Raw genomic sequence first — 71,777 nt, forward strand, 5'->3', positions numbered from 1 at the left:
GAAGGAATAAAGCCAGGGCATGCCTATGATGGTGAGGTAGGCCATGTGCCAGGGTTCCAGATTTAAGGAAGCACTCATTCTGTGGACCACAACAGCATGAGCTCGAAGTTGTTGGAACCTGAAAATGAGAGCCTCCATAAGCCTTGTGTCCTGGCTTCCTCTGCTTAGAGCAATGCTCTCTGAGGGTGGCAGTCAGTAAGACCTTCAGGAACGCTGGGTTCTTTTGGTTTTATGGGCCACTTCCTCCTTTAAAACATGTCTGTGTAATTATATTTGAGAATCATATTTATATAGATAGATATGACCCATTTCTTCACTCCATTTATTCATGCATTTTTTCCCTAATTTAAAAATAAATTAAAACATTCTCATGGGTCCAAAAAGTGTCTTGAGCTCTGGGATTACTCAGTGCTCCTCGTGGAGGAGCAGGACTCTCTGGAGGGCCACACAAACCTGGAAGGGAGCCTTGCAATTCCACACCTTAGATATCTCATTTCTGTCCCAGCCCTTGGCATTGAAATAGTAACAATCCCCAAATCAGCAGCCCTCACTGAGTGAATTCATATCCTTCATTTCTCAAGTTCCATATCATCGTGTTAAAAATGACTACAATGAGGCTGGCCGGGAGTTTGGCCTAGTGGCAGAGTGCTTGCCTAGCATGCACAAAGACCCGGGTTTGATTCCTCAGTACCACATATATAGGGGAAAAAAAGCCAGAAGCGATGCTGTGGCTCAAGTGGTAGAGCTCTAGCCTTATGAAAGCCCAAGGACAGTGCTCCAGGCCCTGAGCTCAAGCCCAAGACTGGCAAAAAAAAAAAAAAATGACTACAAGGAGGCAACTACAATAAGGTCTGAGATATAATTTGATGGTAGAGCAGGGCATTTATATAATCCTGAGTTTAATCTCTGAAGAAAGATAGAGGGAAAGGAAGGGAAGAAGGGAGGGTGCTTCATTCCAACATAAATAAGGAAATATAATAGAATTACTATGAAACCCAGCCTGTCTGCCCCTAGGTATATACTCAAAAAAAGATACTTGTCTATATCAGCGTTCCTGTCTATTGGCAGGTGAAGGGGCCAACAAAATGTAACATTGCATACATACACATACACACACAACAGAATAGAATTACAACATAAAATGAATAAATTCGAATATGTGCTGCAGCATAGCAAACCACAAACATTTTGGGCTAAGTGGAAATAAACCATACCCCAAAAGACAAATACTATATGATTCACTCATTTGAAATGCATAGAGATGAAAAGCCATTTAGTTTTGATTTACCAGGAGGAGAAACTTCTGGAGCTGGATAGGTGTGATAGTTGCACAACTTTGTGAATGTACTTCATGTCACTAAATTATGCACCTAAAAATAGGCTGGTAACTTTTATGTACATTTTCCACAATAAAAAAAGGGGAAGGTCTACATCGGTACTTTATATGGGCTAAAACGTCAGACAAATCATTATTGATAATTACTATATTGCTATGGTGAGTAAAGTGCTCCAAAGTTCAGACTGACTGGCAGGCATAAACTGCTATGTAAACAGAGCCTCCGCCAGCCCAGACCTGTTGCTCACCACCCACTCCATCCAACCCACAGACTTGATGACCAAGTGGAAGAATGAATGGCCCATAGCCAGGATTCTAGAGGCCCTGGGCATGGCAGAGTAAGCATGATCATCCTGGAAACTTATCATCCCTTGCTCTTTAATAGCATGCCCTTTGGGGACCAGGGATTATGGTTTGGGTGCAGAGGTCTAAGGCAGTAGAGCTCTATCTAAGACAGTGATGTTGGGAGAACAGGAGTGACTGGCAAGAGGTAAAGCCACCCACCAGGCCTTGATCACTGGGCACTTGTGCCAAGGTGGGCTTGAGGTAAGTTCCTGGTTTGGAAAGAACATCTTGGTCCTTGAAAAAGCTGACAAGGGAGGGGAGTGGAGGTCACGACTTAGAACACATACTGATCATCTTCAGTATCTGAGTTGCTTCTTACTCCAAACCCATGTTCAAAGATGAAGTTCAACGACACACAGAAGGGGAGACCTGGCAGGAGGGGCAGCAAGGAGCAAAGGACAAACATTCCTCAGATGTGCTTCTGTCTTGTATCATTTGGTTTGCAGGGATGCCCTACCCACTCCCAGGGGACCTTGGAACCCTCTAGAGTTTGTAAACAATTCACTTGGGTTTGTAAAGAGAATGTGTATAGCTTCTATCCTATTCTCAGAGGAAATAACCTGAAAAATCCCTCCTGGAATTTACAATCTCTGAGATCAGCATGGAATGCCCGGCATTTGGTAAGCCATACGGATGGCTTCAGTGACATGTTAGGCTATGTATACGAGAGCCTGCAGTGTGACGTCAAGACTAACCACTGATTCATACAACATTGTCCTCCCAAGTAGAGCGATTCGTTTTGAAACAAGCAAACCATAAGAGTGGAGCTGTTATTTCACAGCTATACCAAAACCCCAGTTGCAAGGGCCAACACTGTCTCCATGTTGATCATGATTCTTCCTCATTCTACCTGGATTTGGTACATGTGTGAATGACACACTCATGTCACCAGTTCCACTCAGAGTATGCAGGATCTAGAGGTTGGCCTTCCAATGGCCACCTGGCCCCTTAATTACCCACTAGGGTCTCTAAGCCTTAAGCAGTAGGAAGAGTCTATCCAAGTTGGCAAGCAGTAGGCAAAATGCAGCTTAGAGGACTGTGCTCCCTCCCCTGGGCAGGGAGGGGACAGGGTGAACTGAAGTCATAATGAATCAACTGGTCATTTAAAGACTGGAAGAATGACTCAGATATTCCAGTGGTGCTTATATTTCTCCTTTGTGTTGATCTGTGAAATGTAATTGTGATCATTTTTTTCCAACAAGTTGATAAACAATGATTAGGCATGCCAGCTTGTAAGCTGAAATCATCAAGACCACTCCCGTGCCAACATTCCTCTATCCTGCCCTAACACCTAAGACAACTGCTCAAGCCTGAGGCTGGTTGTTCTTGACCTTGGGTGTTTTAACAAAGGTACAGGCTTCTGTTCCAACTAGGGTTCTATAAGCACTGGTCTGACCTGCTCCCCTCTCCACCCCCCAGACTTCACTTCTTGTTACCTGAGGTGAAGGTAGAGTACAGAGATGGCTTGTTGGCAGCAAAAATATGGTCACTGGAAAAGAGACAGAAGATGATATTTGGTAAGTAAGCATCTTGTGATCACTAGCAGGCATGTTAGCTAACTCTTCAACAGCATCAGTTCACATCAGTCACATAGCAGAGAAGAAATGGTAATTCAGGGCCCGCTCATGTCTGACTTTACAATAATACACAGCCGCCCTGTCTGGAGGTGCCATATCCTCAGATTTAGCTCTTGATTGAACATGTTTTTAGAAATTGCATCTGAGCTGAACGCGTGCAGCATTTTGTTCCCGAAACAAGGTAATATAACAAATATTTACACAGGACTCACTTTACAGAAGATATCATAGTGATCAAGAGTTGGTTTAAAGCCTACAAGGGGGTATAAATTATGCACAAATACCATCCTGTTTTATAGAAGAGACAAGCATCCGAGGGCTTTGGTATCCTGGGGTCCTGGAACCAGTTTCCTACACACTCTGAGGGACAATTGTATTGCAGTATAATACATATTACAAAGCAAACTATTTTCACAGTAATTTGTCTAGTAATTACTGTCCTTTCTAATTTATAGACAGGAAGCTGAAATGCAGAGAATTAAGGTATATGATCATTTTGTGAGTAATTGGAGAATCGGGATTTGAAATTAGGATGGTTTATTCTAAAATCTTTTTTTTTTTTAACTGCCTGATAGGAGACTGCCTTGCCTCAGGCTAGTGGTCATATGAGGAAGGCAGTCTTGTATGTATAGCTGTGGCCACTGTGCACCAACTACAGGTCTGCAGGCTACCTAGGAGAGACTGTTACCTGTACCTGCCAGTTGGCTTTATAGTAATTCACTCACACTCCTCATGTGGTTATGGAGGTGATGACATTCCCCCTCCAAGTGCAAACTAAGCATCAGGTTTAACTCAGACACATCATTCAAACCCAGCAGGAAGCCTGAGAAGCAGGGCACTGAGCCAAAAGCCAGACAATCAAGAACACAGCATTCAAGGGCAAGTGAAAATGGATGCCCAACTCAAGCAGAGAGACAGCACATTGATCCTTCCTCTACCTGCATTCTACTCAGGGCCTCCAGAAATAGTAGGATGCCACCCACACTGGGAAAAGGTTTTATTTAGCTCAATCAGTTCAAATGCTTATTTCTTCCAGAAATAAAGTTTTATGCCCTATGTGTAAAACCCAGTGGTGCTGACATCGTTTACTAGCTCAGCAAAACCAGGACCTAGCCTTTACCTCTATGGGGGAAATTCTCTTGTTGGTGGCATTTTGGAATTACAACCACACAGCACTCTTGGAGAACTCCAAGCCAGGATGCCAAAGTTCAAATCTTGTAGGTATTGAGTGAAGGAAAAGGAAGCAAGGCAGACCTGGGGTGGTTTGGCTGGTGAAAGGGGTTCTAACTGAGCTGCTCTCTCTAATCAATTCTTGAGGACTCCTGCCAGAGTCTTCTATACAGTGATGGCAAGGAAGGCTGAGACCGCAAAAGCAGGGGAAAGGTCAGTGGGGAAGGATGTTTTGGTGAAGCCTGCACTGGTCTTAAGAAAATCAGAAGTGAGCCAGTAATTTAAAACTGAGATTAGGATAGAAGGAACTTTTTCCAGCTAAGTATATACTAAAGACAAAGTGGAGCTTGGCTCTTGAAGCTAAAATTGCTGTTAAGCCATTTCTTCCCACAGTGCTCTGGGTGTCTGCTCAGCCAATGAAAAGAGCCTGAGTGAGCAATCACAAGCTATCAATCAATCAATCAATCAATCAATCACACAGCCCCAAAGAGTTGATATGGGAGGAGCCCCGTACTGTAAACATTGCCCTCTGAGTGGATTCCATTGAATGTCTCTCGGAAGGGCCATTTCTGGGGAAAGTCTATCTCACTACTTTCCTTTCCCTTTTAAAGAAACTTGGCCTTTTTTTTTAAGTAATAAACTGAAAATAGTTTTCTTGATCCTGGCCATTCTAACTGGAGTGAGGTGGAATCTTAGAGTTGTTTTGATTTGCATTTCTTTTATGACCAGAGATGTCGAGCATTTCTTCATGTGTCTATAGGCCATTTTTGTTTCTTCTTCAGAAAAGACTCTCTTTAAGTCTTTGGCCCATCTTTTAATGGGATGGTTGTTACTTTGGAGATTAGTTTTGGATTGATTCAATTTTTTGAGCTGTTGATATATTTTAGATATGAGGCCTTTGTCCGTTGTTTGGTTGGTGAAGATCTTCTCCCACTCTGTAGGCTTCCTAATTAATTTACTAGCTATGTCCTTTGCCATATAAAAGCTCTGCAGTTTAATGCAGTCCCACTTATCCAGCCTTTCTCTGATTTGTTGTGATTCTTGGTCCTTATTAAGAAAGTTTCGACCTGTGCCAAGGAGGTCTAGTGTATCTCCTATTCCTTCTTGTAAAATTTTCAGAGTGTCGAGGGGATGTGGCCAGGAAGGATCACTACTACACTGTTGGTGGGAGTGCAAACTCGTTCAACCACTATGGAAAACAGTATGGCAGTTCCTCAAAAGACTAAACATAGAGCTCCCCTATGACCCAGCAATTCCACTACTTGGCATTTACCCAATTGTCCAGAAACAAGGACATACTAAATCCACTAGCACAGCGATGTTCATTGCAGCACTATTTACCATGGCAAAGATATGGAACCAACCCAGATGTCCCTCAGTTGATGAATGGATCAACAAGATGTGGTATTTATATACAATGGAATTCTATGCTGCTGTCAGAAAGAATGACATCACCCCATTTGTTAGGAAATGGAAAGACTTAGAAAAGATCATATTAAGTGAAGTAAGCCAGACTCAAAGGAACTTAGGCTCAATGGTTTCCCTCATTTGTCATAATCAGTAGAAACCTAGGGCTCTCCTAGCAGAGATTTGCAATAGAGTAAAACCTTGATACAAAAGGCCATATAGTAGGATGCTGAATGAAAGGATCTCTAGGATATAGAAACATAAGCCATACAATGAATGATTGTTGTTCTTAAGGTACTATGTTATCTCTCATCTCTTTTGCTGTCCCTTGGTTATCTCATATTGTTACAGTATCTCACTTTGTTACCTGATATATCGGATATATTTGTATTTGGTTATTTGAAATTGGATAGGGAAGGGGGGAAAACAAGATGAGGAGTGGAGATGGGGAGGAGGGAAATGGGGACCAAGACATGTGAAAGGGTTTCAATGTATGTGAATTAATACACCTTCTATCTGGCAAATATCATGTAACCCTTCTATTAATTACAATAAAAATATATTAAAAATAAACTGAAAATAAATAAATACAGTAAGATCGTAATTAGATTCTAAAACAATCGCAAGTTTAAAGAGGGGTGAGTGCTGGAGGCGTGGCTCAAGTAAGGGAGGGTACCTATAGCAATGTGAAACTCTGAATTCAAACAGTTCAAACAGTGGCACCACAAAATCAATTAAGGTGTAACTTTAGAAACAAGCAAACAAATAAACAAATATAACAGGGGTGAGTAATCGTATTTGATTTAGTTTAAAAAAAAGTCTTGGAGCTGACGCAGTGGTTCACACCTGTAATCCTAGCTACTCAGGAAGCTGAGATCTGAGGATCAAAGTTCAAAGCAGACCCGGGCACTAAAGTCTGCGAGACTCTTATCTCCAATGAATCTCTAGAAAATGAAAGGTGGTGCTGTGGCTCAGAGGTAGGGCTGTAGCCTTGAGCTGAAGAGCTCAGAGATAATGTCCAGGCCCAGAGTTCAAGCCCCATGACCCACAAAAAAAAAAGTCTCGGTGTGTTGGAATTAGACACACCACTAACACTGGCAGAGGGGGAAAGAGGAAGGGATGGGAGTGGTGACTGAGCTACTGTCTCTTTTGTTAAAATAACGATACCACGCCTCAGGACAAACTTGAGGACAAACTTTTGCAGACAGAAAGCATATGATCAATCATGACTCTTAGGCCAGACCCAGCCCTGCAGAAACGGTACCTAGCTTTGAACAAAAACCCCTAGAAGATTCACATGCGCTGTGAAGTCTGAGACACTCTCTTACTTTCAAGCCACAGCTGGGAACTCGAGAATCACCTTAAGTGTCTGGACCTGGCTCATTCCCAGAGGTGGTGGTTTCTGTGGTCTGGTGTGAGGCCTGTATGCTGGGATTCTTTTAAGTCTTACTTCTGCTATGCAGCCAGTGTTGAGACCCACTCTTGTAGCCCCTGTCAGGTAGGGAAACATCTGGGAAGGGTGAGGCAAAGGAAACACTTGTGCCTTTTCAGCCTTTCCCCAGGCAAAACCCTCCCAGCCAACAGAAATCAGCTATGGCTTTCCCCCGAAGAACTGAGTTCTAATCTCAAGTCTCTCTGCCTTTGCCAATTGGCTGTAGGTTCCTAAATTCAATCAATGCTGGTCAAATAAATAAAGGATTAAGTGAACCATGCCTTTCTGAATCCTCATTGTCCTTGTTGAAAACAAGGTTGTCCAGCCAAGAATCCTGTACTCCACCCACCTTCTCAGCCCTGTTCTTCTTTGTGGTTCTAGAAGAGAAGTCTCGCTTGCAGCTTCTACCAAATGTGCTTGACGGGTACAAAGGGTCTGCTTCCATTGGAGGAAAGTCAGATTCAGCTAGAGTGCCCCAAGTCAGAGGTGTGGTGCAACAAAAGATGCTACAGAACTTTCTAGAAGGGATAATATTCTGCATCTTGAGCTGGGTGATGGTTTCATGGTATAACAATGGTGGCTGAGCTAGTCTGCTAGGAATTGAACACTTTAGGTAAAATTTACTTTAATTCTGAAGAAAGCTCTGAAGTAGAGCTCTACAGCTCCCAGGGGAAAAGCAAGTCCTCAGTGTACTTGGCCAACAAAGCTGGGGCCAAGCTTGAGGGCTAAAGCAGAACCCTGGGGGGGGGGGGAGTGGAATGAGCATTAAGGAGTCCCACTTCGACAGGTATGGACAGAGACCGGCAAACTGGCACTTAAAGGAACTCTTACATTCCAATTCTAGGCAATGGAATCAGTCCAGGTGTAATAGCAGAGCTTAGCTTCCAACCTAGAGGACCAACCTTACTGGTTTGACCTGCGATTGACCCAGTTTCAGCACTGGAAGTTCTGTGCTCTTGAGCCAAGATAAATGGGGACAGTTCATCACCCTGCTCCCAGGCCTGGGGCTCTGGGTGGTGTTTGGACTTCTTGGGAAGGAAATGGAGCAGGCCCAGGAAGAAAAGCCATTCCCATAAAGGGCTCCCAAGCTGTTCACGAGAGTGCACATTGGTGTAGGAAGATGAACTCACACCACTCAGCAAGCAGTGGAATCAGGAATCCATAGTCAAATGGAGGCAACAGCCGCCTGATTCGCATTCCCACTCTGCAGCAGCTCTTCCAAGCTTTCCAAGCCTGACCTCTGACCTGCAGTCACTTGCATAGTGTACATCAGGTCGGTGTGAAACCGTGTATTTGCTTATGGTCATTTCTTTCTGGCCCCTGGGGATATGGACGAGAACTGCTTGTCTGCACACTACTGCAGCTCGCTCAGGCCTCGCATGCCAGCTTCTCTGTGGATTCTCTTTGTTTTTCTTCAACTGTCTTTAAAAAAAAATAGCAACCTTTAGTGATACATGGGGGTCTCATTTTTTACATGTTCATTTGTGCATACAATGCATGTTGTACAGGCATGTCTTTTGGGCAGTGGGAGGAACTTTGAATCTCCCTTTCAAGTGTAATGTTTTGGGGTTTTTTTTTGCCAGTCCTGGAACTTGAATTCAAGACCTGAGCACTGTCCTTGGCCTTTCTCAAGGCTAGAGCTCTACCACTTGAGCTACAGCACCCCTTCTGACTTTTTCTTTGTATGTAGTACTGTGGAATCAAACCTGAGTCCTCATGAATGCTAGGCAAGCACTCTACCACTAGGCCAAACTCCTGGCCAAGTGTAATGCTTTAATACTATGACAGGATTGTAAAAAGAGGCACTGTTGTTGGAAAACCTGCAGGAGGAGGAGGGAGAGGGGAAGTGGAGGGCAATGAAAACGAATATGATCAAAGTCATAATATATATATATATATGTATGAAAATAGAATAATGAATGAACTGGTGGCTCATGCCTGTAATCCCAGCTACTCAGAAGGCTGAGGTCGGAGCATCTCATTTGGAAGCCAGGCTAAGCAGTGAAGCCCCTGACATTCTTTTCTGTAATGACCCACCAAAACATGGAGCTGTGGTTCAAGAATACTAGCCTGGGGTGAAAAAGCTGCTAAGGAATAGCACCCAGGCCCTAGAATTAGCACATAAACACAAAATAATATAATGAAGCCCAGTAAAAGTGGTAAAATGTAGAGCAAGAGAAAAATGAGTAATAAAGATTAATCAGGCAATTTTGATTAAAATTAATTATAGGCGTATATGTAAATATCCCAGTAACATGTACCTTTTGTATGAGAAACCGATGTTAGTAAAAAACAAAACAAAAAAGAATAATGCTTTAAATGCATAACATGATACACAGAGAATTACAAAGAAAGTCAATTTTGCTGAGCTAGAATTATCTAAAGGGGTGATATTGATCAAGATGTACTGCATTCATAAATGGCTTTGTTAAATGGCAATTTCCTTTGTACAACTACTTAAAGATATTTTAAAGTTTAAAATCATATACATTTGTAAAAAGTCAGAATGTCCTTTCCCCCTACTTTATCAGTAATAGAACTCATACTTAATAGACAGGTGCTCTACCACTTGAGCAATGCTCCCAGATCTAAATACCCTTCTTTATTAAAGCCGTGTCTATTGTAATCCAGCAGCATGTATATTTTGAGATAGCCATGACTACAAATAATGGATCATGATACCTGCCTGCAACAAGTGTACTGGAAAATAAAAATACTTGTGATCTCTATGGGTGGCAAATGGCGGGTGTTGCTGACATTACTATGATTTGTTCCTTACACTCCCAATAACAGGAAATGCTAAATTTCACTTGGTGTTGTGCAAAATATAGATGCCATTTTTATTCCAGTGTTGCATACACTCCTAAGTTCTGTGGATTCCAGTTTAAGAAATGCAGTACAGGGGCCGGGAGTTTGGCCTAGTGGTTAAAGTGCTTGCCTAGCATGCATGAAGACCCGGGTTTGATTCCTCGGTATCACATACATAGAAAAAAGCCAGAAGTGGTGCTGAGGCTCAAGTAGTAGAGCTCTAGCCTTGAGAAAATCCAAGGACAGTGCTCAGGCCCTGAGCTCAAGCCCAGGACTGGCAAAAAAAAAAAAAAAAAAAGAAAAGAAATGCAGTACAGGCCAGGAGTGCTTGCCTAGCATGCATGAAGATCTGGGTTCAATTCCTCATTACCACATACATAGAAAAAAAGCTGGAGGTGGTGTTGTGGCTCAAGTGGTAGAGCTCTAGCCTTGAGAAAGCCCAAGGACAGCACTCAGGCCTTGAATTCAAGGCCCAGAACTGGCAAGAAAGAAAGAGAGAGAGAGAAAGAGAGGAAGAAAGGCAGTACAAGCAAATGGAAGATGTGAAATGTGCTTTGCTAACTGTCCAGTGCAGTGTCCTTGAGGGATGAGGATAATTCTAGAATCTGTTAGGAAGATACAGAACTGGGCTCAAACTGGATTGTTTATCTGCCCTCACCACACTAACGGCTCCCCGATGTTCAAGAGAATGAGCTGGCTGGCCAAGTGTTGGGGGCACACAGAGCCTGTTTCAGTTTAGAGAGAGAGGCCTTTGAGGGATAGCAGCAGTTATGTTTGGCTCAAGCCTGGGTTGGAGTCAGAGCCCATCTTGGCCAAGAAGAGGGTTGCTCAGAAACCCCTCATGGGTCCCTGAGCAACTGCACTGGGAAATCCTTATAAAAAACCACAGAGCACAGGGCCAGGAGTGTGGCCTAGTACTTGCCTAGCATGCACCAAGCACCACATATACAAAAAAAGCCAGAAGTGGTGCTATGACTCAATTGGTAGAGCACTAACCTTCAGAGAGCCCAAGGACAGTGCTCAAGCCCTGAGTGAAAATCCCAGAGCTGGCAAAACAAACAAAAAAACCCCACAGGGCCCTTGTTGGAGATGACATCCACCTTGGAGTGGGCATGCAATTAGACCTCTGAATGATTCTTCAATATCACCCTGTACATGAGAACAGAGCATCTGAGACCCTGCAGGCAAGTCACGCCCCTCCTGGTACCAATCCAAGCAGCCATGCTCAGGAAAATGCCCTCTAACCATCCGGAAAGCAAGGCCCATCCCAACACCATGTGGCACACCTCTCCCTACCCAGTAAGGTAACATTTCAGCCCTCTAGACAGCTTGCCCTTCCCTGTCCCTGCACAGCAGGCTGAGACCCCAGGAGTTATTTTTGTCCAGTAGTGCTATTGCTGGTTACTGTGGTAGCTGCTGCGGTGGCAGCAGGCATGTAGAGAGATTTCCTGTGCTGCTTCTTCCTCTTCTCATGCACCACTCCCCCCCTCCCCGCCCCTCCAGGGCTCACGTGGCAGATGCTTCCTGGAATCTAACCTTGGCCTTGGAGGAGACCAAGGGCAGAGTGGCTTTTCCAGGCTTAGGCCCTATACAATGTCCTCCCAGGTTTTACCCTTGGATATTGCCAGCCAGTTTCCTTTGCAGAAAGGCTACCTAAGTACTTTTCCTAATATCTCTCCCAACTCACAACTCTGTTTAAAAGTACTGACTTTCAGAAAACTAGATTCATCAAGTTGGCACTATTTTGATTATGAGCCACCAGTGAGAAAGGTACTTTTCCCATGACCCTGTCTATATATTCACCCATATCCAAGGGTAAAACAAAAATTTCAGGGAATTACACTTACTCTCTTCCTTTATCTGCTGCACATGGACCCTTTCTCGTCTATAATCATCATTTCTATTTGTTTTCTTTCTTTAAAAATTCTGATTATAGCCAATGCAGTGGCTCATGCCTGTAATCTTAGCTACTCAGGAGGCTGAGATCTGAGGATCACGCTCTAAAATCAGCCCAGGTACTAAAGTCCGTGAGACTCTTATCTCCAATTAACCATCAGAAAACCAGAAATGGTGCTGTGGCTCAAGGGGTAGGGCAGTAGCCTTGAGCTAAAGAAGTCAGGGACAATGCCCAGGCCCAGAGTTCAAGCCCCACAACCACAACCAACAACAAAAATCCTGAATATCACCCACTAGTCATGATTCAGCTCCAGAAACTTATCTGTAGCTTTCCTGCATGAAGGAAGGGCGCTAGAGCTTACAGGGCTCTGCTTTGGAATTATACCCACCTCACAGAAGAGGAAACAGAGCCTATTGACAGGTTAGTTTAAAAGGGGAGATTCTCTGACCCAGTGGTAGAGTGTTTGCCTAGCATGCATGAAGATCAGGGTTCAATTCCTCAGTACCACATACATAGAAAAATGCTGGAAGTGGTGCTGCGACTCAAGTGGTAGAATGCTAGCCTTGAGAAAAGCCCAAAGACAGTGCTCAGGCCCTGAGTTCAAGCTCAGGACTGGCAAAAACAAAAAGGGGGTGGGGGAGTTCAGAAAGTACTAGAAGTATGCCTAACAGGCTCATCCATGGCTCCACGTCCTCTCAGTCTCACAAAAACAGCCAGAGTAGGAAAATTCAAACCATGGAAATGGGAAAATACTTTAAGTCAGTATTTCATTCTCTTTTGTCTTTCAGAGAATTGGTTGTTACATAGTACCAGCACATAACTGATTCTAATTCTCTTCTATTTCCCAATGCAGTATATAATGGAGCACTCTGATTTCAACTTCCTTGCCTGTGAAACAACATGAAAACTGCCCACTTCATGGGGAAAATATATTCACTGAGTATTTTCTGGTAAGTAGGAGGGACCATGACTGGAATGAAACCAAAACATGCAAATAATTGATTTACCATTATGATGGAATTTGAGAGATGACATCCCCCAAGTTCCACCATGTTTCATTGTTTCTGTTACTGCTAGTCTTGTGGAAACAAATTAGATAGGAGGTCACAATTTGCAGAAGTGAGGTGTGAGAAGAAATGGTGGGGAGCCAGTTCTCTATAAATGGCAGCCAATGGTAGAACAGAGTGAATTTGTGTTTTTCTCTCTGGAAATGGCAAAGGAAATATGGTGAATGAATTGCATTTCAAAGTAAACAGAGAGAAGGGAGCAGTTTAAGGACTATTCTAATTGAAAACACTAGAATGGTGAAAATGTCATACATGGATCACGAATTCTCAAGTCTAAAGGGAGGGCTTTATAGCTATAGAGTTACTCAACCCCCTTGCCTCTGCTTCATTGACACCCACAGAAGATGATGAACATAAGAAAATTGTGGGCCCTGGGTGACAACAGGCAGCCTTAGCCACCTTTCACTCCCTGCCACCCTGCTTTCTAAGGCTGGCTGTAGCATCATCATCAGTTATGAGGGCCAGGGCTGTACCAGTTTCCTATTGTGGTTACAACCACCATCCCAAAACAAGTGGCATAAAACAAAGCAGAATGTGTTAGCTTACAGTTATCTTACAGTTGGAAGTCTGAAATGACTGTCAATAGCTAAAATGAAGGCTCCAAAAGGAATCACTTCCTCCCCTTTCTCCAGCTTTTCCAGATGCTTGGTTTCCTTGGCTGTTCTGCTTCCCCTCAGTTTTCAAAGTCAAGAGCATGTCATTGGTGAATCTCTGATTCTCACACACACCCTCCTGCCTCCCTCTATTACAAGGACCTTGTGATTAGATGGAGTTCACCTAGCTAACTCAAGCTCTCCCCAAGCCCAGATCCACTGACTATCTGCAACCTTAACACCCCTTCACCACATCACCTAACATAGCCCCAGGTTTCTATGACTTTGAGAACTTATCAATTGCTTGGGCAAATTCCATGCATGTTAATCTAATAACCTCATTACTATACTATGAGCACGTATGCAGATGCATTCACTTGCAGAAAAGGGAAAATGAACTGTGGTGAGATTAACTTGCTCAAGTCCACACAGCTAGCAAGAGAAAGAAGGGCTCAGCTATAGACCCAGGAATCCAACATCAGAGCCTATGATCCTTACCACAAACACACTAATTTGAGGACAGCCACACAAACAGATCTCCCTAAATCAATCCTTCTGTGATGATCCAGAATCCCCTCAGGACATGATAGTGCCTCAGAGTCATCCACATTAACAATTATATGCCATTACTTTTGGGTAGATTTCCAAGGGCTGGGATTCTATAGTAAGCACATTCCCTTCCTTGAACACGTCTCACACTCATGCGAACTCACAAGACACTGCCATGTGTGTCTAAATTGCAGATGCTTTTTAGTCTCTACTCCAAGCCCATTTCTAAAACAAGACTTTTGTACGTGCTGTCACCCTCACCTGGAACTTCTTCCCAGTTTACACAAAGCTCCATCAAACAAGTCTCAAGGATTACTTCTCTTCAGAATCACTTCTAGTTCTGAATTACATAAGCTCTCAAGTGAGAGATTACTCCTTTTTTTGCTCCAATGTTCCTTTACCATTCCCTTGTACTCTTTGCTTTTCCCCTCTCAGGATAATGAACACAAAGGCCTAGACCTTGAGTTCCCTTGAGCCTACATGAGGTTTGATGCGGGAGCCTGGAGCTTCCTTAGCAGGTGCTCTACTTCTAAGCCACATCAGACTGTTTTAATTTTTTTTTTGGAACTAGTTCTTTTTCAGATAGGGTCTCATTTCCTATATAAGAATGTTTTTATGTCTCTATCACCTATAGCCTAAGCCCTCTTGCTGAATTTTCAGTGTGCTTTGACATCTTAATAACATCAAGTCTTCAGATCCATGAACATGGTATAGCACTCATGCAGGTACCTCTTCTTTAGTGTCCCTCAGCAGTGTTTTGTAGTTTCTGGGAACATATTCATATGCCTTTTGTTATATTTACCTCTATGTAAATTATATTTCTGATACTAATGTGAATGAGATTTTACACTTCAACTTTCCATTGTTCATGACCAGTACCCAGAAATAGAATCCATTCTTGTGTATTATGAAAACTTGCTAAGCACTGTCAATCCTCAGAACTTTTTTTTGAAAGTTTTACATTTTTTTTGCATAGAGGATGCCATGAATAGAGGGAAAGATAGACTTCTGTAGGAGAGTGTTCAATAAACTCCATGCTCAAGCTGTTGGAGGGAAAAGAAGGGCAATCTAATAGAAGGATGAACAAGGCTTGCAAGCCATCCACAGAACAGCAGCTCCGTAAATCCAGTAGCTTCCTTAAGGCTAGTGTTAGTAGGGACTGTTGATCATACTGGAGACATCCTCAGCACACATCTACCTGTGCCATAGTTAAGAACCCAGACAAGGGCTGAATGAAAGCAAAGATGTTCAGCCTTAATTAGAAAAATTTATAAAACATACTCTTTCCCCATCTCTGGTTTCTCATCTTGCCTTCTCCATCACCATAAAGACAAACTGTAGTATTTCAAACTACTGCGTAGACGTGCACTTAGAATAAGACCCAGACTCCTTCCCCCAGGCCTTAGCTGCCCTCCTTACCCAACTTCCTTTCCCAGCTGATCTATAGACTACAGACACAACACAATTCAGATCTCCTTCCATCAGGCTGGTTCCAGGCTGGTTCCCAGCCCAAACCATTTCCCATGCTCTCTCTTCCTCCTGCTACTCATTATCTGACCAGCTCTTCTCCACTTCTCTGGAAGCCCCTCCTGACCTTGCTAACTAATGTGTGCTTTCAGGGAGCCCTGGCTTTCCTCCACCTTGCACTCATATATTTCCATTAATTTTACATTCAAGCAGTGTCAAGCTATGAGGGTCAGGATCACCCCTATTTTGTCTCCCCACTCCATCTCTTACCTAAATACTAATAGACACTTCTGTCTGTGCTCTCATTTACATGTATCCCAGGCTTTGTAATCAACCTTATAACAACACTTGAATTTCTCTTCCTTTAAAAGAATAGGTTAAACTTTGGCTGCAGGTGAACCCCCACCCCAGTTAATTATATAAAATAGGAATATTTTGACACTACCCCAAACCATTGAGATCTAAGTCTATGGAAATAGGAGGGCCTAATGTTTGCATTCATTTGTTGATATTTGTGCCAGTACTAGGGCTTGAACTCAAGGCCTGTCCATTAGATTTTACCCTCAAGGATGGTGCTCTACCACTTGAGCCAAAACTCCACTTCCAGCTTTTTTGGGGGGGGGGGTATGGCTAACTGGAGATAAAACATGGACTCTCTTCTGAGGAGGGCTTCAAACCACAATCCTCAGAGGTCAGTCTTCAGAGTAGCTATAGTGTGTCTTTAACAGTCTCCAGGTGATTCTGTTGTGAACCCAGAATGCAGAACCACTGACAGAAAGAAAAAAAAAAAAAGGAGGGGACAGAAGAGGAGGAAGAGGAAGAAGAGGAGGAAGAAAGGCAAGGCAAGGCAAAGGAAGGGAAGGAAAGGGAAAGGAAGGGAAGATAGGGGAACAGCAAAAGAAAGCAAGACCACTTTCAGTGAGCTAAGCGATGGACCATCTGTGGGATGTATTAAGTATTTCACCTGGGACTGCATCTTCCCCGACTTAGCTTATTATGAGGACTTGCCTTCTTACTGAGCTGACTCCACTTCAACCGCGCAGGATAAAAGAAGGAAACCAGACCAGAGTGGAAAGCATTTTCAAACTTTATTTACAACTGTCACAGTGACAAAAAGTAGTTCGGAAAACAACAAAACAAAACAAAAAAACACTAGTTTCTCCCTGAGCCTCAAAAAAGAACAGATAGAAGTTACAGGAGGTTCGTCTCACAACAGGCATGTTACTGAAATACTAGGAGTTTTGTTTTCAATACAATCAATTAGAAATACACACAAATTACTGAGAAAAAAAAAGAGGAGGCTAGATAGGAGCTCAGCCACTTGTCTGAGAGCAGCTGGGTCCCTCTTTCCCCCCAACAGGCTCAACCGCTGAGAGGCCCAACCTTAGCTGGCAGCCCCTGGCCTGCTCAGACTGCAAACGGCCTTACAGAACCGTCTACGTGACTGGCTAAAAGAAGAAACCACCCCTGACACATACACATACACAAAGTCTATTTGATACTCAGTTTACAAGCACGTTCCCGTCACACAGCAAGACTGGGACAAACAATCCAGGGTCAGGGATGAGGGAGACACCAAAACACAGGAATTTCAAAGGCAAGACCCCCTGCCCTCCACTCACCCACGTGGGGAGGCAAGGGATGCAAATGCTGTGAGGGAAGGACAGTGGGTAAGCAGATCTCCTCACATGGCTGGCTGCAGCCCTCTCCCGCTTCCTGGAGGAGCCTGGAAGAAGTTATTGCCATCGGTGTGTGCGTCACAGGCAGACGACAGAGGGAGGAGGCAGGAGGCAGGGATCCCAGAAACAAAGCCTGCTGCCTGCTGCGTGAACAGCAACACCTCTATCCTCCTGCCCCACGGCCACGCTGTCCTGTCCTTGAGGTATTAAATACAGCTAGACACACAAGTCCACAGCTGGGGGGAGGGGAACGGAGTCAGCCTGGGCTGATCAGAGACCTGAGGGGAGGGCGGGTACGGGGACATCTGGCAGGATCTAGTCTAAGGAAGGCTCTAAGAACACTTCTTGGCCACAGAGTCCCGCTCTGACATGGAGATGGAAGAGTCTGTCCTGCAATCTGCTGCTCCAGAAGGTTCTGAGGCTCTTAAGTCCAGAGGTGACTTTCTCATGCCACTGCGGCCCTTGCTGGAAACAGGTGGGAGGGAGGTGTGTGTGTGGGGGGGTGGCGTTGGTCGAGGCCCACCATTGTACAAGGACACCACTCTGTTCCCTGTGCCTTCCTCAAACCTGCTTCCAGGAGGGATGCAGAGGAGAAGCCGAGATGTGACCGTTATTGTCTCACCCTGCCCCATACCCACAGCACAGGGGCCTTGGTGTCTCTGTGGAGTATTGTCTTGGCTGTACTCCAAGGACTGGCATAGAAGCTCCCATCCCCACCTACAAACTCACTCTATTCTCACTATTCTCAGTTCCCACAAGAAATCAGGAAACGAACCCACATGGGTCTGGGTGCTGCTGCTGGTCAGATGGGCTTGGAGCCAGATTAGGACTGGAAACGATTGCCTGGCTCCCGTGGCTAAAGGAGGAGAAGGATGGGCAGGCCTAGGGAAACAGCTCCTTCATCCTTCTGCTTCCTGGGACTCTGAGGGAAAGCTCGGGGAGGGGGACAGTGGAAGAAAGGACCTTCCTGCTCAGGCAGTGGCTTTGGAGTTCAACAATGGTGGGAAGAGTTCTTGTTACTCTCCCAAAGTGCTGGGAAGCAAAAAAGGATAAACCAGGGGCAAAAAAGCTCAAAAGTACTGCTTCAAAAACAAAAACAAACTTCGAGGTGTAGGGGGTCAGGGAACCTGTGGCAACTGGTAAATCCATGGGAACGATGGGGTGCTCTTCCTTCCCTGTCCTGTACATACTTCTAGCCAGCTTTGCATACGGTCCCTTTCCCCTCCTTTCCACCACTAATCAACACACCACCTGAAGTAAAGGCAAACAAAGGCTGGCTGTGGGTAAGACAGAGTTGGAGATGAGGCCGTGGGTTTCTGGTGCTCTTACAACCAGAGTGAAGACTGACTGAGCACTTCCTGGCTGCAATGCTCTGTTTCATGTCTTCTTAAACACATGTACTTTTGGCTTTTGCCTGTTGTTGATTACTCCAAAAGTTCCTTGTTTATTTGCCCATCCCTCTTAGCCCACTGCCTCCCCTCTGCCCCCTTCCTCCAAATGCCGTGCATCTAGGGAGTGAAGCAGTACCCACTCCCCACCCCCCACCCCCACCCCTGTTCTCACCAGCTTCCTTCCTTTCTCACAAAGCCTTGCAAGTTACCAGAGGGCTCCACTGCTCAACGAATTTCAAAAACAAAATAGAAGAATCAAGAAAAGAAAAGAAATTAAAAAAAAAAAAACCAACTGGGTGATTTGCAGGCATAAAACGGAAGCCTCGTTTGACGTTTTCAGTTTGCGGCTCACTCTCTTCTTCCATGGAGATGGGAAAAACAGTTCAGGTACAAGTTGTTGGCTGGCCTGACCCAGGCGAGCTTGCGGGGATTCTTACTGCTCCTTGTTTTCTTTTGCTGTCTCTTCGCAGGCATCTTGCTCATTCTCCTGGACCAAGAACTCCTCGGGAGGCCATCGGAGCTCCCCACTTTCCACCTCTCCCTCTGTGGGTTCCACTACGATGGAGGGCAGGCGGTCCTTCAGTTTACAGCAGCGGTCGAAGTCTGACGGGTCAGGAAAGATCTGAAATCAAAGCAGGGCACGAACCTTGGTCATGAACAATTTGAAAAAAGAAAACTCTCCTTTTCCTATACACATGGCATGGTCTGTCTACAAGGGACTGAGCTCTGCCTCGAGGACATGGTGGATATACAAGACAGAAACCAGGAAAGAAGGTTCTGGGAGCTGCTTTGGGTCTTGAAGCTGCAAGTTTTGGAAGAAGTGCCCTTGAATTGTAAAGGCTGACTTACTTTACTTCCTATTTCCAGATAAAAAGAATTCAAAAATCATGTTATTACCATAAGCCATATCTTTCTTTCCTGGAGTCCAAAGCATGCAACAGGTATTAAAGCATTAAATTCTTGCCAGAATAGTACCCAGCAGTAGTCAAACAAGGGTGTTGTTGCCCAGGCTGTCTGGAAGAATCTCTGGCTAGGATAAGTAAGCCATATAGTCAAGAAGGGAATGAGAAGCCAACTCAGGTCTGTTTGCCTCTCCTGTGTATCCTCCAATACAATCCTGCCTCTCACACAAATGGGTCCCGATCCCACTATAACTGTCAAGTCCAAACCCAGACAGAAGGCAGGACCCCCATTCGCTGGCAAGCTGTGAACAAAATCTAAGGTGCCTTCCTTTCATCGCTTGTGAGTAACCCCAGGCTTACTGGCAGCACTACATCTGGAAGACACTACTTGGCTTTCCAAAGTTCCATCAGCGAGACTCTGTTTTATAATGCCTACTGTGTGTCCTGCTTAGAGTTGGCAGAATCTCCAAGCCAGGCTATAAAATCAAGGGCCAAGTCTGGTCCTGTGGTTTCCCTCTGCACTGTGACTACAGCTGACCCAATTCTTTGTCCAACAGCTTAAGTACTTAATCTACTGGGCTGCTGCTCCCTTGCCTTTCACAGTCCTCAGTGACACACCCGAGGGCTGGAAAAAGGCTTGATCTGGGAAGCAGGGGCTTGTCCAATCACAAACACTTTGGCACCTTTAAGGCTACCTCTTCCCAGCTTTTCACTGATAGAAGAAGAAACACAGGTCCAGAGGGACCAGAGGACTTGCTCAAAGTCACCAGTTTGTTCACTGTAAGAAAACAATGCAAACACACATAGAAAGAGTTCCCAGAAGGCTGCATGCATTGGTCTAGATGAGGACAGATCCATGGCAGCAGATAGTGGTCTTTCATCCCCAAGAGGGGATATTCAAGCCTTCCCACCTTGCTTCCCACGATGTTTCCCCAGCTGTGTCACACTCCCACCATGCTGCAGGCCACATGAGGCTTGTGAGAATCACAGGCCTCAAGAAGCCTCCCAATCCCTGCAGACCAGTGGTTATTAACCATTTATCCAATAAAGGCCTATTGCAGGGGATTAAGCCTTAAGCCAGCTGCCCAACCAGGCATCATTAAAGACTTAACAGAGCTCATAAAAAATATCATAATAGCAGCCAGAAGAAAAACAAGCCAGGGAGAGGCCAGGCCTTGGCAGGTGAAAAGAGGCCTGGGAAAGCTGACCACCATCCCTGGCTTTCTTCTTCTGTGTGGGTTAACCCCGAAGTTCTGTCCTTGGTCTGTGCTATGTATACACGCGAAAGTGCTGAGTGGGAAGCAGATGTTATGGGCTATTTGAGCTCTTCTGCCTTTCTTCTGGGGAGCTGAGACCCTCCTGGGCATGGGAATACAAGCTGAGCCCTAAAAATGACTCAATAAGTGGAAAAACCACTGTAGCTTAAAGGTTCATGTAGATGTCCCCTCACTGAGATGTCACTTCCCCCTCCCTCCAAGACCATAACATTCTGAGACTTTGAAGGTCACATGGCATAATCTCTCTCTCTTTCTCTCTCTCTCTCATTCCCTGTCTGGGCATTTTTTAAAAAAGTGAATGAGGTAGAGATTCCCTTCTTGAATACTTGTTTGTTAAACATGTCTTTTGTAATATGATGTAAAAATCAATGTTAATAAATGCTTTAATTAAAAAAATGAACAAGGATACTACTGGGTCAGTGTTCCCATTTCAAAGATGGAAAACTACCCAGAGTGAGAAGAATTGTTAAGTCTCCACTATCAGTGCCTGGAGCATCCACTTCAGGCACCAGGAGAAGAGCTGGGTTGGCACAGTCTAAGGGATGACTCCCCCAGATGCTTAACCTAAACCCTCAGGACCTGAGACAAGGCTGTGAGCTATCCAAAGGAGATGGTCACCTGACTCAGCTTCCACCCTTTGACTCCACAAGCCTAGGGCTGAGCCTCCTTGTGGCATGGCTGGGAAACATGAAACCCCATTTCTAATTATGATCACTCAAGCCAAGGAAGAACTAAAGGGACAGGAGTACAGACAAGGTAGGAAAAGCAGGAGGACAGCATTTTATTTCAACGCAAGCTGAGAAGAAATATGTCTCTCACTTGAATTTTAAGTGAAACAGTGTTGATGCTGATGAAGTTTGTGTTAAGCACAGTTTTTACATACACAATAATGATGTCTGTATTGGATGATCCTTCTGTGTATGGGGGGTGTGAGTGGATGGGTGTGTGGATGGGTGTGTGTATGTATGCGTGCGCACATGACAGTACTGGATCTTGAACTCAGGACCTTTCATTCTCACTTGTCTTTTTTGCTCAAGGTACTCTACTAGTTAGTCCATGTCTTCTACCCTTTTCTTTTCTTTTTTTTTGCTAGTTAATTAGAGATCAGAGTCTTTCAGATTTGTCTGCCTGTGTTAGCTTTGAACTACGATCCTCAGAACTCACCTCCTAAGTAGCTAGGAATACAGGTATGAGCCATCAGCATTTGGCTGAGTGATTCCTGTTGTATGGGTCAAAAAAACCAAAGTACAAAGGGCATATGCTTTGCTCAAGGCCATATCCTTAGAAAGTGTCTTACAGAATCTGAAGGAAGCATTCATTTGAGGATACTCATATGAGAAATGTTATTGATTGATTTCTTCTGTGAAGTCCTCTCAATGCCAAGTTCAATTTCTCCTTTTGTGGAGTCAAGTAACTTTCTTGTGTCATTACATGGTTACAAGTTCTTGACAAATACTGAGATGGTGAGACATAAATAAAATTCAAATTGTAATATCTTCTCCAGAACAATTTCAACAGAACAGTAAGTAGCCAAGCTCTTAGCGACAGACAGTAATACTAACATAGCAATTAAAATAACTCCAAATAATGTCTTTCATACCAAGAATACCACAGTTAAGTCTTTGAACTCCTTGGAGGAAATCTGAACATTGAACTTCTGATACTTCTTAGTTGCCAAACAATTTTGCTCCCTGAATTACTCAAAGTAGGAGCTATTTTTTAAAAGAAAAATGAGTGTGTGGGCAAATTTTGTTAATTATACTTTAAAAAAAATCACTATAATCATTACTCTAACCCTGCCATCAGAGATGTTATTTTATTATCAGATTATACCAATTTGTGCTTCTGAATATTGTTGCTCTCTTCATAATTAAACAAAAGGTGCCCAGACACAGCCTCATGGTTTCCTTGCAAACAAGACAGAAAGTCTTACAAAGTATTGCCAAGTCTTTCGCCCGAACAATCTTATCTCCAACAGCTGCTTAAGATGCTGACCTTAAGGAGGTCAACATTTTTCCACTAAGTCATGCTTTTTAATCATCCAGGCAGCAGAAAAATGAGAGGTTGCAACTGTAATTGGATGGGGTGGGGAAGGCAGTGGAAAAGGAAAAAAGAACTCAAGCTAGACTTGCCAAGCACATGACAGGAGGGTTGAGGCCAACCCAGCATGTTGGTTGCCTGCAGGAACTGGCAGGGAATAAAGAATGACTCCTGTTCTGAAAAAGAAACTGCTTCTAGTAAATATCCTAGTCCAGGGTTCCCCTTGTCTCTGAATTGCAGAAAGTCAGGGAGGCAGAGATAGAGAGAAGGAGAGGGAGAGAGGGAGGGAGAGAGGGAGTGGGAGAGTGGGAGAGAGGCAGAGAGGGAGAGAGGGAGAGGGAAACAGAGGGAAGAAGAGAGGGGAAGAGGGAGAGGGAGAGGGAGAGGGAGGGGGAAGGGGAGAGGGAGAGGGAGAGGAGGGAGAGAGGGAGAGAGAGAGAGAGAGAGAGAGAGAGAGAGAGAGAGAGAGAGAGAGAGAGATATTGATTTTCTTTCTCAGCAAGATACTTCTCCAAGAGGGTCAGAAGGAAAAGGTAGCTCTGAAAAGCATTATTTAATCCTCCTTGTGGGGCAGGGCAGATTTAGAAGCATCCATCTTCAGCTGCGATTCTCCCAGCCCCACACCTTATCACCATTGCTGGCTGCATCCCACTGTCACATGGGCTGCCTAGGTGGAGAGCTTGGGCCATAACAAATGAACACCAGGCTACTCCATTGCAAATCAAATAACATCTTGCCAGCCACACACTAAGAACTCACTGAGTTGTGTGTGCCCCACTGTGCAAGGATAGCAGCCTTGCTGATGGTGAATTTCACTAGGAACAGTGCTGGGAAGGGTAACTTCTGTCAGGTGGCCCCAATCCCAGTAAATCCTCACATTCTGAGGACCCAAATGACAGCCTGTGAAAGGTCAAGGGGGATTCCGGATGATTTGGAGGGAGACAGCCTGTGAGATGGAGTTGGGAAACGAATACATTGGAGTTTTAATAGGAGTAAGTGCTGTCCTGCAGAATGCTCTGTTATTACGGAAATATTCCGAAATGTCCAACAAGCAGCCACTACTCAGTCACATACTGGCTACTGAGCACTTGAGTGGGTCTGAATTTGATCAATATGAATTTATATATGGCTTACTACAATATATATTCAATATAAATGTAAACAATTACCTGTGACTGGTTACTACATTGGAGACATAATTATGAAGACACCGAGGAAGAACTATCCCAAAGCCTGAGGTTGTTCAGTTGGCTGACCAACACAGGTGACCTCACAGCAGAAAACTAGGGACTTGAGGACAAGCATCTAGAGAATACTAATTCATCAGCAAGTTTTTGCTTGGGTATGAAAGTCACAGGTAAACCAGCTCCCATTTCATACGTGGAAGGGAGCTGAATGGCAACACCAAGTTTCCAAAGGCCCCAAATTTGGAGGACTAGCTATCAACTGTCTGCTTCTAAGCCAGGTGACCTAAACCTGGCTGCCCCTGGGGTGGGGACAAGAGAAAGATGCTTGGCATCTCGTGTGGAAAATGTGAAAAGTTCTGGTCAGGGCCACTCTTGCCTGTGTGCATCCCTCAGCACTCTTTTCTGACAAGCAAGCCAAGCTGGCTGTAGAGAGGACACAGGGGCTCACTGCGGGCTGATAGAGAAAGCAGACACCAGCAGGTGGAGGGGCTGAAAGGTGGTTAACTGGACACAAAGAGCTAATTACCAGCTCTGCAAGCTGAGACCTTGGCAGCCTGAATACCCTGCTCTTCTTTGCTAGGGAGGAACAGAGGAAAGGAGTGCTAGAGGATGGGGTGGTGGGAGGGGAAGGAGGGCAGAGGGCCTGGGAGAAATGGCCTGGCTAGCTCCCCAAGGCACTGGGTACAAAACCACACAGTAAGCCTACCCTCTCCAACTGCAGAGATGAAAAAGCTGCTATGGAAAATCACCATCCCACAAGTGGGCCAAGAGTCTAAAAATTCTGTTCTTCCCTTGCCCTGTCTCTTCCTATCTCTGTAACCATAGTCAAGTCATTTTGACTTTTTAGAGCCTCGGTGGCCTCCTGAGAGAATGAAGGCATTAAAACCAACTACTATAGTAGCTCATACCTGGAATCCTAGTTACACAGAAGGCTGAGATCTGAAGATCACAACTTGAAGTCACCCTGGGCAGGGAAGTCTGTGACACTTAACCATAAAAAGCTAGAAGTGGAAGTATAGCTCAAGTGGTAGAGTACCAACTTTCGGTGAAAAAGCTAAGAATTAGCATCCACGCCCTGAGTTCAAGTCCTAAGACTAGCACATACTCATACACACTCAGGCCCTGAGTTCAAGTCCCAAAACTAGCACATACTCATACATACACGTGGGCGCACGCATACGTGTGCGCGCACACGTGCACACACATGCACACATGCACACACACACACACGCACACAGAGATTGGCACTTTGCAGTATTTTTAGAGTGGATACTGATGTTGGATATTAAGAGGGAGCCATTCCCCTCTTCTTTACAATTCAGATTAATGCACTAATAGGTCATTGGAGGGAATCAAATGTAGGTGTGTGTAAACTCTAAGTTCCTAGTTCTTGTTGTTAACTTAGTAAAGCTGGAGTCCCCATGGAGCATTAAGAGTAAGGAGCACCTGGAAAACCAACAGCCATAGATTGGGAGAGGAGCAGATGAACAACACTCTGAGCTTTGCTCATAAGCCCCAGGCCAGATTCACTGAAGAAATGACTGTGGCATCACTATCTACCTCCCAGAGCCTCTGGTTCCTCAGGGCTTGAACAAGTCCATGGGGATTGTCCAGCCCCTGGACTCCTTGTGAAGACCCTAAAGCCAGGGGGTCTCCTGTTTCAACACTCAGCTCACCACTCCAGGGACCTACATCTGGGTAAGTCAGATTCCTCCTGACTTCAGTTCCCCAAGTCCGAGTTTATTTTTCCTAGAGAACAACAATGGATTGGCCTTGTGTGTTTATTGCTTCCTAGGAGGGGCTGGTTTGCACCAATGATCAGATGTTCTGCCACGGGGAGAATGAATGAGCAGCAGCTAATTCAGATGAACAGTACACCCTGCACTTTGCCCCTGACCATATAAGAAGGCCAGATCTTTGGAACACTTGCCTCCCACTATTTTCTTATCATTATAATGCTAGTACTGTTTGCACCTTAGTGGTTACTCATGTGGCATGTGACTGGTAAGAGCAGAATTGCAGCACAGGAGTAGCAGGCCAATTATAGGTAGTAGGGGAGAATCACCCCAGCTCCAGTGCTAGTGACTTAAAGGCCCATCCCGTGTCTCTGAGCTGGGACTATGTCCACCTCACTCTGTCCTGCTCTTCCTCGGTGCCTCTAGTCCTCAGGGCACTTGAGCAGAGATTTGGGCTTTACAGCAACTGCTGAGCCTCCTTCCTTTGGATCAAAGACACTTAAGCCTCTAGCCTGGAAACTTGAAAGAAAAGGAAATCCATGGGATAAACACCATCTTTCATAAACATCTTTCAAACACACACCCATCCTGCAAGACAGGAATTCCAGATTCCAATTAATGAATACTAATTGCTGGACCTAGAGAGCGGATGAGGATTTTCCAAAGCGAGAGATGCTCGCAGGGCAGAAAAAGAAGGAATGAAATGATCTGACATAGATGATTTCAGATACTTGCATCGAACTGTGTCGTCATTAAAGACAGGTCTCCAGTCTTCCAGGTCTTTCTCTAGCCTATGCTCATACTACCCAATGTCTTATGATCAGACCCTTCTTCTCTCTCATCACACAGCCTTCCCATCCTTGTTCAGAGAGCCCTTCTAAATCCTACCATATCTTCCAAAGTCACCCTCAGTAGAAATAACTCTGTTTTTAGGCTTTTTTTTTTTTTTTTTGCAGCTCTGTCTCACAGCCACTGTTTGACTTCCAAAGACGTCAGTGGCACATTACCAAAGCAAGAATAGTATAAAAAGCAACAAGGAGTGACACTAGTGATTTTGCAAGAATAAATGCAGTGGCTGCAAGTCGTATTGGTCCCACAATTAAAGCAAAAACAAAAAGTAATGTCCTTTCAGGTCCATTCATGTTCTTAAGGCATCAGTAAAGATAACCTTTATTGACTATGACATGACATGGAGGTCATTTTTTAATAGCAGGGGATGGTAAAACAAAAAGTTGAAATGAAGTATTCTTCTGCTTACTTAGGTGCTGAGGTCCTAAGACCAGCAAAGCCCTTACAGTATTGGTTGCCAACTGAACTAGCCACTTTCTCAATGGAGTGCCACTGTTATCTGAAAGAATAGCTAACAAATTGGTTATTCCAACTTGGGCTAATACCTCCAAAATGAACCAAGTGAACTTGTCACTCGGAAAAAGACTATTGACTGTACTTGTCACCAGTGATTTGAAAAACTGGGCTTTCAAAGGACAACTAGACTTGCATCAGCTTAATAATAATTGCAGGCTTTCCAATAAGTGGAAATATTAACAAATATGAATTTTTTTAATGTTACAAAATGAGATGTGTCAACATCTGCATAAATCAGTGAGTTGATTTGTTCTTCAAACAATCAAAACTATGCCTGGATAAAAGATTCAATAAAGGGGCCAGGAGTTTGGCCTAGTGGTAGAGTGCTTGCCTAGCATTCACGAAGACCCGGGTTCAATTCCTCGGTACCCCACATACATAGCAAAAAGCTGGAAGTGGTGCTGAAGCTCAAGTGGTAGAGCTCTAGCCTTGAGAAAGTCCAAGGACCGTGCTCAAGCCCTGAGCCCAAGCCCTGAGCCCAAGCCCAGGACTGGCAAAAAAAAAAAAAAAGATTCAGTGGCCGGGAGTTTGGCTTGGTGGTAGAGTGCTTGCCTAACATGCATGAAGACCAGGGTTCGATTCCTCGGTACCACATATATAGCAAAAAGCCAGAAGTGGTGCTGTGGCTCAAGTGGTAGAGCCCTATCCTTGAGAAAATCCAGGGACAGTGCTCAGGCCCTGAGCTCATGCCCAGGACTGGCAAAAAAAAAAAAAAAAAAAAAGATTCAATAAAATGAAAATCCAGAAAATGAATGTCCGAATGATGGGTGTGGCTAGAGACAATGCCCAGGGCCTCATGCATGCCAGGTAAACACTGTACCACCAAACCATATTCCGAATCCCACACCAATGAATTTTAATGTAAATGTATGAAAACTTCATTGATAGACTTCAGATACCTTTAAGAAACTACCACCTAAAGTTTGATGAAGTATCAAATTCAAAATACCTGCAAAAGCTGAAAAGCTTCCTTTTCTAACTACATATCTGTATAGGCCAGGTTTTCTTCCCTAACTTCAAGCAACAAGTATCATGGACTTGCTTATGGGAAATACATGTGAGAATTAAGCTATCTCCCCTTAAAATAGACAAGAAAGAGTTACAAAACCGTTCAGCAATGTCTCTCTTCTCATTACATGTCTTCTGTTTTGGAAAATATAGTTACTTTTATTAAAACCCAATATTTATATTAACAGATGATGGTTTTATTGTTCTTCTAAATGAATTAGTAATGATGGAAAAATCTGTTTTAATTTTAAAACAATAGAGACAAAATGCACATAAACAAAAGCTCTTGGGTGATCATAAATAATTATTAAGAACATAAAAATTTCTGAGACCAAAAGTTTGAGATCTCTTGGTCTAGTGGGGAAAAAAATACCCTGGGAAAGAAAAACATGTAAGTCAAGGTTAAAAGGCAACATTTCAAAACTGAAAAATGGTTGAGGGAAACATAAGAGGCATTTTCCAACGAGTGTGGGTGGCTCACACCTGTAATCCTAACTACTCAGGAGGCTGAGATATGAGGTTGGGAACCAGCCTGGACAGACTTGAGAGCACCAAACTTAAGAGAACAAGTTGAGTAAGAGTACAAGGCCCTGAGTTCAACTTCTACTACCAGTACAAAAATAAACAAGTAAACCATACAATGAACTGCCTTCAAACCTGTCCAAAGGAGGATATGAGAAAGTGAAAATCTAGGATTCCATTTCATTACTCATTTTTCTAATAAAAATAATAGAGATGAGCTGTTGTTGTAGATGAAGAAATCAGGGTCCAAAGAAGTGACGTGAGTTATCTGTGATGGCAGAGTTATCAGCAAAGCCAAGGTCAGGAGCCAGCTATCTAGACTTTTAGTTCTTTAGCTTTCTGATCTGGGAAGTCCTGAGTTCTTTGTCACTGGTGGTATCTCAGCAGCCCCTGGGTGACCTAATATCATACTACTATTGATGATGACCCATTCCAGACAGCTAATCCAATCTCAAACCTGCCTCCTTCTCTGACTGCAGCCTCAGAGTACTAGTTCCAGGCACAGTGTAAACCAGTATTCCTAAACTCTTCATCTATGTGCTTCTCCAAAAGAAGTATGCCTCTATTTGCATGCCCTAAACTTTTCACTATAATGTATATATTAAAACTTTGAAATGAAATGTATATACCACACTATTGTGTGTGTGCCAGGACTGGGGACTTGAACTCAGGGCCTGGGTGTTGTTGTCCTTGGGCTTTTTTTTTTTTTTTTTTTTTTTTGGTCAAAGCAAGTGCTCTACTCTTTGAGTCTCAAGCCCCACTTCAGCTTTTTGGTAGCTAATTGGAAATCACAGCCTCATGGACTTTCCTGCCCAGGTTGGCTTCTGACTATGATCCTCAGATCTTAGCCTCCTAAGTAGCTGGGGATGACTGGCATGAGCATTGGCAATAAACATCACTCTTTCTGATGAACTCAATAGGTTATAAATACCAAAGCAAGTTAAGATCAAATATCACCTGGTGCAATAGCTCATGCCTATAATCCTAGCTATTCAACAGGCTGAGATCTGACAATCCCAGTTCAAAGCCAGCCCAAGCCAGCCCTAACACTAAAGTCCATGAGACTTATCTCCAATTAATCACTAGAAAACTGGAAATGGTGCTGTGGCTCCTGTGGTAGAGCCAAAGAGCTCAGGGACAATGCCCAGGCCCAGAGTTCAAAGTCCCACAACTGACAAAAAAAAAAAAATCAGGGCCGGGAGTTTGGGCTAGTGGTAGAGTGCTTGCCTAGCATGCACGAAGACCTGGGTTGGATTCCTCCATACCACATACATAGAAAAAAGCCGGAAGTAGTGCTGAGGCTCAAGTGGTAGAGCTCTAGTCTTGAGAAAGTCCAGGGACAGTGCTTAGGTCTTGAGCTCAAGCCCAGGACTAGCAAAACAAAACAAAACAAAACAAAAAAAAGGTCAAACATTATCTACTAAGAAATTCATGAAGTCCAATACTGAAGTCTTAAAGCATTACTCTATTCCATAGATGTTTTTTTCTTAATGTGATATATTTCTTAATATAATATATATACACATAAGTCTTTAGTCATTAGCTTTCCATACTTCTCTGCAATAAGATATAATAAATTGATACATTCAAATGTCCAGTTACCTTAAATTTTTATTAAAAGAATTCTGGATCTGGGGTATGGCTTCTGTGGTATAATTCTGAAGCTGGGTGTGGTGGTATATACCTGTAATCCCAGTACTGGTACTTGGGAAGCTAAAACAGGAAAATCCATAGTTCAGGCCAGCTCCAGCTACATGGCAAGTTCAAAGGCAGCCTGGACTTCACAGCAAGACTATGTCTTAAAACAAAACAATATGGGGCCAAGAGAGGAGAAGGGGGAGGTAGAGTGCCGTCAAGACTTCAATGTATATACTACACAATGAAGGAAAGTAAGGGAAGGGTAGGTTAAGAATATTGCACTGACCAAGGTGCATTGTAGTCATAATAAATTTCTTTGTTAAATGGCACCTCCTTTGTACAACTATTTAAAGATTAATAAAAAATAAAAAATAGGACTGGGAGTTTGGCCTAGTGGTTAAAGTGCTTGCCTAGCAGGCACGAAGACCCGGCTTCAATTCCTTGGTACCACATATATAGAAAAAAAAAAAAAGCCAGAACTGGTGCCGAGGCTCAAGTGGAGAAGTGGTGCCGAGGCTCAAGTGGTAGAGTTCTAGCCTTGAGAAAGCCCAAGGACAGTGCTCAGGCCCTGAGCTCAAGCCCAGGACTGGCAAAAAACAACAACAACAACAAAATAAATAAATAAATAAATTTAAACCCCAAAGCAATAACAAAAATTCCTGGGTTGGCTTATTGTAGCTAATAGTATCTAAGTGGTAGATGAATATATCACAATAATGAATAAACTCAAAGGTAAATTTTCAGTAGGTTAGTTTCTTACTGTGGAGAGATGGAACTTAGAGGGATACCTAGACCATAACATTTCTTTGAGATTCTTAAAGATTTAAACCCTGGGGCAGCATTGTGAAAGAAGGTGGAAAAAGATCTTCCCTTAGAAAGAGGGGAGGGTACTCTGGAAAGCAGTAAGGAGGTGGTGTAAAAGGCAAAACATGAGCGAACACCCAGGAAGATGGCGGAGCACAGCCCCAAGTCCATGCTATTCGTGTGTCTGGATAACATTTGCCGGTCACCCATTGCAGAAGCAGTTTTCAGAAAACTTGTAGCTGACCAGGTAACAGGAGGATAGACCGTGTGGCTACATCCACGTATGAAGTGGGAACCCCCTTTGACTATCGAGGGTAGAGCTGCATGAGAAAACATGGCATCCCCATGAGTCACACTGCCGGACAGGTTACCAAAGAAGACTTGGCTACATTTGATTACATACTGTGTATGGATGAAAGCAATCTGAGAGATTTGAATAGAAAAAGTAATCAAGTTAAAAACTACAAAGCTAAAATCGATCTACTGGGGAGCCATGATCCACAAAAACAACTCATTATTGAAGATCCCGATTACAGAAACGACTCCGACTTGGAGCTAGTGTGTACCAGCAGTGCCTCCAGTACTGCAGGGCCTTCCTAGAGAAGGCTCACTAGACTAGCACTGCTTAAGTCAACCCAGTGACTCGCCCACTAGTCCTGTGCCTAAGTGTAATTAGGCTTTCCTTAGCCCCAGCCCCTGTGGTTACTTCAGCTAACTTGCTCTTTCTTATCTTTAAAGTAATTAGTTTTATTTACCCAAAAATAAAAGGCTTCAGTTTGGGGCCAGGATTTTGGCCTAGTGGTAGAGTGCTTGCCTAGCATGCACGAAGACCCTGGTTCGATTTCTCAGTACAACGTATATAGAAAAAAAAAAGCTGAAAGTGGTGCCTAAGCTTAAGTGGTAGTGCTCTAGCCTTGAGAAAGTCCAAGGACAGTGCTCAGGCCCTGAGCTCAAGCCCAGGACTGGCAAAAAAAAAAAAAAAAAAAAAAGGCTTTAGTTTGGGGAAGTTAGTTGACTAGTTGAACTTCTCATTTTTCCCTGATTACAAAACAGTGGAACAAGTAAATATGGAAGAACAAAATACAACCCAGTGAAGTCATAATGACCTGAGGGGTGCAGTCTACCTGGCATGTTGCATGCCTAGCACTGCTCAGTGCCACTCCTCACCTTGTACCTGGCTGACCTGTGCTTCTTCAGAGTCACAACAGCTCTACTGATAACAGCTCCCTCGCCTACCTGAGACATGTTTTAGCTCAGTCTACTCACAGTGTATACTTGTATGTTTTAAGATAAAAGCAAGGCATGGCAGTGCCTATAAATCCAGCACTCAGGAGGCTAAGGCAGGAGGATCATAAATTCAGGTCCAGGCTGGGCTATAACTTGCCTCAAAATACAAAATAACAACACAGAATAAGGAAAATTGATGGAATAAATCTTTAGCAGTTTTACTACTTGTTGCTTTGTATCTAGTTTATTTCATGGGAATCAGCTTATTTGCTCTGATTTGAGCCACTATGCCTTTAAGAATTGAATTCTATACTGGAAGTACACTTGTATGCAGGTTACCTTTCATCAGTAGAGAGTATGTTTTCCATATACTCAGGTGTCCAACAAAAGTTGACCAGATGTAAAAAATCTTAAAAATTGCAGATTTCTGTTATGTTGGTGGCCGTAATGGTATATTAGTAAAAATTTTTTCATCAGTATTTAATAACTTCGAGGCAAACAGGTAACTTAGGTGTACCATCAGTTAGCTCACCTCAAATCATATTTCAGAAAATATTGTTTTCAAAATAAACTGTGGAGTTATATAAGATTTTTTTAAAAGGGCAAAACATGGTATTCCCTGTGAGCCAACAATCCCAATTCTGGACATTTATCCAGACCACACTAAAGCCACCAGCACAACCATGTTCACTGCAACATTGTTTACCATAGCTAAGATCTAGAAGCAACCTAGATGTCCCTCAGTGGACAAATGGATCAAGAAAATATGGCATATAAACAAAATGGAATTCTAAGCTTCCATTAAAATGACATTGCCCCATTTGTGAGGAAATGGAGACACTTGGAAAAAGTATAATAAGTGAAATAAATCAGACCCAAAGAAACATAGGCTCCCTGGTTTCTCTCATTTGTAATCATTAGAATGTGTTTATAAATTTATAAGTAAACTCAATGGATAGTAAGAAACAAAAAAAATTACACTTGGATTTGATAAATTAGATAGGACTCTAAATATTCACGCAGTGAGCCCAAAGGAGGATATTCTTAGGAAAGGATCACCAAGGCCCACTAGCTATGTTCATATGATCATATAAAATGATGCTTATTGAAATGAACTCAAACCTCTGCTGGAAACAGGAGGGGTTTTTTTGTATTGTTTGTGGTTATCTATTTTTTTCTTTTTTCCCCATTTTGTCACTGTTTTTCATTTCTGTACCCTTTGTCTTGCATGTAAGTTTATCTGATTTGGGGAGAGGAAGGGGAAAGACAGAAATGGTGAGACAAAGGGTGAACTGATTCAGCAGTGATATTCACTAGGCACTATGTTGAAAATGAACTATATACCTTTTGGGGGTGAGGATCAGGAGGAGAAAAACAGAGAAAACAGGGAGAGGGTGACACTGTTCAAAAAAGAAAAGTATTTATTACTTGACTGATATAATTGTAACCCCTTTGTACATCACCTTTACAATAAAAATAAATAAATCTGCTAAACTTGAAAAAAAAATGAAATAGGGAGGACAATTTTGATAGAAAGGTAGGAAAAGGAAAACCATGGAAGCCTATCTTCAGGAACTGCAATTGGAAAAAAAAAAGTCACTGAAGGAAGCTGAAGATGAAGACATGGATTTCCTGAGAACCCTTCCTGTTGACATGGCCCCTGGAAACTTTCTGTGAATCCCTGGGCCAGTTATCTTCCTGTCTGACACTGTTCAAATGCAGAGTGCTATATTCACAGAAGCATTATTAAGAAGTTATTTGGCATGAAACTCTGTGAGACTAACATGCCAAACAAAACAGCCAGGAAAGATCCGGATGCTTCAACTGCCTCCTCAGAGGGAGCAAATGATCCAACAAATCCAGAAATCACAATTGAGCATTAGCTGTTGTTATGAATGTTTCTGAGAGTACAGAAGCAACCTTTGAAGAAAACAAACTCCCTCATGGTATCAGCAGGATTGTCCCCTAAAAGAATTGCACAGTCATGGGGGCAGGAGTTTGGCCTAGTGGTAGAGTGCTTGTCTAGCTCGCATGAAGACTGAAGTTTGCTTCCTGGGTACTATACACCTAGAATAAGCTGGAAGTGGTGGTAGAGCTCTAGCCTTGAGAAAGCCTAAGGATAGTACTCAGGCCTTGAGTTCAAGCCCCAGCTCAAACTTTATGACTACATAAATGGAAAACTAATGGCAGGTGTTGTAGATATCAAGCATAATAGCACTAACATTTCTAAAGTTGTCTGTGTAATGCCTGAATTTACTTTATAAACCAATAAGGGTATGTAACCTCTATTTAAATACTAGGCCAGGCTGTCTTTATACATATGGAATCCAGCAGACCCTTGGATACTGATTTCAAGACATCCATTATATTTTAATCTACTTTTAAGAGTCCATCTGAGCCTTAATGCCAAGGAAGCAATATCTCTCAACCATGACTATTCCATGGCCCAAGCCAGGAACCCTTAGGAACTGGTAGTAGTTCATTGGACTCAGCATGTATCTGGCCAAGCATCATGGGTCTCTAAGTCCAAAGGATTTCTTGGTGTTTTTCAAGGTCATGTAGTACTCCAAGACTGATAGAATAAGAAAGGACATACAGGGCTGGGAGTTTGGCCTAGTGGTAGAGTGCTTGTCTAGCATGCACGAAGACCCGGGTTCGATTCCTCGGTACCACATGCATAGCAAAAAGCTGGAAGTGGTGCTGAGGCTGAAGTGGTAGAGTGCTAGCCTTGAGAAAGCCCAAGGACAGTGCTCAGGCCCTGAGCCCAAGCCCAGGGCTGGCAAAAAAAAAAAAAAAAAAAAAAGAACAGTTCCTGACATACAGCAGCAAGCTCTCAATAAATATTAAAAAAAAAAAAAAAGAAAGGACATACAGAGTCATTGCCAGCCCACAGACATGTATAATCCAGAGTATATTCATGTGACTGGCATGACTAAAATTGGCTTCAACATCATCATTATCATCGTACTTGAAATAAAAAACAAACTGCAGGAAGATAATGTTGAAACACACTGAAATAACCAAGCACCTTTCTGACTCAGTACACAGTGCTCCTCAGTCATTACCGCATCTCAATAGATGTTATACCTCTGAGCTGTTGTTTGCTAGTGCTTTCAGTGCTAGGATCTTAATGTTTTGATAAGCTCTTTTATTTTTCTTAAGGTAATACATAATCAAGAGGCTTAATGATGTTGAATTTCTCTGAATCAGAAATTCTACCTCTAGGAATTTATTCAAGGAGACAAATCAGCCTGTGCAAAAATTTATGTAAAATGGTGTTCAAAACATTGTTCCTTGTAAGAACAAAATATGTCACAACCTAAATATTCTGTAATTAGGATACATAACAAGATGAAATACTATTTTACAAAGGAAACAAAATTTGAAGAACATAGCCACAGTATTATATTAAATTAAAAAAGGATTCACACTACAGCAGATACAGTATTACCTCAACTATATTTTTAAAATAATAAGTGCATAGAAAAATATTAAAAATAGATGAATCAAAATGTTTCCATAATCAGAGAGCAATACCCCAGTGTTTTTATTTTTTCCTCTTATCTTTCAACTATGGCACGCTTTTCTAATTTTTATTAAAAAAATAAAGAGGTTAGTCATAGTGGCACATGCCTATAAGTTTAGCTTTTTGGGAGGCAGAAGTAGGAAGATCTTGGCTTGAAGCTGACCTGGGCAAAAGAAACCTTATCTCAAAACTAACTAAAGCAAAAAGGGGACTGGAGGCATTAATAAAGCGGGAGAACACCCACAGAATCAGCAAGTTCAAAACCCAGTACTATCAAAATATTTACTGCAATGAAATACATATTTTATCAAGAAGACTACTCCCCAAACCAAGTTAGGAGAAAGCCAGGTCCAGAGATCAACCAGCTCTGGATGACTTGATAACATTTATGGCAGTCTCTTTGCTCAGATCCATCCAGAACCTTCCTTCCCACTGGCACCATCATTTCTCCTGGCGGAGAGGTCAACCTACAATGCAGTTTAAGCTAGATGCTTAAAACAACTTATCAAAGTGGGCAAGCCACAGCGAAGGCAGCAAAGTCCCCATTCTCAGTCCCCTCCCCTACTCCCCTTGAGGTCATGATGTTTATTTGACAGCAGCTGGGGAAAATGTAAGGCACATTTATATTTTTTCAAGATGGGCTTGAGCAACCGGGAGTTGTCTCCAGGCTGTAGAAGGAAGCAAACAGTAGACACAGGATTTGATTTATGGACACAGGGGAGAGGCAGAAGATTGGAAAGGAAGGAAGCCCCCACAAGCCTCAACCCTGCATGAATGAGGGCTTGTCTTCAAACTCTCTGAGGATTATTTCAGCACTTGGCCCTGAAAGATCAGCTCAGGACATCTGCTAGACACCCAGGAATAGCACTTGGCTTCTGTCACAAGATTCACCACCCTAAAGCACCTCTTTTCCTTATGATACAATCCTCCTTTTTCTTTTCCAGTGGAAGAGACTGTGGGATTCGCCAGGAAAGGGAGAGAGGAACGGCCTAATCAATCATTCTGCTCTCATTAAGGGACTGCAGGGACAAAAAGTGGAGTCAGAGACACAGCCCCTGGCTCTGCGGTGGGATGGAGGAACAGTTACTGGGAGAGGGAGGTGATGGGCGCAACACAGGCTCTTTCAGAGCAGCTGGTTGTATGGCTCCAGTGTGCAGACTGGCTGGAGAGTAAAGAACACGTGCTCTCTTGCTGGCCATACACAGACCTACTGTTGTGTGCACAGGGGACTAGGGGAAGGAAGAAGTCTCCTAGGGGGATAATTCCCAGCCTGCCATGGGTCCTAATTCAGGGTTTGTCTAAGACAAAGAACGTAACGTTTTTGCTGAGGCTGCCAGCATAGGAGGGAAGACACTGGATCCTCAGACAACATGAACTCAGTATAAACAAGACAGGCAATGGCTCTGTAAGGTCCACTGCCACTGAGATAAGTAGGTACCTTGTGATTCTGACCCCCATGGTCTTAACTGCCTGCTGTATAGCCTTCACTATGATTTCTACTCTAGAGAGTGGTGGAGGGAACAAGGAGGATAGGAGAAAGTAAACTTGTCCCGGGTCCAGTAACTTGTCATGTCTATGGCTGGCCATCTTCTGCCAAGGCTTTTGGAATTTTGGCTTTATGTCTCTCTAGGGACAACTGAAGCTTTTTAAAGTCTGGTGTTGTGAAAGATTATTTCCTGGCGACCATGGGACTTGTGTGCGCACAGCTGCTCGTCATGGCCTCTGAAACTCTGGACTACAAGCCGAGTGCTACAGCTGGGGGTAACCAAGGAGGCACAAAAGTAGTGAGGAAGAGCACACAAAAGTAGCTGATGAGTTATATCCAGTCTGGAGGAAGCAGGGTTGCTGGTGGGGGCAAGATGGTGAGCAAGAACCTTCCTGAGGGCCTAACCAGTAAGGAAGGAAGCAGACTCTGCATGATATGATGCATGGGATGAAAGGGCCACTTAAAGATAACAGTGTCAAACTTTGCTGCTCCAGGTGCTACAGTGCACCGTGAAACCAGACTCAAGAGTTGATGCAGTGCAGGAAGACCTGGCTTTGATTCCTTGGTACCACATATATAGAAGAGCTGGAAGTGGTATTGTGGCTCAAATGGGAGAGCGCTAGCCTTGAGGAAAGCCCAGGCCCTGAGATCAAGCCCAGGACTGGCAAAAAATAAAATAAAAAAAAATAAAAAAAAAAAGAATTCATGCAGACTTCTGGGCACTGCTGGCTCACATCTGTAATCCTAGCAACTCAAGAGACAGAAATCAGAAGATCACAGTATGATGCTAGCCCAAGCAAAAATAAAAACTGTGTGATACTTTTATCTCCAATTAATTGCCAAAAAGTCAGAAGTAAAGGTGTGTGGCTCAAGTGGTAGAGCACCAGTCTGAAAGAAACTAAGGGATAGCATCCATGCCCTAAATTCAAGCACCAGTAATGGCACATTTAAAAAAAGAAAAAAAAAAAAAAGAGTTCATGCGGATAGGCTTACAAAGATGGAAGGAAAGTTTGTGATAAGAGGGAGCATGTCTTCTAGAGTGAGGGGGCAGAGAAAGCAGAAGCTGACACTAAGACCTAGTTCTAAGGAGGCTGCTTTTCAGGCCACACAAATCCTTCAGCTCTGTCCCCAGGAACAGGGCTACCACTCAGCTTCTTGGCACTGGAAGAAGCAAATAATAGGTGGACATAAAGAAAAGCCAGCCTGGTGCTCTCCCTCCTACCCAATTTCCCTCACTTCTACCTTAAGAAGAGATGAAGCACTAGCTCTGGAATCAAAAGGAAGATCTGTGATCTATTTACATACTGGACATGGGAGCCCAGTATGGGGAATCTTGGAGGAGAGACCCAATTCCTGCCTGACCAAGAGTAATGGCTACACGTCACAAGAGTAACAGTGTCTGGAAAGCAAGAGCAGCCACTCAGGTGCTGCTTAGGGAAGGATAACAATATCAGCTCTTGGTCTAGATACTAAGGAAGGGACAGACAGAAATGAAAACAAAGGAACTGTAGTTCTAACCAGATGTTATCAAGGTAATAAAATTGTAAGCTTTTGCATGCTATGCTAGGGGAGGTTAGGCTGCAAGGCCAGCATCCAAGAGCACGTTGGGTTTCCACAGGCAAATCCCCAAGACTCTTCTCTCCTCCTTTGTCTCCAAATTATGAATTCTCATCCTGCTTTACAGATGAGGATGTAGGCTCAGCCTGAGTGAAGGACATGGGTCTTTCACCCCAACGCTTTGCTTTTCTGATGTATCATGCACCTGTACCTTGGAGTGGTTCTGATTGCAGTCTAGTTATCTGGTTGGTTATTCCCCAAGTGGTACCAGGGGCACTAATTTCATAAAGATAGAAATAAGTAGGAAAGCTGGAATGATGAGAAGGGACTCAAAAGGAGTAAAGATGAAACCTAAGGTTGGAAATATAACTGCAGAAATGCTTGGGAGAATCGAGGAGGTCCCTTTGTTTTGTGTCAAAATAGTCAGGCCTGTCTTGTTGGTTGCTAATAAAGAGGCCATTAAGCTGTAAGGGTAAGGAGCTGAGGGGGCTGCATTTTCCTGGGCTGGCAGCATATTCTCCTCCATCAGAGTGGGTCAAGGAAGCTTGTCAAGGGCCCCATGGCTGGGGGAGCTACAGGACTTTCCTGGGCAACCATCCACAGTGTTTTTATGTAGTAATTTCCAAGCTTCTGAGTCATATTGATTCTCTTCATGGCTACAGGTGAGGTTTGCTTTCAGTTCTGGGTTCTAGATTTCCATCACAGAACCTTTCCAACCACAGTCATCAGTAAGGAGTGCATGTACTTCTATTCTTTTAAACATCAGCCAGACACTACAGAATAGTCTTTTAGACCTTTAAAAGTCCTTCAGGCCCTTCTCTTAGATCTACGGGTTACTGACACAAGTGGCCAAGAAGAAAGAGGAGTTGAGTTGGGCCTGCAATGGCCAGAGAAAAATAAAGCTGAGCCTGGGCTCTGGAGATATTTTCATGCAGGGCCTCAAATCTTTCTGTCCTTATGATGCTGGCTTTAAGTCCAATTCTCATAGTCCCCAGGAAATCTGTCCATATCCCCTGGGTAGAGACCACTGTCCAGTACCATAAGACCATATCTGGAATATCAGATCCCTATTTTCATGAAGGAACTTCAGAAAGGGCTCTTGATTGCCTTGGTATGGAACAAAGCAATGCATGTTGGGCCTTTTCCATGTGGAACCTGCTCTGTTGGCTACTTCCACAGGGCCCAGGATGGGGTGGGAAACTAGCATGCACATGAACTTATAGAACACAGACAGTATGGTTGGTCAATCAGGGATGGGCCACAGGAAGCTATGGTCAATCTCAATATAAGCCGTGCTGATGCAATTTGATGGACAGAAGCTAAGAAGGTGTGACACAGGGAAGTCAGGGTAGGCCTTCAAAGGAAAATGAGTACTGGGCATGGTGGCCTACGCCTGTAATTCTAGCTCCTTAGGGGACTGAGATCTGAGGATGGCAGTTCAAAGCTAGCCTGGGCATTAAAGAATGTGAGACTCTTATCTCCAATTAATCACTAGAAAATGGGACGTGGGGTTGTAGCTCAAGGGGTAGGGCAGTAGACTTGAGCTGAAGAGCTCAGGGACAGTGCCCAGACCCAGAGTTCAAGCTCCACAACCAACAACAACAACAATAAAAAAAGGGAAATGAGGACCTAGAGGGGACCCCTTCACCTTTCATGTAATTTTGTTGAGGCTTCAGATCCCTCTTGGCTGGTTCCTGTTTAGGTTAAGTGAGGGGCTCTGAAATGAGCAGGTATGACAACTTGTAGTTGACTCTCTGGACCCCTTGAAGCTAGTGATATCCAACTAAAAGCTTTTCCATTAAAGCTCTGGGAATTGGCTGGGCCTGGCCCTTGAGCTAAGTCTATCGCAGTGCATAGTTGGGCTTGGCTCATGGCTAGGAATCCTCAGAGCTCTGTTCTTGGCTTTACTCCTGAGGATAATAATAGTATGTAGCTTTTTCTGAGACCTACTTTTCCAAGGAACTGAGAAAGAGAGAAGGAGACATTAATCCCAATTTGGCATATGAACAAAATCTCAAGCTTGTGATTTGACCTTGGAACAAGGTCATCCAATATATGCCCATTGGAATTTGTCAATCCTTGCGCCCACCATCTAGCCCTCCTGAGAATGAAACTTTCCTGAGATCTCTCTGCTGGACATGACCTTTCTTTCAGTGCCTGTGACATTTTGTACTTCTCAATGATGCTGTACTAGATATCAGTGATAGAGGATCCACCTCACCTTCTCCTTACCTGGTCACCGAGAGCAAGGGATAACTTACTGTTATCTTTGTTCCCCCTTCACCCCTACCCCAGGATCTTCACATAGCAGATGCTGGGCATGTAGGTACCCATTCCTTCTGCTTTAGCCTCGGGTCTACATCTGCCTAGACTCCTCCAGACAGATGCTTTTTTATGTCCTGAAAGATTCAGGTCGGTCCACCGACTGTCCCTTGAAAGTTAGTGCCATATTGTGAGCATAATTAAAAGTCTACAGAGTCCCTGCCATGTTTTGTCTATGTACCCACTCAAACAAGTGAAACTCATGTTTCCACATTTATTTGGCACAAATTGACACCTCAAGGAGTGGGTGAGTAAATGGTTACTAGAAAGTCTGAACACATGTTGGGCAGGCTGTAAGCAGAAGCCAGCTCTCGAGATGAGTGAGGAGATCATTTGTGTCCACCAGAGCTGCAGTGCGCTCTCGCGCTCTCTCTCCCTCCCTCCCTCCCTCCCTCCCTCCCTCCCCCCCCCCCCTCTGCTCTGTTCCTGAGCATCAGCCAGAAATGTCTACATTCATCCCAAGCAAGTCACTGGCTACCTGGTAGAAGCTACTCTTTCCACGGCTTTAAGAATATGGTGTTTGGGGCTGAGGATGTAGTTCAGGATGTAGGAGCCCTGTGTCCAATCCCTAAGCATTGGAAAACAAAACAAAACAAAACAAAAAAAAAAACACCTAAACTAAATAGTATTTGGGAACTTGTCTCACTTTAAGGGACTTCTTCCATAGGATGCCCAGATTGGCCTGGGCTGGTAGCACAGACTTTCTTTCCACACAGACTCCTCTCTCCTCAAATACTCTTTATTAAATTTGTTTGTTTATATTCTGTGCCAATAGTGGGGCTTCGAACTCAGGCCTCTACGCTCTTGCTTAGCTTTTTCTGCTCAAGGCTGGTCCTATACCACTTGAACCACACCTCTACTTCTGGCTTTTTCTTCTTGGAAGTAGTAGTCTCTCAGATTTGTTTGCCCTAGCTGGCTTCAAACTGTGAGCCTCAGACCTCAACTTCCCGAGTAGCTAGAATTCTAGGCATAAACCACTGGCTCCCAGAATAAACACTCCTTGACAATCCAAAACCAGTTCTCTACCCCAGAGATTACTGAAATGCCCTATCACCAGCATGGCAAGCCTGGAAGAGCACTGGATAAGGAGTGTGGAAAAGTCATTTTAGTCCCCATTTGTGGTCTGTCTGCGGTTTGGATCTAGCATTCAAGATGCTCTCTTTGCTAGATTCCAGTAGTGGTATGCCTTGAAAGAGCTTCCTTTTTGACTCTTAAGCAATTCAGTAACAACCCTGAGGAGGCATGCAGTGTCTGACAGGCACTCCCCATCAGACTACCTTCTCCCATAGGCTTCCTCTTAGCCTCTGCCCCAGGCATGGCTGGGAAGGGAAATTCTTGTCTGAATTGACTACACCTTTGCCAATGTGAATGAGCTTTCTCACAGTCAAGATGGCTAATGAATAATGGCGGCTTGTTTGTACTGGATCTTTATGCCTTAAACCCCTACTCTTATGACACTGTATCTTTATCATATCTCATACAGCATATCATGGCCCCCCACTTTGCAGATAAACAACCCAGGACTATTGGTATTTGGGGACTCTCCTGGAGCTACACAGCTTTATGGGTGCCACTGGGACATAAAACCAAGTCTGCCCCCATCCCAATGAAAGCCACCAGGCTCTAAGGAATCAGAGGGAACCTAGTACTTAACTCACCTGATAAGAAAGACCGTCCTTCCGGGGGCTGAGGCCAATCTCCTCCATGGATGGGGCATTCATCATCACCTCAGTCATCTCGGCTGATCTCAGATAGTCAGGGCTGCTAAGAAACCCAGACCAAAAGTCAACACACGTGCACACGCATTCTCACATTCCTCCTCTCAGCATCTCTGTGGCTCTGAGACCATGGCACTATCTGGAGACAGGGAAAGAGGAGCCCAAATCAGAGCTCACAGCAGCAAAGCAAGCTACATCCAGGCCTGCTGTATCACGATCACCAAAGCCCATTGTCTGCAAAGCACCTTTCCCTCCTCTCCTCTACACTGCAGTCCACTCCCACAAAGGGTGACCCTAGATTTTCTTTCCATTGATGAACAACAACAACAAAAAAAAAAGCCACACCAGTAGGTAGCAGCTGATGCAAGTGACCACATTAAAGCCAATTCAGCCAGGTCACCCTTTACTCCTCTACCTAGACTAAAAATAATCCTCTCATAAATTTCCAAATAGAAAGTCCATATTATTATTCTTATTACATAATAATAATAACAAGTCAGCTACAGGGAAACAAAGCTCAGTGTCATGCTGTCTCCCTATATGTCTGTCTGTGTGGCACTCCTTTTAGCAAAATGTCCCACTTAACAGTCCCAAGGGGTTGGCTTTTCAGCCAGCTTCTCATCTTCCACTCAACCCCCTCCCCTTGCCTCAGCTTGGGCAGCTGCATATTCATAGCTTGAACAACATCCCCTGGATTAAAAAGCCTTAAGGATACCCGGACTCTGATTGCAAAGGAAATTTCCAGAGGTGCCAAGCTGGCCCACCAATGGCTGACATGTGAAAGTGCTTTGTACTCTCTAAGCAGGAGACAAATGTCCCATTATCCTTACACAGCCATGGGAACACATAATACCAAACACACCAAATCCAGGAACTAGCTACATAACACCTAGTATTTTCACCATCGTGTCTGTGAAAAAGGTGAGGTGGGCATTAGAGAGATGACATCTAAGGAAACAAGGACAGCAGATTCTTCATTTTCTTTGTTTCTACATAGAATAAAGAGAAATGGCATTGGAGCTGGGTGCTCAGGGCTCAGGCTCGTAATCCTAGCTACTCAGGAAGCTAAGATTTGAGGCTTGAAGTTCAAAGCCAGCCCATCAGGAACGTCTGTGAGACACTTATTTCTAATTAAGAGCACGCATGCACATACGCACATACCTGAAAGTGGAGCCGTGGCTCAAGAAGTAGAGTGCTAAATGCTCAGAACAATGCCCAAGCCCTGAGTTCAAGCCTCTAGAATGGAAATATGAGGGGAGGGGGGCTGGGGCATCAGGTTTGGGAACAGAAGCCAAGAGCCTCTGCTCTAGGCTCTGCCATTCAAGAGCTGTGTGATCTTGAAAAAAGTGGTACAACCACTGAGCCACAGGTGCCCTGTTTGTTCCTGAGAGGCTAATCTTAATGCGTTGCATGATTGTGTTAAAGGCATAGTCTAGGGAAAAGAAATGTTGCACACTATCAAATGCTAGTCAACAGAAGAACCCTAAACTTTTGATTTCTTGAAGTCATAGATATAATATATACATATAATATGTATGAACGGCCCTAATGCCATCTACCTTGCTACATTTTCAGTTGGCAGAGCCACATTTCTCTCCTAGCCTTCAACCCTCCCCCACAAGACATGCCATCCATGTATCAAGGAAGAAAGGACTGAGGACACTAAGGAAAGCGGGGTGCCAAAGTCTCTGGGACGGGGAATTTACTTCATGGTGAGAGTTCAGTCCCCTCTCTGCAGCCAGGCTGGGATGGGGGAGGGGAGGCTAGCTGCTGGCCCGGAGAACAAGTTTAGGGTCAGGAACTGGGACTTCCAAGGCAATTTCCCCTTGGGTCCTAAAAAGCCTGCCGCCGACCCCCCGCCCCTAGCCCCCTAAAAAGTGGGCCAGAGGAGCATCCACAGGGCTCTCCGGGTCTGGAGGGGTGTTCTGTCCTCTCTTGGGTCTGAGGAACAGGCCCCAAAAGTTGCAGTGAGAAGCATGGACTTGCCAGTTGCAGGGGTATGTGGAACCCGGCTTTCCCCGCAGTCCACCTCTGACCCCAACCCATTGAGCTCTTTGTGCCGCACCTGAAAGCGTGCGCCCGAGGTCTCAGGCGCTCGTCTCCCACTGCCGCCTCGTCTCCCCCCACCCCCCATCCCCCAGCTCAGGAAGGAAGAAGCAGCTGCCTGCGGGCACGTCCCAGCATCCAGGCGCCTTCTCTCCCCATCCTTCCTCGCCCTGATCTCAGCCTGGGGGCAAACGCCGAAGGCCCCCAGCTGGGTCCTTCCTGGCTCCAGCGTTCCTGGCACAGTAAGGGAGGCTGCTCTCCAACCCCGGCCCCTACAAAGACGATACCCTTTTTAGGGGCTACGGGAAGGGCGAGGGTGGAGAGGGTGCGCGCGTGCCCGGCCGCTGCTTGAGGCTTCGGTGTGAGGACAGCGTCCCCCGCCCCCATTCCCCGGGGCTCTGCAAACCCGGAGGCTGCACCAGCTCAGCCCCGCTGCAGCCGGCCTCTACGTCCGGCCTCCACCACGTCGAGGCTCGCAAGCAAACAAAAAGAAAAAGGGGCGGGAGGGGGGCCCGGGGAGAGCAGAGCCCCCTGCGCCAGGCGGCGTGCGCCTCTCCCGCAGCCCTCCGCATAGGGGGTCTCACCCAGGGGTGGGGGGGGTCCTGCAGAACCCCCAGCTCTCTCTCTCCACCCTCCACCACCCACCCTCCCATCACTTAAGTGAGGGCTCCCAGCTCATTTCCTTTGTCTGGCTTGCTCTCAGAACCACCGCCCCCAACCCCCACATCCCCCCTCCCTCCTTGCAACCTTGGTGTGACTCCTGAAGGGGTTCCGGGGGGGCGACGGGTTAGCGACCACTGTCTGTGCCACCGGCTGACCTCGAACCCAAAGCCCGGCACCCATAGGCGCGGGGGCCACGTAGCCACCCACTAAGCCGGCGCCCGCCACAGGCACAGGATACTCACCAGTGAATGGGGAAATAAACAGACATGAAGTCCTAGGGGAGGCTGACCCACACCCTTGGGATTTAAAAATGGTCTGTGCGTCCCCAGTGAGGATGACACGGGCACAGGCAGGCGCGGCGGGCAGCCGAGCTCGGGCACTGGGCGTTCGCCGGTCCGCCTTCCCGAAACAGCCCCGCTGCCAGCGGCGTCGACAGTGCACCAGGCGCGCCTCGCTCTCCACCGAGCTCCGAGTCCCACAAAGAGCCGGGCCGGCCGTATTTATAGCGGAGGAGGCGGGGCTTGGCGCGGCAAGGCCCCGCCCTCCCTCGCCTACTCCTGGAATAACGTCACCAAAATCATGAATGGCTTCAGCGCGCTCGCAGCTCGCGCCGGCTGCGGCTGGGGGCGCGCTTGGCTCGGCCTCCCCACGGGCTCTGCCTCCCCACCGCCTCGGGTTTGCTGAGAGCCGGCTGGGGGCGCTCTGGGCTCAGCCTCCCCATGGCCCGAGGTTTGCAGCGGCCGGGAGCCGCCCCCCCCACCTGCCCCGCCTTCATACACGACTGCCCGCCGCAGCTCGCCGCCCCGCTGTAGTTCAACGACAAGGCCATTTCCAGCTCGCCTAGCACTGCTTGCTGCCTGCGCGCACACCCGCACACCCGGGAATGAGGTTGTGGCGGTGGACAAAGAGGAGAGGACAGCGCTGCAAGTCCCGGGCAGAACGTGACCCATCCTTGGCCCGGTTGCACGTAGGGAGGGCGCCGATCCTTCAGCCTGGGCGCCCGGCACCGTGGCCTCCCGGGCATCACCCACTGTGCCGGGTCGACGTCTGGAGACCCCTCTTTAGTGATCATATTCCAAAGTAGGCCTCTCCCAGGAATCGACCAAGGCAACGTCCTCGGCCCCAGGCGCCTAGCTCCCGCCCCAGGATAGCTGCATGGAAAGGAAAAGGAAGCTGGAAAAGAAGCCATGAGAAGGTTGGAGAGATGCAGAGAGGTTGGATGCACAGCGCCTGCTGGGAGGGGAAATCTGCAGCCTTGAGATCTGCGCAGGGTTTTGTTTATGGGAGAAAGGATGTGGCGTTGGACTAGGGGTTTTCCGTTGCGCACGCACACGCACACACACACACACACCCTTACACGCGCGCGCTTGCGCACACACACGTACACCCAGAACAATCACACTCCACCAGCCTTAGCTCCCCATATTTGCTACTCCAAGGGTCCGTTTTCTTACCGCAGAAATAAAGGTTCAGGCACATGCCGCACACACCGCCCAGAAACTGCAGCTGCGGGGCTTGTTCAGGCAGTCCAAGCCGCACAGCCCCCAGATCCAGCTGCGACCAAGAAGTCTCACTGGGCACCCAGCGCTGCCCCTCTGTGGCCTCGGCTTCAATTACTCCCGTAAAATAGCTTTATAGCCTTGACCTATGTGAATAAAGGAAGCTGGGGAAATCGAGTAGGGGGTTCTCTAAAACTAAACCAAATTGAATCTGCTTTGTCAGTGATTTGAGGGGGGGAAAGGGGAAATAAAAGATTTCAGTATTGAATTCATGTATATGTGCAGAAAATGGAACCATAAAGCCAGGTAAGATTACACACACACACACACACACACACACACACACACACCCCTAAAGTCTTAATAGTCTGGAGGCTGGGACCAAAGGCTTATAAATTCCAGGGTAGCTTGCGCTCTCTAGGAAATTCCAGATCATCCTAAACTATATAGTGAAACCTAGTCTTTGAAGAAGAGGAGGAGGAGAATGAAGAGGGGAGGAGGAAGAGGAGAAAAGGAAGAAAGAAAAAAGAAAAAAAAACCCTATAATAATTGCTTTTTAAAATTTTGCCTGTGATGGGGAGTTGCTCTTGTTTATTTTGCCTGTGGTGGGGCTTGAACTCAGGACCTGAGCTCTTTTGCTCAAGGCTAGTGCTCCACCACTTTGAGCCACAGCTCCACTTCCAGTTTTTCTGGTGATTAATTGGAGATAGAGTCTTACACTTTCCTGCCCAGGCTGTCAATCCTCAGATCTCACCTCCTGAGTAGCTAGGATTACAGGCATGAGCCACAGCACCACTTCTGGCTTTTTCTATGTATGTGGTACCAAGGAATTGAACCCAGGTCTTCATGCATGCTAGGCAAGCACTCTACCACTAGGCCAAACTCCCAGCCCCTTACTATTATTTTTAATTACAAATACATATATGCAAGTTGAACAGAAACAGTCTACTTCCTAATATAATAAAGGCTCACAATAAGCTGTCTCCTCCACTGAGAAAGTTTCAAGAGTCTGCCCTTACGACTCAGATGAAGTCAGAAATAGATGTGTGTTGCACAATAATTGCACATTGCATCTATGGGAGGAGCAATACAGGTGGAGGCCATGCTTTTAGGGACAGGGGTAATGTGAATTTTCTGAGGGAGGGATTACTGCTAACATGACCTGTCTGTGCCTTTTGTATAGAGTAGGGGAACTTCTCAGTGTCATAGTGGTGTGTGACTTGTCATCTGAAGAGCCCAAGGACAAGCCCAATGTTTGGAAATCTGGATCCCAGGCTAGGGTTTTCCAGAGCCCTCCAGAGGAGGGTGCCTGAGCCAGGTTCTGGGTGAATAGGAGGATACTTTCGGCCAGAGATCTAGGCAAGCAATGTCTGACCAAGCTTGGGATGAGAAGCTGCCATGACACCTTAACACTGAGCAGTCACATTTTACGTATTTGTCATTTTGACCTAGAGAAACTTTCAAAACTTAGAAAGCTACCTCATTCAGTCCCCCACCACACACCTTGAGTCAAAATGGGCTGTTCTTACTTATTTTTATTAGTGCCAGTACTAATGCTTGAACTGCATGCCTCGGTGCTATCCTTTAGCTTGTTCACTCAAGGCCAGCCCTCTGTCAATCACTTAAACCGTATTTCCTCTTACAGCTTGCTAATAGTTAACTGAAGATAAACATCTCTAAATTTGTCTGCCTGGGCAGATAACTGCAATCCTCAGATCTCAGCCTCCTAAATAACTAGTAATGCTGGTGCTCGCAAAATGAGCTTCTTTTAGAAAAGATCTCCTAAGGTCTTCCCTTACTACCACTACCACAGCGGTAACCTGGCCTGGAGAAAAATCCCTGAACTGAGGGACATGGAGGTAATTGTCTGCTGCCTAATCTCAGGGAAACTTATGAAATGCTGTTTTGGCTACCTATCACTTATTAGTAATGAGTGAAAATTAGCCTTGGCTGAGACTTCCAATCTCCACTTCTGTCTTTCTTCTGGGACCACAAGACCCATTCATGTGAAAATCTGGGAGGAGCAGGGCTGAACGAAGCTGTAACAAGCGTGTCTCAAGCATGCCCATTCTCAGTTTGCTATTTTCTTTGGTGCCTTGCGGATTTTCAAAGCACTTTTTATAAACTCGGCTTTCAAAATAATGATGAGCTTAACACAGTACAATTTATAGCACCTAATGTGCAGAGATGCAAGTAAAGGCTAGAATACATTGGGGGACATGCCAGATTGCATAGCTAGATGAGTTTTGCTGGGCCTGGAACCTGAAGGAACTCACACTCAGTCTTTCCCTCTGTGATGTTGCTCTGCACATATTGTTCCTTATACCACTAAAGCTACAGGAATTTCCAAGATGTGCACTATTTCTATCCCCACTGCCTTTGAATAAACGAAGAAATAAAAACACAAGGGAGTGAAGTGACTCAGAGCCCCAGAACCTTAGGGCTGAAAGAGACCTTTCAAATAGCCCAGTCCAGTCTCCTCATTTTACAGGTGAGAAGACACTTAAGAGAGATTAAATAGCACATCCAATGTCATCAGGCTATTAAGTAGTGTAGATGGAACTTGGACCTACAGACCAATGGCCTAATGTTCTTTCCACTATAATTGCTAGTGGTGTGCTGTATTTGCTAAGAAGTCAGCAACAGAGGTCAAGGCCAAGTTGTAGCCTCACTAAACTTCCTCAGTCTACCACTCATATTTTTGAGCTTCATCTGTTATACATAGATCAGTGAGATGACCCCTCCTCAATCCAGTCAGAGCCCTCTGTTCTCACCCTCTTCCCATCTGTTTTTACCTGGAGCAACAATAGGGTTGATTTGTACTTTAGCCTCAATAAAAATCCAGATATAATCAGAACTGTCCTGTTTTCCAGCCTCACACAAGTCCATTTGCACAGTTTCTTCTTCCCTTTGCCTATTTTTTTTAAAAAATGAAACGTTTAAAGAATAAAGGTGAGCCAGGTGCCCATGGCTCATGCCTGTAATCCTCACTTCTCAGGAGGCTGAGATCTGAGGATCCTGGTTCAAAACCAGTCTGGGCACAAAAGCCCATGAGACTTTTATCTCCAATTAACCACCAGAAAACTGGAAGTGGCTCTGTGGCTTAATATGGTAGAGTGGTAGCCTTGAGCCTGGGACAGCGCCCAGGCCCAGAGTTCAAGCCCCATGATTGAGAAAAAAAAATGAAAGAATAAAGGTAACAAAAACCAGGTGCTCACATCTGTAATCGTAGCTACTCTGAAGGCTGTGATCTGAGGATCAAAGTTCTAAGCCAAACTTGGGCAGGAAAGTCTATAAGATTCTTATTTCTAATTAACACACACACACACACACACACACACACACACACACACACACACACACAAGTAGATGTATGTCTTAAGTAACACAGTGTCAGCCTTGAGCAAAAAAGCTAAGGGACAGTACCCAGGTCCTGAGTTCAAGCCCCAACACACACACACACACACACACACACACACACAATTTTTTTAAAATTAAAAAATAAAGGTAAAGAACTTAGGATCTTGTCAGTTATTTTAGTTGCACCTGTACAGTGATTGCAACTATGTAGTTAAGAAAGAAGACTCCATCTAAATTAATTTAACATTTATACCCACATATTTCCCTCTGTCTCACAGAAAGTGTTGCATTTAAGTTGCAGAGTGGTAATGAAGCTGGTACTTTCCTTAGTACGTTTGTTTTGTTGTAAGGAACTTCACAAAGTGGTTGCTTGGCCACAAAGAGAAAATAAAGAAGAGGAAGCAAAGGGGCGATGTGTCTGATCTGATCTGTTGCCACCTCACGCCTCATAACACCTTTAGTAGTCATTATTATTGCATTTCCTAGAGGAAGAAATCAAGAGTTTGGAAGGTAAGTACCTTAGCTATGGTCACATGGCTCTCAAATGGATGAATCAGAATTTGACTACCTGGGAACAAAGTCAGTCTCTCTCTCTCTCTCTCTCTCTCTCTCTCTCTCTCTCTCTCTCTCTCTCTCTCTCTCTCTCGTACTTATCATGGCCTCTAGCTTTTTTATTGTCTTGATAGCTGAACTATGAACTGAATTAAGTGTTAGTTCCAATAGCAAACACCAAAGACTTCTAGTCTCCATTCAGTAGGGCAGGCAGAATGAACAAGTTTTTGCCTCCCTGCCTGAGGATGTGGGAGCCTCTTAGGATATCAGTTAAAGTTTAAGGGGTTTGTTTTGTGTTGAAGTGAGTAAGAGAAGAAAAGTTTCTGGCCATTTTTTTTTTGTGAAATTCATTTTGGTACATAAGAAATGTGAAAAGCAAGAAAGTGTGTGGGAGGGTTGATGAGAGGGTGAAGTGACGCAATGATGGGAAAACATTTGGTAAATTGGAAAGCACTGAGCACATATAGAAGTTGTTTTAGGTGTTTGGGAGAGAAGGGGGAGTTTGGCAGACTTAATTGCATCCACTTTGGGATTTTGCTCATTCATACACAAACCTCCCACTTCCACTGATTGATGTTTCCAGCACTCAGGGGATGCTCTGTCCACTGGCCACTGCTGTGGTCTTAGGGTCTTCTTACCTGTACTTCCACCAGTACCTTCCAGGAAGTACTCAGCTGAGGAGCAGACACACAATGAATACAAAGGCCTGAGAATGTCACTGGAAAATGAACAGTCTACAATACAAAGCAGACAGGTGCCAGCAACTCACACCTGTAATTCTAGCTGTTTGGGAAGCTGAGATCCCAGGACAGTTCAAAGCTAACCTGGGCAGGATAGTCCATGAGACTCTTATTTCCAGTTAACCACCCAAAGAAACAGGAAGAGAGCTGTGGATCAAGAGGTAGAGCACCAGTATTGAGAGAATAAAACTAAAGGACAGTTACAGGCTCTGAGTTCAGTACCAGCATCAAAAGCTAAATAAAAGAAGCCCAAACCCAACAGACAAAAATCACCCAGCCTTTGACTTCTCTTGCTATTTGTCCTCAACAATAAATGCGCTTGACCTCTCTGTGTCTCTGATTCCTAAAGTGATGGAAGTAGACAATGGAAGTCTCCGTTTTCGGGTGCTAGAGTGCTGGGAGAAACTGCTTATATAATTGCTCGGAAAAGTGGTTTGCATCAGGACTCTGTAGCCCAGTACAAAGGCTGGGAGATCTTTCTGCCCTGGGCCATCTCAGGAGGCACCTTCTTTCCATATGATTCCTCTGGCCCTGAAAAGAAGCCTGGAATCTGACTGCCTATAAACTCTTGCCTTCCCAAATATCAAAGAGATTCAGTCCTGGTTTTTTTTCTTTATTTCTATCAAGGGGCCTTTGAACCATAGGATTTTTTTTTTTCTTTTTGAGAAAGAAAACTATGGAACCTTAGGGGTCTAGGCCCTAAAAGAAAACACTCCATCTGGAATCAGTTCAAGACTCTCATGTCCAATTAAGGAAGTACATTCCTGCATTAGCTCTGGCTCTATCTTGCTTTTTCTCCCTCCATATCCGCAAAGGAATGTGTTTCCACAGCCAGAAAAGAGAGGTTTACTATCACCGGACATGCTGGCAGAGCAGAGTGCTCCTTAGCAAAGCCGAGAGCTCGCCTAAATCAGATGAGAAGGCCTGCTCATAGAACAACACAAACGCCTTCAACTGCTCTTTCTCTAGCCTGCCTTGAACTACGAACTCTATTGTACCTGTGAGGTTATGAAGAAAGAAGAAAACACTCCAGCAGTTTCCCCCGGAGAAACCCACTTTCAGTTTTCTTTTCGGTTAGACAGGATGTCAGCCAGCTTCCTCCAGGGGTAGCTGGTCCCTGCCGATTTCCCACCCCTGCCCTTCCTCAGAGGTGCACGCAGCAGCGGGCCATGCCCACAAAGGGCTCCTCCTGAGCATCACCTGGCTGCCTGCGAGCTGGGGAGCTGGGTAGTAACCGGAGCTGGCCCAGGCCTGTTGGAGTCTGTGGTGTGGATCACACCACACACGCCGGCCTTGGAATCAGATAGCTGGATCTCTGATACACCTCCTTGCCCTTTCGGCAATTCCAGCAGACATCCATCCATGCCTACTGTGTGCCGAGCAGGTGGTAGTGTTGGCAAGGAATGAAGTTCAGAGGACTTGTATCCTCTCCCATCTTTATCACCTCCAAAACCAGCCCAAGGAAGCAAATGGTCTGCATAAGCACTCAGGTTAAGGCAGGAGGGACTTTAGCCTTGCAGACTGCAGAGTGAATTTCAGGCCAGCCAAGGCCCTGTCTCAAAACAACCCCACACCAACCAAAACCCACATCACAGCTGGGCTCATATCTGTATGGTAGCTGCTCGGGAGGTTGAAATCTGAGAATCTCCATTTAAAGTGAATCAAGGCAACATAAGTTTATGAGACACCGATCTCTGATTCACCAGCAGAAAAGCTGGGCTGGAAGCATGGCTCAAGTGATAGAACACCAGCCACAAGCAAAATAATAATAAAAAAAAAGCCAAGACAGAGAGTGAGGTTCAGAGTTCAAGCCCTGGTACTATCAATAAAACACCACCACCACCACAACAACACAACAATAAATTTCCTCAACTGCCTAAAAATCATAAAGATCGGGAGAAGTGACAACCTGCCGTGCATATGCAGTGGTGCAGCTAAGTCTCACCCTCTGTACTTCCCATGGATTGCTGCCTGACTTCCTGTTATACAGAAGGGAAGAGCTGGCCCTGGGTTTTTGTTGTTGTTGTTTTGGGTTTTTTTTGGCAGAATGTCAAATACTGGGGAGACAAGACAGACGCTTGTGCCTGGAATACCGTATGCAAATTGCCTCCACACAGACATGTGTCTCTGTCATATGACATGGCTAAGTCTGTGTAGAAGAGAAGCCAGGGAGAGAAGTGCTGACCTCTAGATCATCTGTCTGAGGAAGAACTGTGCTGGTTATATCCTGCTGTAACTCTAGTACCCAGCACACCGTAGGTGCTCAGTAATACCTATTGGGTGAATGGTAGCAGGAACAGTTAAATGAGGAGGGTGTCAGTTGAGGTGGCCTAGAAGGACCATTCTGTCTATGAGAATGGAAAGAGTGAAGGCTCATGGGTAGGGAAGGCTAGGGTCATACCAGGAACTAGAAGAGAGCAGAGGGAACCCTGGGAAGAGGCACTGGAGCCTTCTGGACAATAGAATAACTGCTGTTAGGACTGGGAGTTTGGCCTAGTGGTAGAGTGCTTACCTAGCATGCATGAAGACCTGGGTTCGATTCCTCAGTACCACATACATAGAAAAAAGCCGGAAATGGTGCTGAGGCTCAAGTAGTAGAGCTCTAGCCTTAAGAAAGTCCAAGGACAGTGCTCAGGCCCTGAGCTCAAGCCAAGGACTGGGAAAAAAAAATAACCGATGTTAGGAAAGGGCCTTGTGCTCTGTAGAAGGGATTATGGAGAATTTCTTACAAGCAAAAAGACCCATTACTGCTAGAAGCCACACCTATCTAACGTCTTTCACCTGTTTACACTTTCAGCACCTTGTTTCCCAGCTGGGGAGAGGAGGAAGTGTCAAACAGAGTGTGTAGGACCTGTGTCTTCCTTTTGCATCCCTACTGGTTTCACACGGCTCTGCAGCCTAGACTCTTGGAGACCATAACCTCGGGAACTCCATCCTCCCTTCCTAACAGCCTCTCAAGCTCCCCGGCACCTCTTTCCTTTTCCATTGAAATGTTCATCCTGGGGTTTTCTGTGCTCCCGTGGCTACCAAGCAGAGAACCAGATGTGACCAATGAGTTCACACTGTTGTGAGAATAGCATGTAGCACTGGCTCAAAGGTTTGATCTAAGTTGGGGTTTCAGGCAGGGTAAATAGAGAGAAGAGGACTGTCCCATGCAGGAGGCAGGGTGGGCCCTGACCACAGGGAGGAAGCAGGGGAAGGTACCAGCAGCAAGCACAGATAGGAGATGATTTTCTTCATTGGTCACTGGCCTGGGAGAGGGATGATAGGATTCCTTAACCCTAGCAATACTGTGGTAAAGGTATTTTAGTTTATTAGCTCCACAGATTAAAGTGCAGTGGAAAGGGGGGAGGGGGCCTGGAAAAAAATCATTTTTCTTTATTTTAATTAGAAACATCTGGGCTAAGTCCCAGTTTGTTCACACCTGTAACCCTAGCTACTTAGGTTGTGGTTCCAAGCCAGACTCTTATCTCCAAATAACCACCGGAAAACTGAAATTAATGCTGTGGCTCAAAGTGCTATCTGTGAGAGAAAAAGCTCAGAGAGAGTGCCTAGGCCCTAAGTTCAAGCCCCACAACCATCACCACCAACAACAAAAGAAAGAACTGGGTGCTAGTGACTCATGCCTATGACCCTAACTAGTCAGGATACTGAGATCTGAGGACTGGGGTTCTGAGCCAACCCAGGCAGGAAAATCCATGAGATTCTTAGCTCCAATTAACTAGTGAAAAGTCAGAATTGGAATGGTGGTTTAAGTGGTAGACTGTCAGAAAAAGTTAAGAGACAGCGCCCAGACTACCCTGATACTATCACAAGAAGGAGCAAGAAGAGGAGGAAGACCACAATAACTCCTAGAAGAGAGAGGAAGAGGGAAAGGAGGAGGAGGAAGAGGAGAGGAAAGAGGAGAGAAGGAGGTGAGGGGTAGAGGAGGAAGAAATGAAGGAGGAGGTGGAGGAGGAGAAGGAGGAAGAAGGAAGGAAGGAGAGGAGGAGGAGGGGAGGAGAAGGAGGAGGAGCTTTTGACCTAAGGTGACTCTCTCAAGTGCCTTCCCTGGGTACCTACTACCCTGCCCAGGTATGCACCTGCAGAAGAAGCCCTGTCCTTGCTGCAGAAGTCCTGTGTCAGCCTAAGTGAATGCTGGTGACAAACAACAACTGCACCTGGCATCTCTCTTGCTTGAAGAAGTGACAGGCTTCACACAGGTTGAAGACCCATAAGAACAAGTAATGCAACTCCTCTTGAGTGTGTTCAATTCTCCAGGCCCTAGTTCCTAAGGATGGTGGGGCAGCCAGCCACACCTACCTCTCACTTTTAGGGAAGGTGTTTTCCCTCGGGTTACCTCAGGATTCTGGCCCTGCCCTTGCAACTTCCCAAAGAGAGTGCTGGATTCTCCTGCTGGCTTTCCTCCAGGAAAGGAAAAGTAGAAGAGCACAGGGATGGCCCCAGGAGTCCAATTCTGATTCTTCTGTTAGTCCTGAACACACAGGAGCAATCTGTGTGCATGTGTCTCTCCAGGGTGGGGTCATTTCCTGTTTGTAGTTGCCAGCTCGTTTGCATCTGGGGTGGCCACAGACGACACAGTGACAGTGTTGATGCTGGTCAGGGACCTTCATGCACACTCCCAGTGTTATTTTCATCTTACTGTCTTCATCTCCAGAAACACTTCTCACTCCTCTCCTTAAGAAAAACAGAATTGGGCATGGTGGTACAGACCTGTAATCCCAGCTCATGGGAGGCAGAGATTAAAAAAAAGAAGAAGAAAAAAGAAAAAAGGTCTATGCTTGGATCAGATCCATAATAACAGTTCAGCTACGGGGAAAAAAAAGTTTGAGGGATCCCATCTCAATCATTAAAAGACTGTCATCCCATCTGTACAGGAATCAGAAACCACAATAGGAGAATCATAACCCAGGCAGCCTGAGGGGAAAGAAAGAACTTATTTTAAATATAAATAAAGGAAAAAAAAAGTCTGGGGTGTGGATGAGGTGGTACAGCATCTGTCTAGCAAGCCAAAAAGCACTGTGTTTAAATCCTAGCACTACCAAAAAAATAAAATCAAGAATGGCACACACCAGATAAGGCATTACCTAGTATTCTTCTGCTATGCTTTGATTTTGATTTTGTTTTGTCTTTGGAAATCAAGGTAGTGGGCTTGCTCCGTTTGCATTCAAGCCATGCCTGCAGCCCATACCTTACATTCTTCCTAAGAAACAGAAGTTCTCGTTCTCTTTTCAGACCGCATCTACTCATCTGTAAAATGACCCTGACACTCCTTGCCCTCAGCTGAAGGCACAACAGTGACCAGTGCTTGGCTTGCTTAGCAGAAAGGTGCAGTGCTAACTTAGCTTCCGTTGGACCTGCTCGAAGATGGAGAGCAGAGGAGATGAAAGTGAAAGCCACACGGCTCCATTTTGCTGCTCAGCAGACAAACAGAGCAAAGGAAGCAGCCCTCTTTCTTGATTTCTGAACAAGAATTAAATCAGCTGTAGAAGAGAACAATGCCACATGGAATGGCATTACCGTGTTGAATATATTTGTCTCATATTGATGACACCTTGTGTACAAGCCCTCAGGAGTGAGAGCTGGCTTGTGTGTGTGTGTGTGTGTGTGTGTGTGTGTGTGTGTGTGTGTAAGTACAGAGCAGTTACACTGATCCTTGTCAAAAGGCTTACAGTCTCCACTTCTGTACCTGCAGCCATTGGTATTGTCTTCAGCACCTTACAATTGATTCAATAGGAACATAAAAACAAACAAACAAACAAAAACACCCTGAGCTCAGTTCTGGAGCATCACACCTGTAATTCTAGTTACTCAGGAGGCTGAGATCTAGAGGATCACAATCTGAAACTAGTCTGGAAGACTGCATCTCCAATTAAGAAACAAGTATTCAGGCTGGAGATAGAACTCAAATGGTAGAGCACCGATACTGAGCAAGCATGCCAAGATGGCTTGAGACATTGAATTCAAACTATGGTGTGAGCCCAGGAAAAAGAAAAGAAAGGAAAAGCAAAGGATACCCTTGTTTCAAGTGCCAGCAAGTCAACAAGTCACAAGACATATGGCATTCCACATATCTATGCAGGCCCATTAACCTCATGAATCTCAACACTTGAACAAGTGCTCTGCCTTCTGTGTCTGAGCTAGGGAAAGAACACTGCCCTCTACTGAAATGAAAACAGTTCTCATTGCACTACCACCTTTTGTTTGTGTCTGGGTGTTTCCAGCAAGCCACAACAAACACCAGTCAGTGAAACAGGTGTGCAAGATGGGCCTGCCTCCAAAACAGCTACCCTTCCCTCTAGAGACAAGTGACTGGGAGGGTGGATAGCAGAGGGGAATCCCACGACAGGACTGGCCACTGGGTAGAAAGGAGGGTCTACCAAGAGCTCACTGCATGACCCCGAGGGAGGGAGTGTCCAGGGGAGGGGGATGAGTGATAATGCGTAGGTTGTACTTCAGAACAGTAGCTACGGGAGCCAAAGGAAGAAGGAACTGAAACAGGTTTGGAGATCTTGAGCTGTGGTGACTGGAAAAGGGCTTCACTGGCTGGAAAAGCTGTCAGGAGGGCAGGTTGGGAAGAAGAGAGTGACACCTCTGGTAGAGCTCTATGGGACTTCCACATGTCACAGTACACAGTGCAGCAGCCGTGGTGAGGCAAGTGGTCAAACCATTATGCTCATGGCTTCTCAAGCTCTGTATAGAGCTAAGTCTTCTGTGGAAAGGTCACATGGAAGTCTGTGATGGGGGTGTTTGGATGGGGCACACATGTAGCTCTGCAGAACCAGAAGCTAAGGAAGCAGGAACTGGTTCAACACCTCAGAAAGAAAGATGCCAGCTGAGGCAAAGAAAGGGATCCATTTGAGATGCAGGCCAATGAACCCTGATCAATCCTATAGAGAGGAGTGGAGCAAACATTACCTGGCTGGATGCAATACCTTGGGCCTTTTTTCCCTTGTCTCACTTAGTCCACAGTATGGGCTATGTTGAAAGGACATAAGTATGGGGGCTGTGAGTTTGGCCTAGTGGTAGAGTGCTTGCCTAGCATACACAAAGATCCGGGTTCGATTACCCAGTACCACGTATATAGAAAAAGCTGGAAGTAGTGCTGTGGCCCAAGTGATAGAGCTCTAGCCTTGAGAAAGCCCAAGGACAGTGCTCAGGGCCTGAGTTCAAGCCCCAGGACTGGCAAAAAGAAAAAAAAAAAGAAAAGAAAGAAAAAGAAAAGAAAAGGCAGTAGTGAACCAGGCTCACTATTTGGGAGGCTAAGAAAGATTTGAGAATTCAAGTTTGAAGCCAACCCAAGGCAAGAAAGTCTGTGAGATTCTTATTTGCAGTTAATGGGCAAGAAGCCGAAGAAGAGCTGTGACTCAAGTGGTAGAGAGCCAGCCTTGAATGAAAAATTTAAGGAACAGTACCTGGGCCCTGAGTTCAAGCCTCAGTACTGGCACACACACAAAAAAAACGTTTTTAAGATGAGGGGAGGAGAGGAGAGGAGAGCAGAGCAGAGCAGAGCAGAGCAGAGCAGGGCAGGGCAGGGCATAAACTTGAGCCTGGGGAAGCATTCCTCTGTGACCAAAGCAGACAGCTAACAGAGCTGCCCACAGCTGGGCCTAGGGTTCTAGGTAGTCTATGACATGTTTCACAGACCCTAAACTATGCAGCATTCCTTCTTTGCATCTCCTCAATTTGCTGCGCATCTCACAATACTGCAACTAGGAGAATCTTCAAAGAACAAACAGATCTGATGCTCATCTGACACTTCCACCTTACACATGACAGAACAGAGGCCCACAGAAAATTGCTGCAAAGTTCACAGGCAGTGACTAGCAAGCTGAGGAAAAGCCCTGGATCCTGCCAGCCCCTTAGCCTCCATTCTACTCCACGGTAATGTGCCCTGATAGCTGCAAAGTAAAAAGACTATGGCTTGTGGCCTGTAGCTGGATTTGGAGCTGTGTCCCCATTTTCCATGTCTGCAGCTTTGCTTAGAGCCCTATCGAGTTGTTTCCAAAAACATTGAGTGAGGTCAGTACAAGAACAGGGTTTAGATTCCCCAAAAGGGAGGGGCCATCAGAGTCCCAAATCAGCATCTTTCCTCAGATTTTTACTGAGCTTAAGCTAGCTCAACAAAGGTCATTCTGGAGCCTTTCATAATTGCTCTTGCTGAATGTGGGCTTCAGCACAGTCATCATCAGCCTCCATGGAAGGTGTTACAGGAAGCACCTGAAATAATTCCCTGTGAGCTCTGCTGTTGGGCTGCTACAGCACATACCCTGGGACTTTCTGAAGTGTCGTCTCATTCTCCCTTATGAGGCCCACAAGGACCTCACCACAAAATCGACCGGCTTCTTTGAAGCGCTTTTCCTTGAGCTTTTGCTCCATGGAGTCAGAGGATCAGAGGTTGCTTTGCAGGGTCAGGACATCCAAGCTCAATATAATGTGCCAAGCACACAGGAGGCTCAGAGCACTCTGGGAGGTAGTGATCATTTATGGTCTTCCTCTGCTTTTATTTCCTCTTCTGTTTATACTCTTGTGGGAAAACCAAAACAACAACAAACAAAACAGGAAAAACAGCCAGGCTCCAAACAGATATCCAGTTCATGCCTATGATCCTAATTTCTCAGGAGGCTGAGATCTAAGGATTGTGGAGATAAGAGTCTCAGGACTTTCAATTAACCAGCCAAAAGGTGGCTATAGAGGTAGCATTTGAGTGGTAGGGTACCACCCTTGAGCGGAAAAGTTAATGCCCAAATCCTGAGTTCAAGCCCCATTACCACACAAACAAAAGTGACGGAGGGGGGGGAGTAGAGAACCAAAACACCCTTTATTTTATTTAGTCGTAACCTCAAAGGCATTCTGGAACAATGTAATATACAAACAGCAACATTAATACGTCTTCTTTGGGGGGCTTGCATTTGACCAGTGAGGGTGGGGAGGTACTAAGCAAAGTCTGCAGTGCAAATTCTCAGGGCACTGAGTTTTGCAAGGCACATGGCAGTTCTTCCACGAATTTTAACATCTCCACCTCTTGTCATCAGTCGGCCTTCATTGCCTTCCTTTTGGTGGTTTCACAAACTGGGGCTTTCTGTGGCTGCTACTCTCCTGCCTCGGGTCCTGAATGGATTTCACCAGGCATTCTTTCCAAGCTGACACATCAAAGAGATTCCTCCTGGGATTAAGGATTTTGGCCAATGGTATGTCCTAGAGCCAAATATGTCAGCACCAGGTATTTGAAAAGCAGACAGGCCCACCTTTCTAAGTGACTGTCTCTGGATGCTAGGCCTTGCTAAGTCAAACACTGATACTAGGATCCCTGAATTTCTGTACTTGATTCTGTACAAAAGGAATTACTCATGCTCAGGTGTTGAAAAGGCCACACCTGTCTGTACCACAGAGTGTCTATTATCCTTTGTCTTTGGGTTATTTCAGATCACCAGGAAGGGAATAAAGGTAGTAATGAAATCTGTTGAAAATGGCATGCAGAAAGCATGAACTATGCTCTCTCAGCTTCCATTTCTTTGCTTGCCAAGGAAGGGGTGGGGATAACAACACCTACCTTATAGAGCTGATGTGAAGAATTAAAAGAGATAGAAAATAGAAAGCACCTGGTTCAGCACCTGTATCCTGTCCCAGCACTGCTGAGAGGGTAGCTAACTTACACAAAGTCCAATCATCTGAACAGTGTTTAAGATTCCTTGTGGCCCCCAAATCAGTCCATCCATCGGCACCTGACATTGCTGGTGATTTGATAGGAAGGCAACTCTGGCCATCCACATTTGCTGAATCAGAGCCCACATTTCGATGAGATTCCCATATGCACATTTGAAGGACAGAAATATTTTGTTGAATCTCACAGATATAATGGCATTTCACTTGGCAATATTCAGTTCTGTCTATCAAATTAAAAACAATATTAACCTAACCCAAGTGATCCTGGGCCAGTCCGGCTCTACAGTGCTTCTGGCCAGTCCAAGACTCCCTCACCTGCCCTGTTTCACCTGCCTCTCTCAGTCACCTGCTCAGTGGCCAAAGCTCTGGGGAGATTACAGCTTCTGGTTTACTGGGCAGGCCCAGATAAGGTTTCTCACAGCCGCACCTGAGCTCTTATGCCAAGGGAAACTTGCTCTCCAGAATGGCTCCCTGACTGGAAAATGTGTCAGTCTATTTATTTCACACTCCCACTGGAAAAAAAAGGTGGGGTGGGGGGAGGGGTTGGTGATGATGTCATTTTTTCCACGGAACTTCTCAAAGGCATCGCATGTCATGGCAACTTCTAGGCCCTACTTAGGTTTCTCTACACAGGGCATACAGAACAAAACTGGCTGAGGGTGCAAGTTTCTCTTTCTTCTCCTCCTGCCCTACCCCTCCCTTACCTCTTGCCAGGGCTTTTAGTCCCTGGGGGCTGGGGGAGGGGGGAACTTGCAGGCAGCTCTGAAAAGGAACCTGAGCTAGCATGTGTGGGAAAGTTTTCTTGACAATTCTCTGGGGAGATGAACTCTGGCGGGACAAACAGGTGTTGATCAGCGGGGATTGGAGAGCAGGTGATGGCCAGGCACATTAGAGAATCAAGACCAAGGTGTAATGATCTTTCCAAAACCACCCAAAGGGCCAGGAGTTTGGCCTAGTGGTAGAGTGCTTGCCTAGCATGCACGAACACCCGGGTTCGATTCCTTGGTACCACATACCCAGAAAAAGCTGGAAGTGGTGCTGTGGCTCAAGTGGTAGAGCACTAGTCTTGAGAAAGCCCAAGGACAGGTCCTCAGACCCTGAGCTCAAGCCCTAGGATTGGGGGAAAAAAAAAACACCCAAAGAGTCAGCAACAGTTGCACTCATCCCAATTCTGTTTACATTTCTCTGGAGCAGAGCTAAGCTTTCTATCTGGGAGACATCAGTCAGTATGGAATTGGTTATACTGAGGTAACAAACAATCCCCAAAGCTTTGGCTCCCTGGCTCTTGAGGTCATAAATATACAAGTTACCCCCATTTATATTTCATTGGCCAACGGAAGTTTCCACGCTATCCCCCACCTTCCAAATGGAGAGGAAATGCAATCCTCTTCCTGAAAGGAATATTTATTGATAGCATCTATGATGCTTTAGCAAATATTAACTTATCACCTTATTTGCTTTGTCTTTTCTACTTGAAAGAAAGTAAATATTGGAGTTACTACTTGGTCCCTGCCTCTAGGCCTCCTCCTGCCATTCCTATCCTCACTTCTTACAATTAAGCACAGTTTTGAATAATCTTTTTATGCACAGATTTTTATGAATTCACGGATATTATAAAACATGATGAAAACTTTTCAATTTTACAGAAAAAAATAGTATAACTTTTCACGATACTTCCTGTAACATAATACGTAATCATATATATATATATATATATATCTCCTAGTATTATATTCTGCAGTGTGCAATTTCTCCTTTAGCCTGACAATAGTGAGATTTTTATCTCTGCTGACACCTACTGTTGTATTCCATTATATAACCAAAATACAATTTAATTATCTCTCCTCTTGTTGATGGATGTTTAGATTGTTTCCAGTGTGACATGTCCCTCTGTCGGTCGACCTAAGGGTGGAATTTCTGGATTTAACCACTTTCAACTTTGCTAGTGCTTGCCAAAATGTTCTCTAGCATGCTTGGATCAACTTACAATACCACTAATGATGAATGAGACGCCATGATTTAACCAGTCTTTCCCAACACTTGGCATGAACTAACATACATTTTTGCTGCTCTGGTGGGTGTGAAGTATCTCATTGTTGCTTTGAGTTGTCTTTCTTTGATTAATAGTGAGAGTGTACATCTCTTTATGCTATTGTTTCCTATGAATTTATAGTTACTTCTTTGCTTGTGCCCCTTCCATGTCATCTTTTTCATATTAATTTGAGATTTGTGTACATGTCATATTCATTGCAAATATCTTCTCCCAGGCTATATGATTAAAATTTCACTTGGCTACAGTGGTCTTTGATACACACAAGCTCAATTTAACATAGTCAAGATGATCAACTTTTTGCTGCTTTTATTTCTCTGTTTGTGTGTTTGAGGATTTTTTTTTGTTCTTATTTGGTGGGGTTTTTTGTAGTGAAATCATTATTGTGGGGTCATGAAGAATATTTTTAAATACTTTTATATGATTCTTGTCAAGTTTTACTTTTTAACTTTTGTCATCTGATTAGGATTGATCTAATGTATAGATCTGCTTTTATATTTTCTCTGTGGATTCTTGCACACGTGGATCAAATAGTCTATCTTCTCCATACTGATCTATAACATCATCTCTGCCTTACATTGTTTCAGAGAATGTGTGCGCCATGGCTGGGCTCTCTATTTGGCTTCCTGAGACTGTTTGTCCCTGCATGGTACTGTCTTCTTTACTAAGTATCCTGAGAATAAATATTGCCATCTGGTAGGGAAAGTTCTTTGGCCTTGCACTTTTTCAAAATCATTTCCTAGTGATTTCTAGCCAACTCTTGGTCTTCCAAGATAATTTTGTGAGCAGATTGACCGATTCAAAGCCCTATTGTACTTTAATGTATACTGAATCTATAGATTGAATTGCGAGGAAATGCTATCACCATGATTTTGAATCTTCCTTTTAATTATTTCCTTTTATGTAGTTTGTGCTTATGATTTCCAAGTACTCTGTAAGACTCCTAATCTTTCATTCTTTCCTCTCCTCCCTTCTCCTCATTACTTCAGTTGAAGCATTACATTTTATTGCTTATTGTAGCTTCAACATCCTTGTTTATGATAACATCAATCTCTCTTAAAAGTTTCCTTATTCTCCTAACTGTTCTTGGTATGCAAAAGCTAAAGCCCAAACAACATCCCACTGATGGGAGGGGAAGTGAGCATTCTGGCAATCTCCTGTGAAGAGATATAAAGCACAGTTACATATGAGAGGTACACAAAAACCCTTTCTGAGCTTCAAATGTAATATGTGGCTGGGTGCTGATGGCTCCTGTCTGTAATTCTAGCTGCTCAGGAAGCTGAGATCTGAAGAGTGAGGTTCAAAGCCAGCCTGGGCACTAAAGTGAGACTCTTATCTCCAATTAACCACCAGAAAATTGGAAGTGGCACTGTGGCTCAAGAGGTAGGGTGGTAGCATTGAGCTGAACAGCTCAAGGACAGTGCCCAGGCCCAGAGTTCAAGCCCCACAACTGACTCCCCCCCCAAAAAAAGCTCAAGGACAACATACACATGCCCTAAATTCAAGCCTAAATTCAAATTCTGGATTTGAATTCCAGCTCTAGTATAACTTTGCTGTGCCTCAATCCAACTATATGGGGAATAGAATATTAATTATCTCGTAATTGTTGCAAGAAGTACATATGTTAATATGTTTAAAGTACTTTGGACAGTATATGACTCGTTGTAGGTATCTCTAATATATTGTTTCTCTGTCATTAGTGAGATGGATATCTAAGGCATATTGAAGATGCCTTGTATGTTCAAACTAGAGTTCAGAATTACTCACTGATCTTCATACTAGACAAGAAACTTGTTTGTTACTGGTGTATATTTTGCTTAAGCAGAAGGGTACTATGCTTGCCATATTATATTTAATATCATTAGTGATCTGAAAAGGTGTTAGGTTAGTGTTAACCATGTTGTAAATTTCACAAGCTTAAGGTTGAATGACACTTGAGATTACTCAATTCAATTTCCCACTGCATGCTGGAAACCTCGTCACATAAAGCTTCTATGAAAAGCTTCTATGTTTTTATAAGAAAAACAATCAGAAAGGGAGGAATATTGAAAGATTATGAGACCTATTAAAAAATAAAACTGAGATGAAAATATGAATCAACAAAGCAAGGTCAAAGGTTGCTGGGAATAGCTAAGAGAAGCTGAAGGAGAGAGGAAGTTTCTAGAGAGCTGGTAGTGGGAGGTCCTGGAGAGATAGATTTGCCAGAGAAAAGTCTGAACCTTGGCTTAGGAACCATCAAAGATATCTCCTTGGACATCCAGGAGATCTAACCATTTCCACCAAATTGATGTCCCCTCTGGTTAAGTTTGGGTGTCCCTACTGAAAATGGGGAAAAGTTATCTTCTGAGGAGTAAGCCCTCATTACCTAGGATGCCCTTAGGTGACGTCCCTTGGCTTAGGACTAGTTGAGAACCCAGTTAATATGTAGCAAAGGACTTTCTGCTGGGGACAAAGGGATAGGAAAAGACTCCTGTTGGCAGTCAGGAAGGCCAGAGGGAGGCCCAGTGAAACTAGAGGAGGGGCCATTGGGAGGATGATAAATAGAGTATGAGGGTTTGGGGAAGGGTGTGAAGAAGGCCAAAGAGTGGGTTGAATCACCCCCATGGAGTTACTTCTCCATCTGACTTAAAGCTAGTTCAAGGATCCAGACAGGCTTTTTCCAAAGGTCAATATGGGTCAGAGGGGGAGGGAAATAGGGACAAAAACATGAGAAGGGGTATCAATGTGTGAGAAGTAATGCACCTACTATCTGGCAAATATAACTGTAACCCCTCTATACATTGCAATAAAAATTTTTTAAAAATATGGGTCAGGGGCCGGGTGTTTGGCCTAGTGGTAATGTGCTTGCCTAGCATGCGCAGAGACCCAGGTTCAATTCCTCGGTACCACATACATAGAAAAAAGCCAGAAGTAGTGCTGAGGCTCAAGTGGTAGAGCTCTAGACTTGAGAAAGTCCAAGGACAGTGCTCAGGTCCTGAGCTCAAGCCCAGGGCTGGCAAAAAAAATAAAAATAAAAATAAAAAAAAAATATATATATATATATATATGGGTCAGGATGCAAGATTAAATCAAGAACTCCATATCAGCATGCAGGATTTCTTTTTAGGCCTCCTAGCTAGGATAGAAGATCCTGTGTGCACACTGTCATAGGGGTGTTGAGAGTTGTCCCCATTGTGGGTCACTTCGCATTTAGAATACATACAGGTGTCATTTGCTTCTCCTTACCCCCCGGGAACTTGACAGAGCTATGGGATTTTGTTCTCCAAGAAAACAGCTTACTCCTCAAGAGGACAAGTCAGGCCCAGCTGTCGGAATGAAAAGGAGCCAAACAGAAAGCTGGTGAAGAAAGCCAGAACTCCCTCGGGTCCTTAACACTGGCCTGTGCAGGGTTGGGCTGCGCAGGGCTGGGCTGGACTGGGTGGCTGCTCCAGGTGAGGGGGCAACCACCCCGCTAGAGGTCACGAACCTGGGTGTGGACTCACAATACAGTCACGAGGCTTGGTTCCTGCTACATACCAGAGCACTCCCGCTCCTACCTGTGACCTATGGTCACATTCACTCCTTCCTACATTGTCTTTGTTCATTCATTCATTCACTCAGTGCACAGTGGCCACTGATGTATCAGGGATACAATGATACAATAGGATGATTCCCTGCCTCTAGTGCCAGGGAGGGAGGCTGGACCAGTACAGACAACCACAAGAAAAGGTTGATTCTCCTTTCAGAAAGGGAGGAGCATACGCTAGGAGCACAGGCTATAGAGCCAAAAGGAGAAAAGCAACCCATAGAAGGAGAATGTACTGAAAAGATAATGACTGATTCTTTTTTTTTTTTTTTGCCAGTCCTGGGCTTGAACTAAGGGCCTGACCACTGTCCTTGGGCTTTCTCAAGGCTAGAGCTCTGCCACTTGAGCCCCAGCCAGTTCTGGCTTTTTTTCTGTATGTGGTAAGGAAGAATCAAACCCGGGCCTTCGTGCATACTAGGCAAACACTCTACCAGTAGGCCAAACTCCAGGCCCCAGACCAAATATTGTTTTAGAAATAAATTAAAGATAGAACTTCAGATTGAAAAGATCCCTGGTACTAACAAGACAGATGTAAAAGGGAAGTCACATCTAGAAATAATGTAGTATATGGTGTTGATAAAACATTGGCAAAGTAATGCTAAAGAGAAAATTTCCAAAACATTTATGAAAAAAAAGCTAGATTGACTAAAAGAAAATAATATCAGTATAAAACAAAATTTTGATGACAAAGCTAGAGCCAAGAAGACAAGGGAGAATAAAGTGTTATTGAAAAAAGGGACTTCAAACCTAGTATTTTGTATCTAGATGAATAATAATTTCTAGAAAAGTAGTATTAATTATGTAAGGTTTCAGGTAGATTGTACAAAATCTACTTTGGAAACATTCTTGTTAATTTTTTAATATGAGAGTTTAGGTGGAAAGCTGGTACCAGTAGTTCATACCTGTAATGCTAGATACTAAGGAGGCTGAGATCAGAGGACAATGGTTTGAAGCCATCCCAGGCAAGAAATTCTGTGAAATTCTTACGTCCAATTAACCATCAAAAAGCAAGAAGTGGAGCTGTGGCTCAAGTGGTAGAGTGCTAAACTGGAACAAAAAAAAAGCTCAGGAATAATGACCAGGCCTGAGTTCAATATGACCTCAGTGTCTCATGCTTGCTAGAAAAGAACTCTACCAATTGAGTCATACTCCCAGCCCTTTTAGCTTTAGTTATTTTTCCAATAGAGCCCCAAGTTCTTGCCCTAGGCTGGTTTCCAACACTGATCCTCCTGAGTAGATGGGATTTACAGGCATGGAGAATCATGCCTGGCTTAATGTGGAATCTTAAGAGATCCTAAATAATTCTGATAAAGCGTAACATGGAGAACTCACACTTTGTGACTTTAAAACATACTACAAAAATACAGTCATTGAGGGGGCTAGGAGTTTGGACTAGTGGTAGAGTGCTTGCCTAGCATGCATGAAGATCTGGGTTCAATTCCTTGGGACCACCTATACAGAAAAAGCCAGAACTGGTGCTGTGGCTCAAGTGATAGAGCACTGGCCTTGAGGAAAGCCCAAGGATAGTATTCAGGCCCTGAGTTCAGTCCCTAGGACTTGCAAAAAAAAAAAAAAAAGAAAGAAAGAAAAGAAAAGAAATTGAGCCAGGCACAGTGTCTCACACCTGCAATCCCAGTTACTCAGGAGGCTGAAATCTGAGGATTGCTGTTCAGTCAGCCCAGGCACTAAAGACCGTGGGATCTTTCCTCCAATGAACCATTAGAAAACCACTAGTAGCGCTGTGGCTCAAGGGGTAGAGTGGTAGCCTTGAGCTGAAGAGATCGGGGACAGTGCCCAGACCCAGAGTTCAAGCCCCACAACCAACCAACCAAACAAACAAACAAAAACCAAACCAAAACCAAAATAAAAACAAAAGCATGATGAATACATGTCAAAAAAAAAAAAAGCTTTATGACACTGGACTTGGAATCTATATATTGGATGTGATGTCAAAAATTACAAAATTACAGCCAACTATAATTCTTTTTCTTTCTTCTATTTTTCTTTTTCCCTTCTCCTCCTCCTGTTAACTATATAGCCCAAGCTGGCCTCGAACTCACCATCATGCTCCCTCAGACTCCTAAGTGCTAAGATTACAGATGTACACCATTAGGCCTGGCTTGCATTTTACTGTTCAGTGCATTCCTTTAGCCTGGGTCTTCTTGGTTTTGCATTTCTTGTTGTGTTTCCTGAATACCTCCATATTGGAATTCCTTCAGTTGAACCAGCTCCTCATCTTCCAGAGCAAATGTTTCTAAATGTTTCTAGCCACTCTCTGCCATTCATTGCAATAAAGTCCAAGTTCACTGAGTGACACCTGCAGCACAGGGGGCAGAACTGCATCTGGAGAGAGGTAGTAAGGGGTAAGTGACAGATAAGCCTGGCTGGGCCAAGACCTCAAATAGTGAAGAAATTTCCCCAAGGGAACCTGGGATGACAACTTCCAAAGCTGGAGAAATATAATTGGGGGAATGGGAAGGGAGGAGGAAGAACTAGAGACGGACTTTGGTTACCTGAAGTTTTGGTTACCTGAAGCACTGAACACAATCTCGTGCTGATCCTCTGCCACTGGTGAAGCAGGTTTTGCATTCCTGAATTAAGATGTCACCTCTTTTGGAAACCCACACGCCTTGGGCACTTGCAGCCCTGCCCTTTCTACCCAGGACTCATCTCTTAAAGCCAAGCTCATTATAGTTCTCTTTAATCTGTGTTCTAACCCCTTGGGGAGAAAGTAGGTATGGATTTGAATGAGATGACATTGTCTGCTAAGAACAGCTTGCTTGGCCTGCATCTTACCTGACAACGCCCAGCTGTATGGCCGTGGCACAGAGGGTATATGGATCTGTAGGCTCGTGTGAAGCAATGGCAAGGAGAATCTCAATCCTTGTTCCTCTAAATGTCACCCAGAGTGACAGCATGGAGCTCATCTGGGGCTCATTAGATGCTGAGCCTGCTTTGCACCATCACAAGTTTGCTGAATAATTTACAAAGGCACTGAAGGAGAAGAAGCATGGTCTCAAAGAATGCTTACCCCAGGCTCCCAGGGAGACCTCTTCTTTCTCATCTCAGTAGTTGGTATTGGAACTCTTCCAATATTTTCAAAACCTCTCTGATTCCTCCTGACCTTTTCTCTTTATAGGGAAAAGAAAAATGAAGGAGGGGGGAGAAGAAGAAATAAAATAGCTGTCATCACTGATTTGGAGCCCTGGGGGAGAGAGGAGGAGGTCAAAGGTCAACATCTGTGCTTCTGCAAATAGAAAATGAAGTTTCCCAGGCAGGCTGGGAAGTGGCTCGAGGTTGCCTGGTCCTCTCAGGTCCCTTTTGAGCTGGCTGTGCTCAGTGCAGAGCCTTTAAAGGGAACACCAGAACTGGTTGGCATGGAGAGAAAGGCACACTCAGCCAGGTCCTCAGGGAAAACTTGAGGTAGGGGTGCAAAGGCCTGGGAACTAGCAGTAACAGATACAGGGAGTCTGTTTGCTCATTGAAGACCTTTTAGGAGGGGCAGAATGTTCCCCAGGCACAGGATACTTTGTACAGGTGACATCCCCATTCCCTTTCTGCCCATCTCTTCCCGGCTATGTGACAATAAGTGAAGGAAGATAGGTTTGTCTAGGACACAGGAACTGGTTTAAGATGCTGGGTCCTCTTGCTAGTGTTTCTAGTTGGCTGTTTCATAGAGAAAATCCAGAAGGTGGCAGAAGAATCTGGCTGGTCTGAAAGTAGTAGACATGGTCAGAATCCCTTGTATGGGTTTCCCATCAGGACCTCCAGAAGAGGTGATGGAAGTAAATGAATGTTGGAACTGGCTGTAGCAAGGCCCTTCTGGGGACCAAATAGGTTCATTGCAAGCTTCCTAATAGGATCTTGCCAGGTGACAGGAGCTGGTTGGAGTTCTGAGGGAGGAGACACCCTGCCTAGGTTCAAAGAATTCATAAGAGGCAAAGCTTAGAGTATATCCAAATTGATGTTCTTTCCATGCTGCATCTGTCCTGGTACCCAAAGATTGAAAAGTATCCAGTTCTACCCCCCAATCTTCTTAATTAGTCCTGTAACCTTAAGAAAGTCCATTTGTTTCTCATGGCCTTGGCTTGTTCTTTTTGAAAAATAAGAATGTTAGGAAGATTCCATTGTGTAGGGAAGTGTTGGGTACAGACTAAATCTCCAAGCCATCTTAGATTTTTTTCTTTTTCTTTTTGTTTTGTAAGATGAACAGGTTAGCCATGGCTCTGTGGGGTGAGCAATGGAGTTGTTTAAGATGGTATGACTTGGGTCTCAAGAAGACTAGCCACCCTCAGGCCAGGACTGAGATCTGGAGCCTGAAGGACACTCCTGGCACAACTTCTTGGCTTTATCATTGGCACCAGAGTTTTGCTGTCCACATGCAAACACAATCACCTCACCATCACACTTGGCCCCATGTGCCTTCTCCTCCATTTAGCCCAAGGACTGTACCAAGACAGGCTCACCTTGGCCCAGATGCATTATTCCTCCCTGTTCTGAATCCCAGCCAAGAGCAAAAATCAGATGTACTGGTGTCAGGAACATCCATTTGTTCTTCAGTGCCTGGCAGGCTGCCCAGGGGAGAGAGAGAAAGGATGTTCAT

The 71,777-nt window shown here is 44.7% G+C and overlaps 1 protein-coding gene and 1 pseudogene across 2 annotated transcripts; one reads left to right on the forward strand and one right to left on the reverse strand.

The window, feature by feature from the left end:
• Positions 1-18,856: 18,856 nt before the first annotated feature.
• On the reverse strand, positions 18,857-46,210 carry Lbh (LBH regulator of Wnt signaling pathway). 2 transcript variants are annotated; one of them, XM_090337216.1, is made up of 3 exons: positions 45,985-46,210; positions 42,974-43,076; positions 18,857-19,340 (listed from the first exon to the last, which is right to left on the reverse strand). In XM_090337216.1, exons 1-3 carry the CDS (start codon positions 46,008-46,010, stop codon positions 19,152-19,154), a joined length of 318 nt encoding a protein of 105 aa, XP_090193342.1. In that variant the 5' UTR covers positions 46,011-46,210; the 3' UTR covers positions 18,857-19,151. The 2 variants fall into 2 exon arrangements, with proteins under 2 accessions (XP_090193342.1, XP_090193341.1); XM_090337215.1 differs by having other exon boundaries at positions 42,974-43,079.
• Positions 31,343-31,811, forward strand: LOC150060923 (low molecular weight phosphotyrosine protein phosphatase pseudogene; annotated as a pseudogene).
• Positions 46,211-71,777: the final 25,567 nt, after the last annotated feature.

The sequence above is a fragment of the Megascapheus bottae genome, chromosome 7 (assembly GCF_031878675.1).
Source record: "Megascapheus bottae isolate mThoBot1 chromosome 7, mThoBot2.hap1, whole genome shotgun sequence".
In the NCBI taxonomy this organism is placed as follows: domain Eukaryota; kingdom Metazoa; phylum Chordata; class Mammalia; order Rodentia; family Geomyidae; genus Megascapheus; species Megascapheus bottae.

What these genes read in the sequence shown, in the direction of transcription:
- Lbh (XM_090337215.1), bottom strand. Translation starts at nt 46,010, where the DNA reads ATGTCTGTTTATTTCCCCATTCACTG. An exon ending in GTTTATTTCCCCATTCACTG is followed by an intron (nt 43,080 to 45,984) that starts GTGAGTATCCTG and finishes TGGGTTTCTTAG; the next exon opens with CAGCCCTGACTATCTGAGAT. An exon ending in AGGACGGTCTTTCTTATCAG is followed by an intron (nt 19,341 to 42,973) that starts GTGAGTTAAGTA and finishes CTTTGATTTCAG; the next exon opens with ATCTTTCCTGACCCGTCAGA.